A 72089-nucleotide genomic window follows, 5' to 3' on the forward strand; every position below is an offset into this window, starting at 1 on the left:
TAGCCCCTTTATCTGTTATGCTTTCGGGGCTGTGTGCATACTCCTATGTGATAGTTAATACATTTACTTAATTGATAAGTGTATGATACGTGTATGACTATGTATTGAATGTTATTACTATATGATGATTGTATGAATGAGCATGTATAATATATATATATATATATATATATATATATTATATACATAAGACAGGTAAAGTATGCACGTATGATAAATGTATGGATGATTGATGAGACAAGTATGGTTATATGGTTATTCAAGGCAGAAGAGACCAGACCCTTATAATATATGTGATGTTAGGGACCAGACCCTTATAATATCTGTGATGTTATGGACCAGACCCTTACAATATCTGTGATGTTTAATGTAGAATAGCTTATGGTATACCATAGAGTTTTATGAAAGAAAGTATGTTGGTACGTATGCATGTATGTAAAGTATGTATGAAGGAAGTAATAGTAAGTATGATATGAATACGTATCTTCGGATGCGTATGGGTGAGAATATGAATGTAATGTATGTTAATTGATTAACTAGAACTCACTCAGCGTAGATGACTTTTAATATGCACGCAGGCAAATAGGTTGAGGCAGCTGGCTTGAGGAGGGACACATGGCATGAACTGAAGAGACTGGCATCCACGATGAAGTGTCATGACTGTTTTAATTAATGTTTATGAAAAGACAATTTGTATGTTAAGACAAAAACGAATGTTTTGTAATGTGATGTTTGAAGTTTTAAATTATTCCGCGAAGTTTTAATTAACTCTGATATTTAGAACTGTGTTTATGAGTAAATCCAACACCAAAGTAGCGCTTCGGGGAACGGGGCCTTACATAGACCTCATCAGTGACTAACCATATTATAACTCAAATTTTTATAAATAATTTAAAATGAACTCGCTTATATATTTTCGATAAAAAAAGTCTAAAAATGGCCAATTATAAAGGTAATATATATTTTTCTTACAGAGGCTTAAACATTAAACCGACAATCGAATTTGTCTAAGTCCTTATGTTTCATTTTATTTCTTTGAATCCTATTTTGAACCTAGAAATATTTTCTAGGGCCGCTCGTCGAATCGAACTCGTTTAGCTCGCTTAAACGCATAGTTTGCTTTTACTCACTTACTTTAACAAATGAGTTTTTTTATAACCCCTTTTTACCGCTTTATAATATTTTTGGGGCATAGCATGTCTCAAATTTAAATTTGTTGGTTACGTATTTGTTTTCAAACTGATTCACATTATATCGTTTGTGTTGTTATTGTTCATACATATTGTTTATGATGTATACGTGTATTATGTGCAATATGTTTACTTTTATGGTGAGACGTAATGGCAAACGCAAAGTGGGAGGGTACGACGGGACGTACCTGCGCTACCTATCCTTCAACTTCAGTTGTAAAGAATGGTGGTAGCATAATCATTCCCCTATGTTGGAACACTATTTTTCGTTGCACTCCATTTACTTTATGTTGAATATATATCGCATGACGACTGTTGAATCGCACTTTTACACACACACACACGCACACACACATATATATATATATATACGATGCAGCGGGAAACACATACTTTTATAATCATGCAACAAATTTATGGGTGTTCATTATTCCGTAAACTGTGAGGCCGTTCATCGGTTTGGTTTCACGATTGAGGCCGGAGCTGACCGTACATATTGAAATGTTAATTATTTACTTATTTAGTATTAGATATGTTTTATAATATATATTAGATAAAGTTAAAATATAGTTAACCAAATTTTTATTTAATATGAATAAACTCGTCTATTACAACTTTAATTTAGCCCAATTTCCAGTATGATTTTTTGTAATCTTTGTTCTTGTTATGAATTCACCTTCTATTTATTTTAATAAAGTTTATCATTTATGTGACCAAAGTTATCTTTGTTCATTTTATGATTCTCTTAAGTAACGTATTAGTTGGTGCTTAGTTTGAAGTGAAGGTATAGGCAGATTAATAATTCTTATTTTAAACTCAATTTATTATCGAAGTACAAACTATATCAGAACCTAATCGTTAGTAATGGTTCGACTTAGTTGGGTTTTAATTTTAAATAGTTCAGTTTTGGTTTTCGATGACGAAAAAATTCATGTAAAGTTGGCTCATGGTTTAATTTAAAGCCATCAAAACCGAACCGCAAACACTTCTGCATAAAATGTTTTTTTTACTCTGAAAACTATAGCAATATCATACTAAAATTAAAGATAATAAAATGCTCGTTTTTATGATGTCATTTATTTTAAAAAATATTAACGTATGAAAAAATTATGACCATTTAAAACGTGGAGGTAATTGGGTTAAAAGTAAAAATAGAAGAATATATAAGTAAAAGATTAAGGACCAATGTTGTAACTTTAAGGGATGAAAATTGTAATTATTTTGAAAAAAATTCAAATACACATTAGATTTGATGTAACAACAACATTTTTGCCCCTATTGAATATTGTACCTCATGAATTAAATGTTGTAAATTACTTAAAATGATCGTATTAATTTCCCATTACTGGTATATTATATATATAGTGTGTGTGTGTATATATTCGCACAACTTATGAAAGCTTACCAACATGTGTTGTTGACAAATGTTATTATTTTAAGCGTGCTGCAGGTTGATACGATAAAGTGCAAGGACAAGAAACTAGACTAGCCTTAGGATTTATTTAAATGAATAATAATTGTTTCATTTCAATGTAATGTTATTAGTCTTATTATCGAACTATTCATGTACTTTTGAAATTATGGAATAACATAAATACATTGTCACTATTAATAGTGTTACGAGCTTATGAGTGATCTATACGTTGCACCAGGACGTATTCCTCTTAAAGTCGGGGTGTTAAAGTAGCAAGGTCCCAAAGACGATGCCTCTAGCTAGGTTGGAGCTGTTATATAAAAATTCATTAGAAAATAAATTTTATAATATTGTCACAATTTTATCCTAAGTCAAAATAGAGGGAATTTTAATAATATTTAAATTTTGAATTGGTAGCCGCCTGGTCTTTGGCGGTTACCAAACCCTCGTATGCATTATCTTATTATTGGGTTGTATATTCTCATTCTGGTTCACAAAAACGCTTAATGTCACATACGAAGTTTTTGATCCATCTAAGTTTTATCCGGTTAAGATATTTGGAGAACTACCAAGTAGTTTAAATCTGAAAATGCAAGCAACTCCTAAAAAAACAGGCTATTCAATTCCGATATTCCCCAACATCCTACATGCAACCATTTTCCAATTCTCGTTTAGAATCTAAGTTATCTATGTAGCATTCGATGGCCTCTTGGCCTAGTGGCATATGCTGTTTATCCTTATCAAAGTGGTGTGGGTCTGAGTTTTACAAAGTAGGCATTAGATGAATTTTAGGAGTATAATTTAAGGGATGTGTGTTTACCATTCAACAAAAGTATATGTAGCACAGTAGCAGCTATTTAGCATCATAAACCTCATTTCTAACCGATTTTAAAACTCAAAATCTAAAAGCAAACTCTAAGAAAAATCAAGATTGCATATTTGATCCAAATACTTATATTAGAAGGAAGATAATCACTCCCACCACTTATGCTTCTTCCCGTGCATGTTAGACCTTCACCCCTCGGTCTAAATCTAAGGCACCCTATGCTGATTTCTAGTATGGTTTGTGAGATTCAACATCAACTTTTGGTTTTCCTTGATTCGTCTTTCTTGTCCATCAAATAGATGCGGCAATTTATGACACAAACCGTTAACACGACATGATGTAACATGAAGTTAATCAGGCTAGACTCATTGATGTGTGCGGGTTATAAACGGGTACTCATTAATGAACGATTAACAATGTGTCTAAACAGGTTCAGCCTTCCTAATCCGTTTCTAACATTGATACCACGCTGAACTAATTATGCCAACTAGGTTAACAGGTCAGCAAGACACATTTAAGACCTATTTATCGGAACAACATGCGTTGTATAATAATTTTATAAATAACTAAATCATGCGTTGTATAATAATTTTATAAATAACTAAATACCCTCCCGTAACCAGCTAAGATATTTCATTAAGTATTTTCTTTTTAGCTTTTACTTTAATGTGTTATTTATCCTTGGTTTATATCAGTGTTGTAATTCCAAGATCCTCGGACATCAACCTTGCCGTCTTTTCCCAACTCGGCCACCATTACTCGCCAAGGTCCAACTCGGTCAAAAGTCGGAGTACTCGGGATTACTCAGCCTCCAAGGTCAACTCGGCCACGAATTTTTTATTATTTTATTATTTTTTATTTTTTAAGTAAAAAACTAAAAATAACAACAAAACATGAATCGTTTGAATTATGCTTTTTTCATATGAATTATGTTTATTTTTATATGAATTTTGTTTGTCATAACATATATATAATATCCAATAATTATTTTATGTTATATTTGGCATGTCCGAGTACAAGCCGAGTATTCCCCGAGTACTTTGAGTACTCTCTACAAGGGGGTCGTCCGCCTAGTGACTGCCTAGCGAGTTTTACAACATTAGTTTATATTAGTCATATTAAGTGATTTGTGTCGGTTATCATGTTAAATGTGTTGTGCCATTTGGGTTATTATTAAGTTGTTTGTATTCAATCGTGTTTAAATGCGTCCTCTAATGCCATTTGTGTTAGTAAACTCATTGCATTTAATCGTGTTAAGCGTATCATATCATGCAACCCACTTTTTAAACATGTTTGTTTTAGTGTTTGAATAAAGAGTGAACCATCATTTAAGCAACATTTCCCCCTATTATATCTATCATTTTAAACATCTCCCTCATGAAATTTTCGCTAGTCCCTTAATAGTGTCACGGTGATCATGCTTGCAGACTACGAATCAAACTCGAACACGAAAATCTTGTCACACATATAAACCTAAACACGACATATGTAGTTAAACGTTTTCACCTTTTCAACATAACACTACTCCAAACATATTTAGACGAAACACAAACCCATTTCTCTATCTTAGGTTGAAAATTCACACGGTAAAAATCTTTTATGGAAAAGTTGGAAGTTGCAAATATAAACCAAACCTCGTTCCAATAATGCAGCGAGTACGAGTGGTGTAATCTTATCTTCCCCAAATTAATAAGTCAAAATTTTATTATTATTATTATCACTATCAATATCCAAATCCAAGCTTTTGCAATCAATTTACTCATTCATTCCGGTTTGTTTGGTGTCTGTTAATAATCAATCAATCGCCAGAAAGTAGCATACATACATACATAATTGCCACTGATTCATTCCTCTCGATCGTGACGCCGAATAAGGTCTCCATCTCATCTCATCTCATCTCATCTCATCTCATCTCATCTCCTCCTCTATTATTATTATTATTTTTATTTCTTCATTACAATTACAACCCTAATTCTATTTCATTCCTCTTCTTTATAATAATAATAATAATAATAATAATAATAATAATAATAATAATTCACTTTACCTATACATACCACTTTTCAATTCAATTATAACTTCCCCAATTTTGACCGCAAGCAGTTTATTAGGGTTTCAATCCAGATACTTACAACTGCTAATGACTTGAAACCTTTATTTGACCCACCTCTAATATTATATATATATATATATATTAAGTTGAGTGTGATTGCAATGGAAGACGACACACCACAGAATGTTATGAACCTTGACCTTAATTTGGGACCGGTTGAGACCGACCCCGGGGGTTTCAATTTGGAAAATTGGTTAGATGGACATGGACCCGGAAATGACTCGTTTGAGCCTCGGACTATGGTTAGGCGGCGCCGCTGGCGCTCCATATGGCGGCCCGTTCGTCTCCCCACTGAAACGGGTGAGGGAAGCGTGCCGGCTGCTGACCGAATGCCGCCACCCGAGTTGACCAAAACATGTGATGAGAACTGTAACAATAACAGTAACGGTCCCGAAGAAAACGAGGTTACAGACCGGAAAGAACATAAAGGCGGTTTCTTCGATTGTAATATATGTTTTAATATGGCGAGTGAGCCGGTTGTTACGTATTGTGGACACTTATTTTGCTGGCCGTGTCTTTATCGGTGGCTACATCTTCACTCGGATGTAAAAGAATGCCCGATTTGCAAAGGGGAAATGACTATAAAAACAATTACTCCGATATACGGGCGGGGAAACCCGACCCGTGTGGTTGAGGAAGATTCGGATCTAAAGATCCCTAACCGGCCCCAAGCGAAGCGAGTCGAGGGCTTTAGACAAACTATTCAAAGAAACATGTTTACGATGCCAATGGAGGAAATGATCCGTAGGCTCGGGAGTAGGTTTGATCTGACCCGTGATTTGGTTCCTGAAAATCCTCGGGAAATTTCGGACCGAAGCAACTCGTTATTGAATCGGTATTTAGCTTCTAGAAGATTACGAACCGATCAAGAACAGGATCAAGATCCTGCATTGGCTGAGCCGTTTAATGATAATAATAATAATAATAATAATAATAATAATAATAATAATAATCATCATCATCATCAAGAACGGGCCCCATCAATGGAGGATCGGGACTCAGTGTCGAGTATTGCTGCAGTTATACAGTCCGAGAGTCAAACAGTGGATACTGCGGTTGAAATTGATTCACGGGTTTCGTTATCTACTTCTTCTTCTAGAAGAAGAAGTGAATCTTCGAGGGTGTCGGATGTTGACAGTGGAGATTCTCGGGCTTCTAGAAGACGGCGGTTGTTTTGAAAAAGGTGTTTCGGTGATCGGAAGTTTTTGTCTGAACCACGGGGTTCGGGCTAGTAGGGTTATGGATACTTTTAGCGGAACTGTGTTTGATGCGTCTTTAAATGTGTTTCTTTTAGCGGTTTTTGGCCCGTGATGCTGATAAGAACATGGATACTAATCTGTATGCAAGCGGGCAGGTTTCTGTAAATAATTGCTGTAGATTTTTTCTTCATAAAATGTGTTGAATAATAATATCTGATCTTGTTTCATATTTATGAGTAAGTAGTACTCTTGGTTAATAAGGGGCGCTTGATATGCGATGGGCACGAGACGATCAGAAATGCTTGGGTCAAAATTAGTCAAAGTTGATCAAATTAAGGTCAATAGGATAATGATGTTTATAACAATCAAAAGGGGTTAAGAATTTATGAAACATGAAAGGCTTGCATAATAGAAAGGCTGATATGCAAAACAGTTGACAATGCCACAACTTTTGGTTGCAAATAGGATAGGGGTGTAACAAAGTTGAGCCCAAGCTCGGCTCGTTTTGACTTACTAGAACTCAAGCCTGGCTCGTGTCGGGTTATACGTTTCAAATTATTTTTATAGATTTTTTAAAGAAAATAATAAAAAACTTAAATTAGCCTAGGCTCGGCTTGAGCTAGTGTTGAGAACCTTAAATGAACCAAATATCTACTCGATCTCGGTTATGCATTGCGAAATTAAGATGCAGAAATCGTAAAAATAGTTAAAACTTCGCATGCGTGCATTTGGGACAGACGTCTCAGAACGTTTTATTCTTTGCAATATGAAATGTGTGTGTTTTCATTGAAGAAACATTTATAAGTGAGATTGTGAGAATGAGCTCACGGCAGGCAGGGGACTATGTGAAAAAAAGCCCAATGGGCCCGATCTTAACCAAAGTGTAATGTGGGCATTGGGCACACTGTCACTGATTGCTCAATAAGAAATTATAAATTTTTAACCCAAGTGTAGCATGAGTCGTGAGTCGTGACGCCCTTGTTTAAAAAGTGTAAGCACTCACTCGTCGTCCAAAAAGATAATGCGTACATTAAACACCACAACGTGTCTTTGAGTCAGTACAATTCATGCGCCACACAGACCACTATATTCGTTAGATCCATGTATCTATTTATATCTTAAAAACAACCATTTTATTCCACACCCCTAAGCGAATCAAACAACACCCTTGCCCCAATTGAAACTTCAACTTTCTCCCACTCACACTAATTCAAATTTCACACATTTAGCGTCTAAATTAGACAGAAACGTAGATTAAACTGGACTATTGTATCTTTAAATGACTAGTAGTGCACCTTATAAAATTGGGTTTTATTGAACAATGAGTTTTAGCACACTAAGAATATGATAGCATACCAAAACCTATAGTAGTCAAAAGAAAATTAATCCTCAATTACTTGAGGATAAGCACATTTACTACCACCTTAATGCTGCTAGGATAGACGTGATTTGGTATCAAAAGAAATGATGAACTCATGGGATTATTTGAAAAAAAAAAACCTCAATGGGCGTTGAGTAAGTAGGTCGAAGTTTGCCCGAAGTGTATTGTGGGTAAAGTGACAGGCTCTATTGAATTATATATGTATATAAGAGGCTAGCTTCAGGGCCGGCTCAACCGTAGTGGAGGCCCAAATTGAAACTTAAAATCGAGGCCTTTTTAAAAAGTCCATATTGTAATCCCTCTTTGTTTATTTGAATTTAGAACTGACAACAATCAACTAATATCCTTAGTTAATAGAGAAATGTAAATTGATATTGACTTGTTCAAAAATATTGTTTATAGTGGGCAAAAAGGTAAACACTTTAATTCTATGGATTTCAACTAGATAACGAAAAAAATAAATATAGTATACCTCAAATCAGCAACTGTGAGTTTGCCTCAATAATTTCAACTCACTTGGTTGCACCAACTCTCAAAGTCAAATATGTTTATCGATAAAAAAATAATATAATATATATAGTTAAGTTGAGAAAGTTAACCTGATAGAAACAAGAGTTTTTGTGTATTCACTTTCTTGCCGTCTCCTTCTCATTCATGCACTATAAATATATCTATGTTACAATCTTCTATTTTGTGATAAAGATCACAACTATTAATGCTAAATACATGGAAAGATATATATACTAGAAATAAGTTTATTATGTCTATTATAACCTATTTTAAACAATATTTTTATTCAAAGGTATAGAATAATCCAAAAGAAACAACAAACTAACTAATACTTTGACAAAAAAGAAAATAGAAGACTCAATTTAACATAAATGAGAGAATCTGCTATATATATAACATATCCATAAAAAAAATGAGGCCTTTATAAATGAGAGGCCCAAAGCAGCTGTCTTAGTAGGCTTACCCTTAAGCCGGGCCTGGCTAGCTTACTGAGTTAATGTTATAAAATATATATGTAAACTTCAAATCTTTAGTAAGTTGTCCAGTATTGCTACAATATATCTTTGCTTTCGATTAATAATAATGAATACATACAAGATTGCTCAGTTGATCCTCAGTATGAAATCGTATATTTCCTTCAAGACCTTTGGCTATGCTTTTATTTGATGTGCACCCTTGTTTGAAAAAGTGAATGTACTTACTAGTGGTCCAACATATAATACAATAAACGCCATCTCGTATCTTTCATACCTAGTCATTATAGTAAATTTCTGGTTGGTTAATAACTCAAACCGCACATCACGTGCCATACATAAACCGTGATGCGGTTTAGATCGTATAATGATGCCATGTCATTCTTAAGCACAACGAATTCTTGCACGATAAGGATATGAAAGCACACCATAAACCTAAGGTGTTTCTTCTAACTTCTAAGTTTCTTCTAACCCCAAAACACCTAAAATCCAAACTAGCTTGAAGTAGCTTCAGATTTGACCATTCAATTGGTACCCAAAAAAAAGGAACCTTAGGTTGTAAACATGTTTATTTCTAACATCAAATCATAATGAAACCCATAAATCAATTTATCCCAAATTTTTTATATCAAAATTTGAATTTCCCGACTCAAGACCCTTACGAATCCAAATATTTTGTTTTCGTGACTTGTAAACGCGACACACATGTAATATCATTATGTACATTAAATTTGTATAATTTTAAATCTCAACCCATACGCTTGTTTAAAAACGCATACATAATGTAATATCATTATGTAAGGGTTACAATAGGTTTTAAGCTTTAACCTCGTGATTTTACTTTGATTCTGCTTTCACACAAGGATGCTTTTGATTTGAGTTGTCACTTTCTCCTGTTTCCACCTCTTTAGTGCTCATTCTTGATAAATGGATCATCTCATTTTTAAATATTTGTTATTATACGTGCAATTCTTTTTTCTTTTCTTATCAGCATTTGAAATTATCCATAATATCCAAGTAAGCTTTCCTAAAACAAAACGTAAACTATCTTACTGATTTTGACATGTTAAATCTGTCTCCAAAAAAATACCATCAAAGAAAAACCTTCCACTGTTGAAAAAATCCCTCTTGACCATCTCTCTCATAGTCTCATGCAATTAGATCAAAAGGTGAATGCATTATACATATCCAGTTCTAATTTGTTAATTCCATAGGATTTTATGGTGTACTAAATAATTATGTATGGGTATATCCATGCGTATAAATTGTGAAAATAAATAAAATTGTTAATGTGTATTAATTAAAACATATATATTTATTATATAATAATAAGGGAAAATTCTCAAAATAGTCCAAAGTTAGAGAGAGATTCCGAAAATAGTCCATGAAATTTAATTATTCCAGAAATAGTCCAAGTAAATCTATCGGGCTCGATAGATTTCCAAAAAATCCGATTGGTTTTCAAAGTCCAGTTAAAAAGTGCTAACTGTCCCACTTCCACCTACCCCCATTGCTTTTCACCTCAAAATCATCTTTCCAGATGGTTTTCCTCTCAAAACCATCTCCCCACATTGCTTTCCTCCTTCTTTCATCTCCAAAGTTGGTTTTCAACCAATCTATTATCCGGCCACCATTTTTCCGGCCACCATGTTTCTTGTGAAATTTAATCTTTTTGTCGGTTTCTTGACGAAAGTATGGTGCTTGTGGGGAGATCGATTTCTTCGCAGACGAGATGAAAGAATGGTGGCTGGATAATCCGGATATGTAAGTGTCGGATAATGACTTCATTTTAATCTGGATATTTAAGTGTCGCCGGATAATATGGTGGCCGGAAAGTTGGTGGCCGGATAATATGGTGGCCGGAAAAATGGTGGCCGGATAATGACTTCATTTTAATCCGGATATGTAAGTATCGGTTTTTGTCGCTTTTCACCATATTATCATCAAATCAAAAGTATGGTTTCTTGAAGAAAGTTGGTTTTCAATCACTCTTTTCAGATTATCTGAAACAAATGTCACCATTTCTGCCGCCGTGGTCAAGCACAAGAAGAGGCGGCTGAGCTTATTATCACCCATGGTGGCCGGATAATATGGTGGCCGGATAATAGATTGGTTGAAAACCAACTTTGGAGATGAAAGAAGGAGGAAAGCAATGTGGGGAGATGGTTTTGAGAGGAAAACCATTTGGAAGATGATTTTGAGGTGAAAAGCATTGAGTGTAGGTGGGAGTAGGACACTTTGCACGTTTTAACTGGACCTTGAAAACCATCGGATTTTTTAGAAATCTATCGGGCCCGATAGATTTACTTGGACTATTTCTGGAATAATTAAATTTCATTGACTATTTTCGAAATCTCTCTCTAACTTTGGACTATTTTAGGAATTTTCCCTAATAATAATATATTTGTCTGTCATTTATATAAAGTGTTGCCTTAAAGATGGGATAGATATATAAATCAAAATAATGCAATATTAATAATGGGGGGCATGTGAGGTGATGTGGTGAGGCTTAGGTGTCCGTATAGAAAGTTGTGGTGATGGTTTCCGTCGGTGATGCTTCTTGTCGCTGGCGGAGACCCCACTATTCACCGGATCACCGACGCTGCTTTTTGTCATTTTATAACCTTAGCCTGCTTCCTAAACAACCACACCGTTAATTACTCTCTAAGTAATTTTCTTTAATGTTAGTTTTAAAATCCTTACTCGGCTAATAGAACTTGACTAAAGTATTTATTAGGTCAATAAAAGTGTTGTAACATATTTTATATTTTACCAGGATGAAAACAAGCTGAGACGCTCATAAGCTACTCAAAAATCAATTTGTTTAAAGCTTGAATCGAGCTTGATTTTAAACGAGCTCAAGCTTATACAGTTAACTCATTTGAAAAATATGCTTGAACAGAGCTTTGCTATGCTCACATGCTTAAACAGCATGTTATTTGGATATTTTTTTATTTAATAATTATTTATGTAATTAGTACTACAATATAAAATGATGACAAACATAAATAAATAATCAAGATTACATACAAAAAACTATAATTCTAAATATGTATTAAAATTGCTATGAACGTATGTAAATAAAATAAATGTAAAATAGATTATCCAGGTCAAATCAAGCGCGAGCTTGAAAAATTGCTGACAAGCTAAGCAAATAAGTCGACCTCGAACTCCGCTCTTCTCGCTTACACCCTATATATTGTAAATCTAAAAAATAATATATAAATAAAAAAATCTAACCTTTATGGATTTGAGGGGATAAAAGAACACAAACATATATATCGTGTTCAATGTGTAAATATTTTAAGAAGAGAATCAAGTTGTGTAAATGTTTATGTGATCTTTGTAAATTATTATGTACTGAACATATATATATATATATATATATATATTTGTTTTCAATTATTTTAAATGTTATCTTCTAGAGTTTTACGATTATTGTTGAAAAGTTTGTGGTAGGCATATGTCAACATCAATGGTAAGTTACAAAACCTTTGTGAAATGGTGTTTGAAAGGTGAAACTTGCATCATGGTGGGTCACAAAAGTTGAAAAATGAAGTCAAAATTAAATGATTTTTTGTAATTTAATATGATATAATAGTACGAAAGCATATAAGTTGAAAAAACAAAATAAAATCAACGTCATACTATGTTCATATGTTGATGCCCTTAAAGAGGGTCTAGAAGGGCATGGGACACAGTCACACAACTATACCTTAGAATTTTTAACCTAATTTTTGTGATTTTTAAGGATAAAATTTTAACTTAAAAGTACAATCATAGGTTTTTATTTGCAACTTTAAAAAGATTATATAGTTATCCTTGTAAACCGAATTAAATAGTTTAATCACACAGATTTAGTGAAGGACACGAGTACACGACTGAACACCCCAAGTGAAAATACAAATCTCCACGGACAAAAAAAGTTAATTTCAATTTATCTTAAGAGTTTATAGATGCAAAACCAATTTAAATAAAGTATTATGAAAACTGAAAAGTACATACATCGGTTCTTTTAAATGCGTGATAAATTCGGTTAGGTAACCATCATATAAACCATGAAGTAGTACCTATAAGTTTGGTCTGTTCATTAAGTTCATGATTATAATATTTCGTTTCAACCCATTTAACATATTAATATTTAAAGAATTTAATTTTTTTTTTTTGAAATGCAGATAACATAGAAAAAAAAAAGCTACTTATAACCACCAAAGCTTTCTTCTATTTACACATATAAACAATAACCTCTTAAAACAAAAACTAAGGAAATGATTATATCCTTATTTGCATCCTATATTCCTATTTTCTTTATAAGAAAAAAAAACCCATAAAAGTTGTGTGTAGTAATTCACATCTTCTGTTGACTTTGGTATTGTTTGACCAAAAGTTGAGCATATAGAATCTCATTCCAAGCATCAGGAACACCTGGCAAGCACCAATGGCTGCAATCTTGATAATGTAGTGGCGATTTTAGTTCTTCCGCTGAATAATGTTGTTTTCGGTAGATTGAAGGGTGACCGTCTTTTCTGAAATCCGTTAACCTTGTGACATTAAGATACGACACCCTGGTTTTCATACCTCTAAAAACTTTCTCCAAAACGACCATTTTGTCAGGGTAAGGAGTGAGGTAAGTTGTGTTATTGATGGGCTCGGTTTCATGGTCGCATGCTCCGCCAGAGTTCCATTGTCCTCCGCTGTCCAAAGAGAAAAGGATGAAAATTTGAAAATTATTCTCTTTGTAAATGTCGAAAACAACTCGTTTTGATGGCATGTTGATATAACAAGAATGAATCTTTGGCATTTTTTCTTTGTAAATTTGGATCACGATAAAGAAAAAACAAGTTAAATTATTATTATTATTCTTATTACTATTATTATCATTATTAGGCTAATATAACAACAATCTTTGGATTTATTTACTATCCAAACAATAATCTTTTCCGTATAAAAATAAGTTTGGTTTATTCGAAAATTAAAATGTTACGTGTTAAATCATACAGCACGTATCCTGACACCCCGTACACAAGAATATAAAAGTAGCGGGATCGTTGTCTAACGGCGTGAATTCACACTTATAGACAGTAGATCCACTAGAAAACAAAAAAGAAAAAACATACCAGTTTTCAAAATATGGTACACTTAAGGAAAAAAAAACCTTTTTTTCGAAGGTTTGGATCAAGAAAACAATTATTTGTACGCAAAATACAAAAGAAATGTTGCTTACCTGAAATGGGAAGCAGAATAACCCCTGAAAAAAACTGAAGTTTTTGTAGGGTTTATGTTAGCATCAACCCATATTCCCCATGTTGTCATGGCCTTACGAAACGCCTCTACAACATTAAGCTCGCTGTAAACATGGCTACCTTCTTGATAATAATCTTGCCTTAAATTTCACAACACGCTTAATTCATTAACACAACAGAATAATTTTTTTATAAGTATGCATCAAGAGTTATGATTACCCTTTAGCAGTCTTGTCATGAGTCCACCAATGCCCGGTGTTGAAAACCACAACGTCGGCGGTTTTGTACTGATCAGCATAGCTACTGATTAAATCGAGCCGAAGGGTTTCCTTTTTAGTCCCGTTCTTGTCTTTCATTTCCCATTCTTGAACCAAAAATGGTGCCACGAAAAACTCAACCGTGCAATTATAATCCTATAAATTAATACCAAAAAATCAATCAAAATTAAGCAAGTTTTAAACAATATCGATTGAATATTGCCAAAAGAGACTAATATACCTTGAAAATAAAAGCATAAGAAGCTTCTGATCTGAAATGTTTCCTTCCTGAGGCTTCATAAACCTTTGTTTTATCTTTAATGGAGTTTCTTAATATGCAAACCAATGATTCCCACATATTCCGATTCAACGAATCACCAACAAAAACTAACCTCTTTCCTCTTAACAACTCCAACATTTTCCTTCCATCCAATCTAAACATGTCACATGCAACAAGTTCATGGTCAATTAACTAACAACATTTCAAGAAACAATCAATAATTAGATCAAAAAAGCTCAGAATGTTAATTAGTTTAATTTTACGCCCTGCTTGGGGGGTGCGCGCATATAATGTGTGGGCCCTTGGGGGGTTGAAATTGCACTAGCTTTGATGTTATTTTACTAATTTCGTGAAAATAACATTAAAAGTGGCAGAAGGTTAATCATGCATCATGGTGGTGTCGATAGCTGAAAAACAACGGTGCATGCACCAATCGGCCAGTGTCTCGATGGTTGAGTGCTTTGTGCCCTGTGTCCAAGGCTTCATACCATAGCCTTGTTATTGGTGGGATATACTGAGTAGCACGATGATGATTTAAAATTAAAAAAATACCCAGAAACTAAATCTTGCATACCTTGGTAAAGTGCAGCCTTTGGGCTTCCACTTATATTTTTGAAACCCTAAATCAGTCCTTCCATTAGCAAAACAGTTGAATTGTTCATCGATTAGTGAACAAGACCCGGGTTTATACAAAGGGTATGATTCATCCTGCACCCAATTTCCATCAAACAAATCACAATTCACCAAATTCTTGATCAAATCCTCAATCCCCTGTTTCTTTTGCAAACTACCATTATTATTATTATTCTCTCTGCTTTTTTGACTGGGCCCACTTGTGGTACCATTTACCAAAGATACCGGCACTGATTTCTGGGTTTCTTGACCCGGGGTCACCTTGATTTCAGTTACATTATTATTATTATTATTATTATTATTATTATTATTATTATTATTATTATTTGGTACTGATTCTGTTACCAAATTGGGCACTTTTTTCGTCGTCCGGTTCGTTTCCAATTGAGATGATGGGTTCCCAATTGAGGTCCGGTTAGACCCAATTTCACTCGGGTTGGCGCCAATTTGAGTGGGTGGTGACTGAATTGGACTCTGTTTAATCACATTAGGGGTTTTGAGATTCAGGGTATGAGATCTATTTGATTGGGAGGAGGAATTGGGAGGGAAGAAGTAGGTGTAGATTGATGACAACTGAGATGTAGCATCGGGTGTTGTACGATTGGCTCTGATGGTTGTACTGTCGGTGAAGATATTGGTGAACATTGGAGAAGAAGGGTCTGAAGAAGGGTTAAACGCCAAGAAGAAAGTAACCGCAACGAAGATAGCAACGAATAGATAAACAAAAGCCTTAGTTGCTATTCTGGTTGGAAATGGAAAAAGGTTCTTTAATTTCAAGTGTGAAGTCAGAGTTCTTCCATTGATGAGTATGTATTTACTTGAATCCGCCATTATTAATAATAAAACCCAGACTTTGATTTCCACTCAGTGAACTGTATATGTATATGTATATGTATATGTATATGTATATGTATATGTATATGTATATGTATATGTATATGTAGAGAGAGAGAAAGAAGGTGTGAAGACGAAGAAGAAGGAGGTGAGGAGGTTTGTGTTGTTAAAATAAATATATAACTAAATAAATTTAAAAATGGTATGAATTGCTACTCCTGGTTTTATGCAGGAATGGGATTTGGTAAAAAGAAAGAAAGAATGGGATTTACATTTATCATGAATAACCTTGATTGAATGTTTCAACAACCAAAATAAATGCTGAAACTAATATCTACAAAATAATTTTAATTGCATTGATTGCATATTATATGATGACTAGACTCAAATAGGATTGCAATATATATTATATTATATGATGAAGAGGTAGGTCCCAGCAGAGCCCAGTTGGTCCCGCAAGACTCACCTTGAACAGGGACGTCTGCGCAAAGGCCATCTGCTCCCGCAGGACCCACCATGCTCAGAGAACCTTACGCGCAGTACGCAAGCTGTACACGCGGGGAAAGCCTCCCAATGGTGAAGTACCCCGCCTGTTCCCGCAGTTGCGGATACAAGCCATCAGGGAAGGCTACACGCACAAGACAATAGCTACTTCAGTAGTCACATGAAGGAATGAGCAAGGCGGGAACAATCCCGCCAAAATGAGCCAGTCCGTATGATTCTGAAAGATCTTTTGTACTATACCTACCAAGGTATGGATAGGACAGACAATCTGACCAGAACAGCCCATGAGCCAATCACAGGGTGACAGCTCACCGACAACAGTACGAGGAGGAGCACCCTCTAGTACTGTTTGTCACTATTAGCCGCTGCCTACTCACCAACTCTTACTGAGGGGCATGCGCAGCCTACAGTTGGTAGAATAGTGTTACTATTGGCCGTAACCTATTCACCAACCAGCATGGCCTGCGTATAATCCACAGTAGGTGGGACGTGCATAATCTACAGTTGGTGGAATAGTGCAGCCGACTTTGTTACTGTTGGCCGTAATCTATCCACCAACCAGTATGGCCTGTGCATAGTCCACTGTTGGTAGAACAGGAATACTATTCAGCCGGCTGTACCTTCTAGGAAACCTACCTTCGGCTATAAATACTCCAACATCTTGGAATGGTAAGGGCATCTGATATCTCAATCTTATCTAGCAATCTCTTAATATACTCTTATATTCAGAGCAACCTAGTCTGATTCTCACGCCGGATGGTGGTCACAAGGAGGACCCCCCCCCCCTTCTCAGTGACGAGCTTACGGTGTCTGTTTTGCAGGTCTCCTGAAGAACAACCTTCTCAGCTAGATCTCATCCGTGGGAAACATTACTTAACCCCCAGATTATCTATAATCTGTCCAGGGTTCACTTAGTGTTTCTTCATTGGCGCCATCCGTGCATAAAAGCTAGAACTATTTTAGTTTTTTTCAAAATTTCTGAAGAAATGGTTAACGTTACTCCGGTCCAAAGGCCAGTAACCGACCAAGAAACCCCGGTAACCACAACCCCAGCAACTGGGGGGAACACCGACGGTTACACAAATCTTACGAACACTACCCCGACTACCCAAGCGGGGGCAAGTGCAGTAAATATTCCACTGGGGTTCACTGACACCCAGTTGGAAAAACGAACAAGGGCCCCTCGCCAAACACTAGATCAAGTGAAGGCGTGGGCCGAGGCACGTCAAAGAGAATTCCAAGCCGAATTGGATGAACGCTTGCGTTCAGCCCAACAGACTGACGAATTCGGCAGTACTCGCCAACACCTCAATATGAGCAGTGAGTGCGAGTACTCAGACGACGAGAGGGAGTCCGATACCGACGCAAACCCTCGCCATAAGGCGAAAGGGAAGCGTAAGGAGACGGACGTCCAACCAAAAAGGAATTTTGGGGAAGCTTTTAAACCAACTGCGGAGAGAAACCCGCGTGACTTCTCCAAAACCTTTAGACCAACTGCTACAAATGCAGGAAAGTCAAAATTCGCAAGGGACATTGCGGAAGCAATCGCCCCGAGAAGTGCCAAACAGATGTCCAACATTGGCACTTATGATGGTCTATCCGACCCAGACGACCATTTGAACAGGTTCATTGCGGGGGCTACCGTCAGCAACTGGACGGAACCCACGTGGTGCTACATGTTCCAGATGACTCTGGTCGGAGCGGCCAGGGCATGGTTCGATCGTTTACCGATCCACCACATATATGACTGGGCGGACTTTCAGAACAAGTTCAGCCAGCACTTCAGCCAACAGAGGAAGTACACTGAAGAGCAGTGGACGATCCTCAACTGCGTGAGAGAGGAGGATGAATCTTTACTAGACTTCATCACCCGCTTCAACTCCAAAAAGCTAAGTCTCGGCAACATAAGTGAGGATCTGGTTCGCGCCGCTTTCATCCAAGGCGCCGAATACCCAGAACTTATCCGCACATTGACGGGTAAGGATGGCATGCCATCAACATGGGATGCCATCATGACGGCGGCAAAGCGCTTTGCCGAGACGGAAAAGCAACTGGGAAGGGATCTTCCCCAGAGTACACACCTCTACACGCAGAGGACAAGAGAGAACAACGTTAGGACCGCCCGGCAGAACAAAAAGAGGCGGCTAGGTATTTGGCAGTCAAGGGTAAACTTTGACACCTCATCCAGCTCTCGCCCTCTTGTTGGCGGAAGGGACAACACACACCCTTCAAACCGAAAACACCGGTGGACGCCACTCACCAAGAGCGTCACGGAGATATTTGCCACGGAAAAATTGCCATGGCCAAAAGCCCCATTGATCCGGCAGAAACCTAATGCGGATCAAAGCAGATCCTGTGATTTCCACGGGACAAAGGGTCATGGTACTGAAGAGTGCACATCCTTGAAGGATATTGTTGAGACATTTGTCAAGGATGGAAGACTTGCACATCTCGTGGCATCAATCAAGAAGGGAGGAAGGAATGACAACCGGTACAGAGGTAACGGACGAAAGCCCGTCGACATCAGCATCAACATGGTTCATGGCAAGGTCAGAGGAAGAAAAAGACGAGTGACAGAACCATGCGTGTGGAAGGAAGCTGAGGTGCGCTTCCCGCGAGTGCCAGGAGGCCCCAGCAAAGAAGGCCCCATCGTCATCAGAAGCCAGCTGGGGCATTACATCACTTCCCGCACTCTTGTTGACAACGGCGCTTCGTCGACAGTGATGTACAGGCAGTTCTTTGATAAGCTGGATGATGAAGACAAAGAACGCTTGGAAACGGTCTACGCTTCAATGGAAGGGTTTGACGGCAGTACAGAAACCCCCCTGGGTATCCTATCTTTCCCCGTTACTCTTACCGATGGGAATCATTCACGCACAGAAGACGTGGATTTTGTCGTGATGAAAAAGCCACACCACACGTACGACATCCTATTCGGAAGAGACGGGATGGCAAGATTCAACGCCGTGGTATCTTCAGTCCACGGCATGATGGGATGGCCAACAGCTGAGGGTGCAGCGATGATCACTGGCATTCCCCAGGTATGCATCGCATCTGTCTCATCTAAACCCAAACCGAAAATGGCTAAACCAACCATCACCGAACCGGAAAAATGGGCCTTCAATGGCAAATACCCCGACCAGGCCGTTACCATTGGACCAACAATCGTTGATCCCACCCGCACCCTACTCAAACGCTTACTGCAGAAAAACGCTGACATCTTTGCGTGGGCACCAGCTGACATGACTGGTGTACCCCGAAGTACGGCGGAGCATAAGCTCAAGTGCGATCCGGCTGTTACGCCAGTCGTACAAAAGCGCAGAGTAATGGGGCCTGAACAAACTAACGCGTGTAGAACCCAAGTCAAGGAACTCCTTGACGCAGGCATCGTACGCGTTAGTAGATATCAAACATGGGTTGCAAATCCCGTAATGGTACCGAAGAATGACAAACAATGGCGCATGTGCATAGATTTCAAAGATTTGAACAAAGCATGCCCCAAAGATTGTTATCCGTTACCAGAAATTGATCTTAAGGTGGATTCGTTGGCACCATTTCGCCTTAAATGCTTCTTGGATGCGTATAAGGGGTACCATCAAATCCACATGGCCGTAGATGACCAGGACAAAACCGCATTTCGGACGCCCGATGGTACATTTTGTTATAAAATGATGCCATTCGGACTTAAGAATGCAGGGTCCACGTACCAACGACTAATGGACAGAGAGTTTCATGCCCAAATCGGGAGAAACTTGGAAGTCTATATGGATGATTTGGTCATCAAAAGCCCCGAGCCAGAAGCGATGTTGAAAGACATTGAAGAAACTTTCAACACGCTCAGAAAGATAAACATGAAGCTCAACCCGAGCAAGTGTTCATTTGGGATGGAAGAAGGGAAGTTCTTGGGAGTCATTGTTACTAAAGATGGCTTCAGAGCGAACCCTGAAAAGGTCGAAGCCATTGTTAAAATGGAATCACCTACCACCATCAAACAGGCTCAGACACTGAATGGACGACTAGTCGCACTTAATCGCTTTTTGGCAAACCATGCGGATAAGTCGTTTCCTTTCGTGTCAACATTGAGAAACTGCTTAAAGAAAACGCACTTCCGCTGGACACCAGAAGCGGAAGCAGCTTTTCAGGAGATTCGGTCACGCCTGATCGAACTCCCAACACTTACAGCACCACAAGCGGGAGAGGAGTTAATCCTATACCTTTCCGCAACAGATAGAGCAACCGGGGCAGTCCTGCTAATAGAACGAAAAGGCATCCAGATGCCAATCTATTATGTTAGCCGTATACTAACAGACGTAGAAACCCGGTACTCTACCCTCGAAAAATTGGTCTTAGCACTTATACACGCTTCACGCAGGTTAAGACGATATTTCCAGGGCCACCCAATCACCATTCTCACCAACTTCAAACTCTCAAACGTTCTAGGCAAACCCGAATTATCGGGACGTCTAGCCAAATGGGCAATTGAATTGGGAGAATATGCAATTAAGTACAAGCCAAGACCAGCCATAAAAGGCCAGGTCCTGGCTGATTTTATTGCAGAAGTCCCCGCTTCGCGGGAGAAAGAGTGCCAGGAGGAGGCTCAACCCTCCCCAGCACAGGACATCAATGATGTCTGGCGACTCTACACTGATGGAGCAGCCAGTAACGAGGGTTCAGGCGCAGGGTTAAAATTAACCAACCCAGCAGGCCAAGAATATACTTACGCTATTCGGTTGGATTTTCCAAGTACGAATAACGAAGCCGAATATGAAGCATTCTTGGCCGGATTGAGAATTGCGCGTAAGATGGGAGTGAAAAACTTGGAAGCCCACGTGGATTCCATGCTGGTGGCCAACCAAATAAATGGGACGTACACGGCTGTGAACGACACAATGGCCCTGTACCTCGCCCAGGCAAAAACCCTTATGCGTGATTTTAATGATTGTAAAGTCATACACGTCAAGCGCAGCGAAAACAAATCTGCGGATGCGTTAAGCAAGCTTGCATCACTAGCCTTCACCCACTTGGGAAAGGACATCCGCATTGAACTCCTCGAAGCACCATCAGTCCCGCACAAGGAAATTTGTGTCATCCAAACAGGTACAGAAACGTGGATGACACCAATAATAAATTACCTTGCAGCAGGAACGCTACCAGAGTCAAAAACACAGGCAAGAAAACTACGCTGTAAAGCACTGAATTATCAACTCGTCAATGACATCCTTTACAGACGTAACTTTCTTGGCCCACTCTTAAGATGCGTGGACAACCAAGATGCTGACTACCTCCTAAGGGAAGTACACGAAGGCATCTGTGGAGTACACGCAGGTCCCCGCGCTGTTGTAGCCAAGCTAAACAACGCGGGATACTTTTGGCCGGGGATGCATACGGATGCACTGGCATACATCAGAAAATGCAGGTCTTGCCAGCTTTACGCACCCAACACGCACCGCCCGAAGAATGAACTGGTTCCAGTCACTTCTTCATGGCCATTTCAGAAGTGGGCCATCGATGTGACAGGCCCATTTCCTACAGCAGCAGGAAATGTTCAGTTCCTAGTGGTAGCCATCGACTACTTCACCAAGTGGATAGAAGCAAAACCTTTAGCCCAAACAACCGCGAAACATATCAAAAAATTTATTTGGGAATTTATTATTTGTCGTTTTGGACTTCCACAGAATTTGGTGAGCGATAACGGCACCAACTTTGCTGACAAGAAGCTACAACAGTGGCTAAAAGAACTTCAAATCACCCACACCTTTACCTCAGTGGCACACCCGCAAGGTAATGGTGAGGTGGAAAGAGCAAATAAGAGCATTGTCGAAGGCATCAAGAAGAGACTATCGGAACACAGATCCGGCTGGGTGGACGAGCTTCCGCACGTCCTTTGGGCAAACAGAACGCTGAAGAAGGCCAGTACGGGAGAAACCCCGTTCAGCCTCACTTATGGCACTGAAGCCATGGTCCCGGTCGAAATTGGTCTACCCTCACCAAGGGTCTTGAGTCAGCCAGAAGACAATGATGCGGAAAGACGGTTGGATCTTATGCTAACCGAGGAACGCAGAGACTTAGCCGCAGTACGTGAAGAGAACTACAAACGACAAATGCAAAAGTACTACAACACGCGGGTAAAACTCTGCAACTTCAATATAGGAGACTACATACTGCGTAACAACGAGGCTTCAAACCAAGAGCGCCCGGGAAAGTTGGCCCCGGTCTGGGAAGGGCCATACATTATCAAAGAAGTCCTGGGAAAGGGCGCATACCGGCTCGAAAGGCTCGATGGCACTCCCATCCCAAGAACATGGAATGGAGCTCAATTACGCAAATGTTATATGTAGATCAATTCCAAAACTTGTAAAGAAAAGGCCTAGAGCCACTTCTAATGGAAATGATTCTCCTTTCATAATGTGTTTACCTTTATACTTATGAACTTCCCACTGGTGCCGGTATTTACCGCATAAACGGGAAGAAGTAAGTCGTTACGTGTGGAAGGCGGCAAAACCCGCATAAACACAACGTTAAAAATAGGGGAAACCTGCACGCAGGTCAGATGTAAGTAAAGTTTAGCCATCCTTGTAAGTGCAAGTGACGGTCTTACCCGCACAATCACGAACAAGGAAGCAAAACTTCAACCTATCATCTACCACGTTCAAAGGTTATCCTAAAAAAAAAAAAAAAAAAAAAAAGATAAGGAAAACCTACACGCAGGTCAGATATGGGTAAAGTTTAGCCATCCTACTAAGTGCAAGTGACGGTCATACCCGCACAATCACGAAAGAGGAAGCAAAACTTCACACCTATTATTTACCACGTTCAAAGGTTAACTTATCCTCAAAGATAAGGTAAACCTACACGCAGGTCAGATGGTAAAGTTTAGCCATCCTACTACGTGCAAGTGACGGTCCTACCCGCACAATCACGGAAGAGGAAGCAAAACTTCACACCTATCTACCACGTTCAAAGGTTAACTTATTCTAAACACTTGGAAAATTGCTAATTTAAACTAAAGTATGTAAGTCATATAACGTTTATAAAGCAAGGAATCCAATGAATCAAGCGGTCTTAGCCGCACAAAGATTTACATTTCATAAATATTCGTTACAAGAATGGCCGGGTAACTACCCGCCTACAAGAAAGTAAATCTATACAAACTAAATCTATCATAGCAGCGGGAAGGGATCTTCAGGATCAGGCTTCAGGGCCACTTCCACTTGGACCAGCGCCGTCAGTAGAGCGTGGCTGTTCAAGGAAAGCCTTAAGGATAGGCAGCCCATCATCAGCAGCAGCAATTTCATTCACCTTCTCCACCACCGGATGCGGGAAGGCGGCGTATTGATTTACTGCTTGGTCATATATGGCTTCAGTATCTACATTGTACAAAGGGAAGTTGGATGGCGGGACGCCTTTCTCAACAAACCCTAGACCAAGCAGGAAGCCGACCCGTTCTCCATCCTCGTGAGAAGCGTTGAGGGCTGCGCTCATTGCATCGTCGTAAGATGTCTCTGAGAAGACCCGATGCACAACCTACATAAGAAAATATACAAGTATCAACACCCTATTTACAAAGAAAAGCGTGAAGACATGAAGATAGACTCACCTGAGACAACGCTTCTCGAAGAAGCCATTCCTTGGCAACCAGAGCTTCTTGAATGGCGGCTTGAGCTTGGGTGCAGGCGCGTTCGGCTTCGCTTTTGTTAAGGTTGGCAAGTAGAACTTCCTTTGCGGCAGCCTCTTCGACGCCCTTAAGCTTCCGCTCGGTATGGTCAAGCACGCCCCTCTGGTCCAAGATCTCCTGGAGCTTCTTGGCATCTTCCATCGCCAAGGCATCATGAGCACGTTGGAGAGCCTCTAATTTGGCCTTGAGCTCCTCATTCTCCACGCGTAAAGGCTCAGCAACGGCTTCAGCCTTGGTGGCCCTCTCGGTTGCGTTCCTCGCAGTCTCCTTAGCCAGCCGAAGCTGTTCGTTAACAGCTTGGGCAGCCTTGGAGCGGGCCTCGAGTCGCGCTTGAACCTCAACCTCGAGGGCCTTGAAGGCCTTCTCCTTCTCCGCAGCAGCTGCGGACAGCTTTTGGTTCTCTTCCCGAAGAGCCCGCGCTTGAGATACTTCCTTGGCGCGAGCTGCTTTCAACTTGTCGTTTTCACTACAAAGCAGCTCGACGCGCGGCTGCATCCGGGCTTGGAGAACCCGAAGCTCGTTGGTTAGCCTACCCTCCTGGTAGCTAGCCATGGCTTCCCCCAACGCACCATGGGGAGCAGCGTGGCGAGCCCATTCCACGCACTCCACAGGGGTACGAAGGGTTGTTCCTCGGCGTATGTTCCATCGCGGAACATACACTTCATTGGAATCCGACACTGCAGAAAACAAAACGCAGTTAGGAAAAGATGATAAAAAATATATGTAGAAAAATGGGCCAAAAGAACCCTACGCACCTGTAGGGTCAATTACAGGCCGATAGCCGCCGAACCCATCACCTGAACCCAATGGAAATCCATCCAAGAGGTCAGGCAGATGGGAAGGTGGCGGAGAGATGCGAGAAGCCCCACGCGTACCTGATGGGCCGGCCGTCGTTGCCGGTGGCGGAGGCATAATAGCGGCCGCCGTGGTCGCCGTCGCGGTCGCCGCCGCAGAATCTGCGGCAATCGTAACCGCCGGCTCGGTGAAAGATGCTGTAAAAATTGCACTTACCACCGGCGGCGACGTCATCTCGGCTGGAACAGTCGGCTCAAAGGAGTGAGCAACTGAACCAGCGGAAGCAGGCGCAGGCGCCTGGGTCGACGCCTCAGGTAGGCTGACCAAGCCTACCGTCATTGGCGGAGAGGTAATACTCGGCCCCTGACCCTGGAATGCGCCAACATCCACGCCTGCGTAAAGAAGAAAAGTGTTAAAAGACGGATTAAACTACGAAGATAAAAGCTAAGAGAGTTGTACTTACGGGTTTTCTTGAGCTTGAACGTACGGACGGGCGGGGACGAACCCGATGGAGCCGGTCTCTTGATGCCGGTCACCGTCGTCGTCATTGGTTCTCCGGAGGTAACAGTCGTAGCCTCCGGAACAGTGGTCTTCTCACCACCGGGGTTCCCCGCCACCTCTTCACTGTCTGACTCAGTGTCAGATAGGAGCACTGGATCGGCTGTGGAGTCCGCCTTCTCCTTCCCTTTCCCGCCGGCAGCCCTCTTCTTCCGCACTAACGGAGGACCATCTGCGGATTCCTCAGAAGAAGACAGGATGTCAGGAATTCCAGCAGCGGGTACAGCACTGAGGGGTGGAGGAGAGAATAACGCCTTACCTGGCCGCCGGTGGCTCAGGATCTCATGGCCCAGCGGATAGACCTCCACAAACCGATCCGCTGTTTGCTCCAAGATGGGCAACTCGTTCTCGTCAAGAGCACGAGTACCCACCCGCACTGGACCGTCAGCTTCCCGCGGGTACAGGAGCGACTCCAAATCGTTCCCCTCTGAAAGAAAAGAAACAGTTAGAAGACAAACTCATATCAGCAAGAAAGACAAGACATACCATAAGGAGTAGAGTTCAAACCGTATTCGAGAAGGATGGGAACCTGAGACGCCTCCTTCCATACCCGGCTCATCCCCAGCATCACCATCCCGGACTCCGCAAACCGGTAAACCGGAGATTGGACCCGGGATATCTTCGCAAACCATTCCGCCTCCTGGTAGTTGGTGGCGTGGTGGCTCAGAATTGCTTGGCCATTTTTAAACTTCATGGCAATGGGGATGGCGCGGGCAGAAATGTAGAAGAACTCCCGCTTCCACGATCGGAGACTGCGCTCGGTCGCGCAAATCTTCAAACCCTTGATCCGGGTTGTCAGGGTGTACCACCCCTGGATGCACCTCCAAGTATAGAAGGTCATCAGGCGGTCCACATAGGGCTCAATGCCCAGAATCCGGCACACCCACTCGAAATGGCGAATCTTGGCGATCGCCATGGGGTGCAACTCGGTCAGATGAACACCGTGCCTCTCAAGGACACGGTAAACAAACTTTGTCAATGGGAACCTAAGATTCCCATAGACAAAGAATGCTGCATAAACCCCGATCTTGCCTCTGGGGGCATCGTACACGGTCTGATGGGGTTCAGGAAACTCAGGCTCGAAAGGATCGAGCATGAACTTCCTAACAACATACCGGTACTGATCGCCGGGCAGAGCACACTGGCACTCACCAGCAGTACTCTTATCATCGGCCGAAGACTCAAGATCACGAGAAGACATTTTGCAGAAAGAAAGCGATTTCGGGAAAATGCTTGCCTGAAAAGGGGAGTATTTGCCGGAAATCGCTAAGAAGAAGAAGAGAAGGGTGAAGGTGTGGATTGCAAAGAGCCCTCTCCCCCTTTATATACTAATCGCAATTAATGCGATGAATTTAATGCGGAGGAGAGAGAAATCGAAGGTGCAATGAAACTATGACACGTGGCAAAAAGCAGGCTGGCAACAGCTGTTGACAGGACGCGTACCATTAATTTCGCGGCCACGCGCCCGAAAAATCGCGGCCACGCGCCTGAAAAAGCGTCTGGAATGACCATGTACTGTCGCGTCACCATAACTTCCTGCACGTCCTGACACAGTCAGAAGAAACCGTCGCACGACGTTTCAGATGTTTGGACTGTTCCTATCTTTCCACCAACTCTTCGAATTTCGAAATTCAAAATTCAAAATTCAAAAAAGATTCAAAAGTAAGCGGGAAAATACCCCTTACCTTGGCAACCAAGTAACCGTAAGACGGATGCGGGTACAGTGTTAAGGCAAAACCCTTCACATACCTAGCACCCGCAGGGAATTGAAGCCAAGAATAACTTGGCAACCAAGTAACCATAAGACGGATGCGGGTACAGTGTTAAGGCAAAACCCTTCACATACCTAGCACCCGCAGGGAATTGAAGCCAAGAATAACTTGGCAACCAAGTAACCATAAGACGGATGCGGGTACAGTGTTAAGGCAAAACCCTTCACATACCTAGCACCCGCAGGGAATTGAAGCCAAGAATACCCCGGCAACAAAGTAACTATAAGACGGGTGCGGGTACAGTGTTAAGGCAAAACCCTTCACATACCTAGCACCCGCAGGGAATTGACGCCATGGGTACCTTGAAAGTAAAGTAACTGTTAGACGAGCGCGGGTACAGTGTTAAGGCAAAACCCTTCACATACCTAGCGCTCCGCAGGGAATTGAAACCAAGAAGGATCTTCTGGGCAATGCTTGTGGAAACGGAAATAACATCCCCGCATAGCGGGAACGTCGAGAACTACATTGTTTGAGGCTCCAGGATGGAATTGGTGGTTTTAACATAATTGATCACTATGTTCAAAACTACCAAAACCTCAGGGAGAATCCACACAAGTGGGACTCAACGCTCCTGACTTGCGAGGAGGTTACATACCTACCCGCATCATACCCAAAGATCAAGCAAAAAAATCGGGAATTTTTGCAAGTGACATTAGGAAACCCGCGGGAAGAATCCCCACGGAGAACCTTAAAACTAAAAACCTTTTTCAAAACCCCTTGCTTAAAGTCCAAAAGTTCACCTCACTTTATTAAACATTCATGAGAAGAACATTGGACTGGGGGGACTTGAAGAGGTAGGTCCCAGCAGAGCCCAGTTGGTCCCGCAAGACTCACCTTGAACAGGGACGTCTGCGCAAAGGCCATCTGCTCCCGCAGGACCCACCATGCTCAGAGAACCTTACGCGCAGTACGCAAGCTGTACACGCAGGGAAAGCCTCCCAATGGTGAAGTACCCCGCCTGTTCCCGCAGTTGCGGATACAAGCCATCAGGGAAGGCTACCCGCAGACAGCAGGGCTACACGCACAAGACAATAGCTACTTCAGTAGTCACATGAAGGAATGAGCAAGGCGGGAACAATCCCGCCAAAATGAGCCAGTCCGTATGATTCTGAAAGATCTTTTGTACTATACCTACCAAGGTATGGATAGGACAGACAATCTGACCAGAACAGCCCATGAGCCAATCACAGGGTGACAGCTCACCGACAACAGTACGAGGAGGAGCACCCTCTAGTACTGTTTGTCACTATTAGCCGCTGCCTACTCACTAACTCTTACTGAGGGGCATGCGCAGCCTACAGTTGGTAGAATAGTGTTACTATTGGCCGTAACCTATTCACCAACCAGCATGGCCTGCGTATAATCCACAGTAGGTGGGACGTGCATAATCTACAGTTGGTGGAATAGTGCAGCCGACTTTGTTACTGTTGGCCGTAATCTATCCACCAACCAGTATGGCCTGTGCATAGTCCACTGTTGGTAGAACAGGAATACTATTCAGCCGGCTGTACCTTCTAGGAAACCTACCTTCGGCTATAAATACTCCAACATCTTGGAATGGTAAGGGCATCTGATATCTCAATCTTATCTAGCAATCTCTTAATATACTCTTATATTCAGAGCAACCTAGTCTGATTCTCACGCCGGAGGGTGGTCACAAGGAGGAACCCCCCCCCCCTTCTCAGTGACGAGCTTACGGTGTCTGTTTTGCAGGTCTCCTGAAGAACAACCTTCTCAGCTAGATCTCATCCGTGGGAAACATTACTTAACCCCCAGATTATCCATAATCTGTCCAGGGTTCACTTAGTGTTTCTTCAGTTGCATAAGTGGTATAAGTTGGAATTGTGTTTTTTCTAAAAACGAAAACTTTCATTAAAACATTAGCGAAAAGTTAGAGACGTGTTCAAGGAAAAACAAAAAGTTGTAGCAAGAACATATAACAATTCTTTCATAAAACACTCTTCTTGTTTGTAATATAGAATTATGTAATCTGATGTGCTAGTTATTAAATTATGTTATTAGATATAAGATAGATGTGTAACCATGTAATTGTGCTATAGTTTAGTTGTGTTCTTTTACTAGGCTTGCTTTTTATGATTACTATATTTATTTAACCTTTATTTTTATTAAAAATTTATACTTCTAATTTTCGTTCTCATAAGGATATCGCATATCAATTACAATATTATAAATTACAAGATGTAAGTAAAGATGGTGCCATTGAAACGATGAGTGATTAGTTCATATTAAATTGATCGATTAAGTTATGTGGTTTGTATCTTATGATTGAATATTTTTTAAGTAATAAAATATTTTCAAGATTTATTGAAACTTTTTATACTTTAAAAGCTTTAATTAAAGTTTATTAGCCATATATCTGTACTTATCATAATCATATTGCATACAATTTAATTCAGATTTTATCACAATTAAGTATAATAATTTAATTGTGAAAATAGTGTATTTTTTTTTTTTTTGAAAATTGACTTTCATTAAAAACAAACACAACCAACGACTATCACCAAGACGGAGAAAGACGCTGAAATCCAAAAACCAAAAACAACAATCACGTTACATCAAATAAACACCATCTTTTCCAATCCACTACCCCTATCTTAGATCTATTTTTGTACCAAAGAAAACCCAAAGATTTTATATCCGCAACCATTTCTGCCACCTTAGTGTTCTTGCCCGAAAAAATCTTTTCATTCCTAGCCCGCCAAATCCTCCAACAAGTAATGATGAAAATTCCATGAATAATCAATCTCTTGTTCCCCGTCGCACCACAAACCTTATGCACTTCCACCAAATCATTGACATGAAAAACAAAAGATCTAGGGATGTTGCACCATGAACCAATCGCATTCCAAACGGCCATAGAAATGAAACACCCGGTTAACAAGTGCTCGAGCGATTCCTCATTACTCTCACATAAAGCGCAACTATGATCATCACAATGCAAATGACGTCTAGCTAAAGCCTGCTTGGTTGGAAGACTATCCAGAACGGCCCTCCACATAAAAATATTACATTTTTTCGGGACCCAATCGCTCCATTGAAAACTGAAACTCCCAGCATCCACAACGGACCGCACCATCCATCTTTTAATCGCCGAAACCTCGAACTCTTTGCAGCTACCAACCGCCCAAGACCATGAATCTTCACGGTCAACCATCACCACCCCTTGAAGGAGATCTTTTTCAACTAAACGATTGAATACAAAATCGTTTCAACCAGCCGACATTATATATCACCCAAAATTAACAAGATAATGATTTGTTATAACAAAAAGTTAATTATATCAAGTATACACTTTTTTAATTTTATTACATTTATGCATATAACTTATATTAGAATATTAGAGTCTCAAGTATGAAGAGGGATTAATGTTTATTATAAACTATATTCAATGAAATTCATATGTATGAAATATAAATATTTCAAATAAGTATATTGTTGTGTAACCATGATAGCAACTTGTTTTACTTTTTTGAATTATTCTTTTGAACGGCTTTAGTGTAACTGATTGTTAGGGGACTCTTAATTACTTCACATGCGTGATTCAACCCTCATTCATTCTCTTACTTCACACTTAACCCAGCTATCATATAATACTAGCTTTCTTTTGTTGAAAAATATATGTTGTTTAAATTTTCATAGACAACTTATAAATTTATTTTAATAAAAAACATATTGGTTGCTATAACAATATGAACACTATATCATATCTTGATTGGTTCTTTGGATTTTTGCGGGCAATTATCGATAACTACGCCCATAGGTAATTACCGAAGGATACCACAATTGCGAACACTTCTCGTTAAAGCCACATTATTAGATTCTTTACACTCATAAATAGGGTGTGAACGTGTGACGAGCCGTTTGTTTGTATGGCATAGTTACTCTATGTCTATGTTGTAAACTTGTAATTATAAGTCAAAAGTCCAAACTAGTAAAAGTCAAAGGGCAAAGCTCAAGTCGGTGCGGAGCTGTGTGGGCCGGAAGTCTGGTTCCGTACTTATCATCCTTTAAAGCTATTTATTTGATATTTTATGAGAGAAAAATAAATAAAGAGACAGTATATTATTACTAATTAATAGATTTAAATGAGTAATTGATGGCACATGCGCGGCCATTTAAAATCATAAATTTAAAACACATATAATAAAGACGATATTAATTTTTGTTTCATACAATATATTCAGGAAAACACGTTTTTTTCTCCAAAATACTGTGCTAAATTACGTGATGCAGTTTTAATAAAAAAAAGACTAATAGTCACATAATTAAATCACATTTATTACATTATTTTAAATTAAATTGAAATATCTTAAAGAATTATAAGTGTAATAAGTTAGGGTTAAGTTTAAAATAGAAAGGTTCACAAAAACAAGAGATGTGAGAATAATTTGTAACCTAAAAAAACTTTTAAAAAAATTTAAAGAAAATAATAAAAAAAATCATAACCCAAAATATAAATCAAAAACTAAAATGTTTCCTCCGCCGTCCTCGATAAAAAAGTCACAATTTTGAGGAAAAATACACAATGATGAAAATAAACAAAAAACATAATGATAAATAAAAATGACACAATAGTTTGCAAAATATAACATAATGTTCAGTAAGATAACATGATATTGAGAGAAAAAAAGACACGATGACAAATAAACAAAAAAACACAATGATAATAAAAAGTTACAATGAATTTTTTTAAACGACGAAACATTTTAATCTTTTTTTTTTATTTATATTTTGATTTGATTTTTGTAATTATTTTTTAGAGTTTTTTTAAAGCATAAATCATTCTCATCCTTTTCATTTTTATGATTATTTGTAGAATAACTCAACTTATGAATTAGAAAAACACGACGTATGTAAAGTCAACCAATATTAATATAATATCTATCTATATATTAAAGCAACACAATTTTTTCACTTGTCATTCAATTAGACCCTCCACATAGGTTCCAAGTATACACGTTTCCATTTTTACAATTTTTCAATCATGAATGATAAAATGAAAAATATGTTGTTGGTGGGAATTGAACTTAATACCTTATTTTTAAAATGTTTATGGCTTACCAACTCAACTAGGATTAATTGATGTTAGTCTTTTCTTTTTCTTAATTGGTATAAATTCACAACCTTCTATTTTGTTACTTTTAAAATACAAATACAAATTATTCTTACTAACCTATGTATTTTAGTTAATTATTTATATCTTATGAATCCATAAGATATGTTAATATGTATATTATTAAATTTAACTTTTTTATTTTACTTTTTAACAACCCGTGTATCACACGGGCTCTATCCTAGTTGCTCAATATTGAAACTAATATGTATATTATTGAAAGTGAAATTTCTCAAAATAACCCACATTTAGAGTGGGAGTCCAGTCTTGACTCTTCTTTTTGTTGAATTCCAAGAATAGCCCATCCCATATGAGCCTTCTCTATCGGATGATAAGATTTAGCCTCCAATGAAAGGATGATGGGTGGCATGAAACTAAGCGCCATGATGAGTTTCTGGGGAAAACTCATCAATCCGACGAACTCATTGATTCATCGTGACGCTATGAAGTTAGGGCTGTAAACAGTGTTTTAAATACCGATTCATACCGGCCAGTTGAACCGGTAATACCGAGTTTCGCATATCAGGCCGGTATTTTAAGCCCGGTATTTTTGGGCGGCTTGCTAGAACATCGAACCAGCGGTTTTTTTTTCTAAAATATCGATTTAAACCGGCAAACCTATTTAAAGCCCAAGATATTTTTGATGTTTGTGGCCTATATTTTTAAAAAATTACTTTTAACCTAGCGATTTGCATCAAAACGAGTATACTTTTGGATTAGTTTTTAAAAAACGAGTAATGTTATATTAATTTTTAATTATTGATTAACTTTTGGATTATATTTTATATGAAATTATATGTTTTTGGATTATTTTTTGAGTTGTAGTTGCAATTATATTAAATTACAAGGTAAACTACAAAACCTGGTTCAACCGGTTGTACATTTTTTTAGCCCAATGCGGTATAAGTAAAAAACTGGTTTTTAAAACATTGGCTGTAAATGAGTTAATCTCTTATTCGCATATCTCAACTAGACATGTACATCAGAATTATGTAACGCGGAATTTCAATTTTGTGGTCATGCAACCATTGCGTTCTTCCGTAAACACATATTCAAATAAGTGTCGACCTAAGTTTGTATAACACAGATTCAACAATTGGAATTTATAAACAAAAACCGTCGACCTAAATCTGTGTTCATCAATATAACACAGATTCAACCATTGAAATTTATGAACAAAAACCGTCGACCTAAATTTGTGTTCATCCGTATAACACATATTCAATCATGCATTCATACCATTTTTGCATGATTCTCATATTTGTGAAATCAGACTGTGATAATTCAAACTTTTCCGGTCGTAACAAACTTTTTCTTGTGACAACAAACTTTTTCGGCTACCGTATAACTCAAAATTTGGTTCTTGAAGAAAGGTTAATGTTTGAGATTGATGAGTTTGAGCAATGAGTCCGTGAGGAGTTGAAGTTGGAAACCGAAGCAAAGATATGCTTTCTCCTGAAGGGATGATGTTTATCTAAGGTGGAAGGGACGGCGTGTTTTTTCCGGAAACGCATCGTGACGCCTGCTATTGTGCCATGCGCCAACTTTCCATCCGACGGTGAATATCATCGTCTCCCACGGAACTTTCATCGTGACGATGGGATTGGGACGGATCATTCTTGGATTTGACAAAAGTGAAGGCCATAGGCCTATAACTGGATCCTCTCTCCTCCCTTAGGCCATTTTGGAAATTTCTCTTATTAAAATACGTATCCAAATTCGTTTATATAAAAGTTAAGCAAAATATACGCCATAATCGATTTGCCCACATAAACACATCATTTGAGTGGATGTTTTCTCGTATAGGGAGGGGAGTATGAGCTTAAGGATCATTTTGGTACGTGGTATTGTGGTAATGAATGAACGAGTGAGAAAATAAAGAGAGAATGAAATGAATAGGGGAATGAAAAATGCATCATTATCATTTCATTGTCCTATTTGGTCAACCTATGTAAATAGAATGAGTCACAACGTTATGTTGTTTGGTATGCAAAAAAACACAAAGAAATGAAACACAAATGACAAGAATACCTCTACTTCAAAATAAATAAAATTTAGAAAACTAAAAAACGGTAATGGTGGCGGTGCTGACAATGCTGGTGGTGGCTATGACGGGGCAGTGATGATAATGGCGGTGGCAACAAAAACGGCGGTGTTAGTATAACATTTCGGGTTTTCCGTATTCATATTTGTATTCGTTTATCGGGTTACGAACATTATTCGGATCTCTCTTATTAATAAAGTTATGCAATTATTATTGAAATAATTATTTTTATCTTAGTTTATAATTCCTTAACTTTCATTTGTGCCAAATAACCTTAGAAACTCTTAAAATCGCTTAAAATAGCTTAAAAATGCATTTTTGAAACTACATGGACTAAAACTGTCAAAAGTTGAAAGTCTGGTGAAGCTGCACCTTCGCCTGGCGCGAAGATGTCAGCCTTGCACCTTAGCGCGGCGTGGAGATGTCACAAGATCAGCCAAATTAGTTCGTGGTCTTCGTTTCATGCTAAATCTTTCCTAAATCAACCCTAAATCACGAAATTTGAGTCACAAATTATTGTATTTAGTGTATAATGATGTCTAGGTTCATACTCAGTAATTTGGTTAATATATCAATGATTTAAAGACCTGATTTCGTTCTTAATTGTTTGATTCGGTTACCAAAATCGACTCGTTTCTTGTCCAACAAGTTGAATTAACCCCTATATAAACACATCATAACTCCCAACCTTAAAGTTTATTGCAACTAGGCATTTCCAACCGCCACCTACTCTCAGCCGACGTTTTCTTGCTTGTTTACTTGAAGACTAAGAGCTGCAGTTTGACTTTGGCATTCGTTAAACCTTAGACCTTGATTTCTCGCTAATTCAAACACCATTCGGGTAAGTTGTTAACTGATCAAACGTTCATTAATACTCACTTGTCGATAACCCTCAAATCAATTATGAGATTGAGGAGTATTGACGGGTCAATTATAGTCAAACCCGTTTAAGGGCAAAATAGTCAATAACTTTAACTATCCATTTTCTCACACTTCTGGTCAGATTCAACGTTCGGTCAAGAAGACTTTCATTCTCGTAATGTAATTTTAAGGATACTGACCAATACCCGACTTCCGAATCGCTGTTCGGATTCTGGTCAGTACCAGCTCGCTTAAATCTTAAAACAAACATAACTTGAATTCTAAATGTCCGTTTGGATTGATTCCAGCAGCAACAAGTTTGTTTTATTTACATTATCGTATCCTAAAGTCTCAGATTCTGAATTATTCATATCGTTTGACATGTAGTGGACGACTCGCTTATTCATTTGCTCACTTATTCGCATTTATATTTGCTTGTCATTAATCTAAGGTGAGTTTATCATTCCTCTATTTTACCAACTTTTCTAAACGTTTTGGGGGCATATGCGTACCTATCCATATTTCATACTATATATATATCAAACAAATGCATACGTGTAATTGTGAGTGACTTAATCAAATATACGTGTTACATGCTTATTTGTGTTAATATTCATTCATTCGTATATTGTGTTAGTATTCATTCATTCGTATATTCGGAGGGGTCCAACGTATACCCATGTATTGGGTGCCATGCTATTGACCAACGCCCAAATCGCTTGGCAACGGTCTACATACTTGTTTATGGTTTGGTTACATTTACCGCACTTATCACGTTATGCTTATTTATATTGACAACTGGTGATATCCTCACTCAACTTTATGTTGACAAACTCTGTCTTATACGCATATGCAGGTTGCTTGAATTGAAGTTTGGATATTTAATCAAGACCATAGGTTATAATGAAGACAATCGTTAAATCATGTTTATAAACACTTATTTGAACTGTTTTGTAATATTTGTAAACTTGTGGGTATATTTGAAATAAAATAGTTAAATAGATATTGTCATTTTTATATTATGATAGTATCTTCGAGCTGTGAGCAATCGGATCACGCCCCGGCATTTCCGCCTTAGGTTGGGGTGTGACAGTTAGTGATGATCAAGTGGTGCAATGGTGGCAATGATAGCAACAGGGCCGGTTGGAGGGTAGTGCCGGTCGGACGATTGGCTGGGGTACGTAATTTTTAGAAGCCAAAATTTTTTGTATTTATATTTTTTATATATACATTTAAAAATATAAACTTATAAAATATGAATTACTATTTACCATCTTATAATTATTGGGCACTGAATTCTTTTCTATCCATAATCCATTTAATCAAGTTTAAATTATAGGGCCAAAACTAAAACTAAAAACTAAAAAATAAATAAAAAGCCAATGCAAAATAAAAGAAATAACGGTCGATTGAAATTTCTTTTTGGTTCCTTCCTTCTTTGCGAATGCTGAATAATGACCAACCCAGCCGACCACTATTGTTGGTTCGTTGTTAACCACCAGGCTCCTCCCTGGTTGACCAAACTAGCCACCAAGATGCAAGCTATTTTTTTTCCCCAATGCTAGGAGAGTTTCACGAATCATTGGTTCATCGTTAGCTATTACGGTATTTGATTTTAGTAAGGCAAATTGGAAATAAATAATTTCATCCTAATATTAGCCAATAATAATCCCACTTTTAAAAATCATTATCAATTGTTCAACCTTTCAACAATTTTTATCTCAATGGACCTCCGTTAAAAAACACTTAACGTCGTTAAATCTTTTTCCGAGTTTCAAACCGATTTGTTTAGGGATTTTGATCGGAAGAAGGATACGAGTCGACTGTTGTAAAAGTTATCTTGAAACGGTGGTCCAAATGACGAAACAGTGTTTTAATTCGAGTGTTAGAATTTCCAATTAACAAAAATTAAGTCATTTGAATCGCTGATTTGAGATAAGTTTTATATCAATCGACTTGTATCCTTCCTCTGATTAAAAGCCCCAAAACATCGGTTTGAGACTCGGAAAAAACTTAACAACGTTAAGTGTTTTTTAACGGAGGTCCATTGAGACAAAAATAGTTGAAAGGTTGAACCGTTTGTAGTGATTTTCAAAAAGTGAAATTATTGTCGGGCAATACACAAAGGTGAGATTATTTATTTTTAATTTGCCTTTTAATAATATATTTTTCTATGTTTATTGTTATAACATTAAGTATCGTTTAAAAAATTAGCGTATATATTTTGTTAGTCGTTAAGGCTATGTGTCTTTTTATTTCGGCTCGACCGAGGTATTTAAATCCTCGGAGACGGCCCTGGATAGCAATGATGAAGTTCGTTGTGGCGAAGATGGTGGTGACGGTTGTGATGTTGGAGATGATGGTGATGACAATGGTTGTCAAGTGGTGATGGCGCTAATTATTTCATTTAATTGACAATTAAACACTTTTTTTTTTTCATTTTCTTATAATATTTCATTTCCTGTAAATCTTGTATGGCGAACACTACATAAGGTTTTTTTGTTTTAAGTCCTCTCAGCTTATTTTTTAATGAATTTTTTATATATCTCTCTATATAAATATTGTAAGAGTATTAATTATATCAGAGTGTATAGCACTATTTGTTTACTGTTTTATATGATGATAGATCTGAAATTGATAACTTTTTTATTGGCATGGTAGCTAGCTTGAACCATAATGTTTTGAACTTGCAATGTACTTAATTGTATACTCGGATGTAATTAACGAGTTACCTTAAGGAAGAATGTAAAATCATATAGATAAAACGAAACTTATCTTAAATTTTACTATCTAAAATACAGATGATAACGAAACATGTTTAAAGCATGTTTGGATAAAAATAGTCTCATACCGAATTGTAAAACCTTACTACATACTCCTCGAATACCGGGCATATGTCCGGCAACCCGTCAAACGCCAGGTATACATGTTAGTTTGTTAACTTCTTCGTCGGGGTTCCAAATACATTTACTTCAATTTTAACTTTCTTGCTCATGAAAATTTATAAATTATAAAAACTAAAAAAGACGAATTAGCATATTACTATATTTCCAAGAGCAAACGAAATAAAAATACAAGTATGGTTTCAGTAAACGAGTATTTATGTTTTGGATAACCGGATCTGATATTATCTAATATCTTGCGCGTTTCATAATCACAATTTGTTTTTCAACTAATTGTATACTTGGTCTCATTTACAAACACCCACTCTTTCAACCCTTTCAAAGTTTCACTCGTTTGTCTCATAATATCTTCTAGTGAGTGTGAAAGCTGAAAGCCTGTTTGTCGAAGTCATGGCTTCCCTTTCAACTTTGCATTTTCACCATTTCCGTAGTGCATACATAGTCTATGTTATGACTAGAGTTTCAAAATTCTAATCCTTTTGAAACACAAGTGCATATGTGTGGGACAGTGGGACCCGTGTCTATAACTATTTTACAACCATTATCTCGTCTACTAGTGTCGGTCTTCCAACAAATCATTTCTTTTCCGTGGACACTTCATGTTTTCTGGTTGGCTCAACTTAAAAAAAAATGTTTCTATTTTTTTTTTAATTTGGTTGGTTTTCGTCAGGTGCTCAATTTCATCCACTTTTATGAATATTCGGACCAGACTTTTACCGGTTCTAAAAGATAACAAACTGAATCGCCTAATTGTACTAGTTTGTCGGCCAGTTTTGGTTTGAGTGTTTGACTGACTTCATATTTTTATCTCAAATCAATGAAACCGGTCAGCTTGTTTCGATTTGAACATTCAGTGAGTTCCAACGGTTAATGAACGTCTACTTTATAAATAGTTTACTTTAAAACTTATTGTCAGAATGGTATATTGGACAGATGGAGGATGCATTAGCACACAATAAGAGCATTCTCAGCCCGTTACTCATCCTTATCTTTATAATTGCACTAAAAAACATTACATTTTTTCTCCTGTTTAATTAAATAATATTCTTTTACATCTTTATCATTACAGTTTTTTCTATCCTCTACCCACAACCAATTCAACAAATATTAAAAAATAAATAAAATTTATAAAAAATCACTAATCTTTCTTTCTCCATCCTATAATTTACACTCACAACTACTATAACTTATAAATCTCTCTCACATATATTCGGAGAATAGGTTGAAAATACTCTTACGGAGAGTTTGATGAGTGGGAGTGAGCAAATTGCCATGAATCTGCTTTTAGCTCCACTTTCTTGCTTGTTTGATCTACTTATGGTATATATATTTTATTTATTTTTAAAATAATTTACTTAAATAGGCTTTTAAGAAAGATTGATGGATAAATGATCCCTTTGGTCAAATAGTCAAAGGTGAAAAGAAAGTAATTTACATAAATTTAACAGAAAACCCAATTGAAGTAAGTCTTACACTTCATATTTTTTACAGAATCGAAATCAGTTACTTTTAAACCTTAGTATCAAAATGTGTTATTTGGACCAAACAACATTTACCATATGTATAATTCGCTATAATAACAATATCCTCATGTGCAAGACACACGGGGTCTTTTCTTGTTAAAGATAAACATACATCATTTTTAGATCCTGTAAGTGTTACAAAAGTGAAAGCCATCAATCCTAAACGGTCAAACTTGTTATTTCTTAAAGCTAGGCCCAAACCTGTTACTTTTAGTAAATCACATGGACCATTTGCGTAAATTAACTCTTATTTTATATAATATTGAAAATTAAACTGTACCAAAAATTAATAAAAAAGTTGATAATAATATGAAAAGTGTTAAAACGTCAGTGAGATGAAATCAGTGCTTGAGGAAAGTTTCTAAATAGCATTAATAAAAAAGTTAATAATATGAAAAGTGCTAAAACGTTTGTGAGATGAAATCAGTGCTTGAGGAAAGTTTCTAACTAGCTTTGTTGTGGTGTTGATACGTGAGATGACCACATATATGTTTGTTTGTATATGAAAATAGAAAAGCACAAACAACGTCACTCCACGTGCAAGTCCATGGCGTGAAGAAATAATTTAGATGAGTAACTTAAAAACGTTACAAAGTTAGAATTCGTAATTTACCATAAAATGTGGTTGCCATTTTTATGCAATTAGCATCTCAAATTTGGATCTCCTTTCTTTTTTCCTAAAGAAACATAGGATGGTGAGATAGACAAAAGACAGTTTTTTTTTCTTTGATAAGGTTAGACGGTAATTTCGTCTAAAACTTTAGAAAAACATATGAATATATAGTTAAGAATGACTATAAATTAGTTGATGACTCTTTTTCAAAATCATTAACCATTTATAGATTGTAAGGTTATTTCTAGTCAGACGATATCGTCACCTTACGAGATTGATATAATGAAGACTTTTGACTGGATGAGAATAAATAAAAATTTATTAATCTTAAATCGCCTCATATCAAGTATTCGTCAAAATTAAACGTCTTATAAAATCAAAACATTATGATCATATAAATTTAAACTTACAAATTACTAAAAAGAAAGATTGTAATATCGTATTTGAGTGGACTAAACAAACATACTAGCTTCTCCATATTTATAGTAGCTATGCATTTTGTTTTTTTTTTATATACAAAACAACGATTAACCTCTGTAAGCCTGTAACTATTATAAATAATATGTTATTCTTATAGGACCGTTGTTAATGATTTTGGCGACATGCCCGATGATCTTTATGTAAAAGTTATAGAATTCATTCACATAAGAAAATGATAAAAAAATATTGTCTTATATTTTTTTAAAAAAATATATATACCGTCCAAAATAATATCCAACGAAAAGTTATTCGGTAACTGGGAATATGTTGTGTATACATATAATTGTTGGAAATTTTGTTAAATGAATGGATATTTTATTAGTGAAATATTAATGAAACTCTTAATACGGTGAATTAAAAATAAACTTTTGGGTAAAGTTTTATTTATGTCACTTGATGATATTTATTAGAGTTTATGTCTCAAATTAAGTGAGACCTTTTACTCATCCATGTTTATTGAATAAATTTGCCTAAAGAAAGAGAAGAGAAGTCCTAGAACAAAAGGATGATCATAAAAAACAAACCACATATATTTCTTTTTCCATGGAATATTGTAGAGAGAAACTCTCTAAACTTCATCTTCATATTATCAAGTTCTAACACACTAAAGTATTCGGTGTAGCCTTGGGCGCGTAGCCTTCCCCAGCAGTACATATTGATTCGGCTATTGTACCCTGGGAGACAGACTCATTATCTAAGTAGAAGCGCGAAATCTGTTTTAAGGGACCCGTGTTGAACATGGATCCTCAGCCACAACCGCCAATATTTTATTTGTTCTTTTATGATAGTCAAGGTGCTTAGTCAAAGACCAAATATGATAAAGACACAAGACGAAGCTATTACATGAAGTACCCGATGAAAACACCATATTCTATCAATTTTGAATATATAAACTTGTATATTATATTTTTTTATTCGATTTTGTAACCGACATTGTACTCGTATATTTCCCATTACTAACGAGAGTATCGTTAGTGTTTATTATTTTATTTTTTAAATAAAAATTGACCCATATTCCTACCATAATTGGGTAAATCTGAAGGTTCAGTTACTAATAACCATGGGTAAATGCAGGTAAACTTCTTGAACATGTCACATGTGGTGACTCATATTTGTAAAAGGAATTGATTTGAAAAGGAAATGTGTATAGAAAAATTTGGAAACAGGAAACTTGAGATCCATGGAATGATGAAATCAAGGATTAAAGAATGCATGTGGTTAATGGTTATGTACATAAACATGTATGGCATATGCCTGTAGATCAAGGAATTGATTTTTTTTTAAAGAAATATTTAAATAATTAAGAAAAATAGTATTAATAAAGAGGAAAGTAGCAAAATGATTGGAGTAAAAGTGAAGAGAAACAGAGCTCACATGACAAGGGTTGAATAATGTGAAATAGTCAAAAGAAAAGATAAATTCCCTAACCACTTGTTCATGTTCATCTGTAACTTTATTACTAATGCTTCTTTTTATCTTATATACTTTAAGGTATTATCAACAACATTTTGTTAGACCCTTTTTTCTCTTTTGCATATAGAAATGTGAGAAGCGAGAATATAATAGGTAAACAGTTGAAAAGCAGAAAAACATACATCATAATAGTGTCACTTACCTATATTCCAACATAGATGCATATTGACAATGCACAATACAGCATTGTTGTGATAAAGACAGTCATGTAATTATTTGTCTAAGAAATTATGCTCCAGTTGGAAAACATTTAATGATTAAAGAAATCGTATGTATTTCTAGTTATTATAATGATGGGTCGGATCTAACAACATCCAAGTAATTACTCGCGTACTAATAATAAGAGCAAACATCAAACTAAATATGATGTGGATAAAACCCAGTCTATCATCTGGATCAGCTTGGTCCTAACAGCAACTTACTAGGGAAAGGCCAATCTAAGCTCGAGGCAAAATAAATTGTTTCGTGCATTAAGTATACTATAACCCATGTGTGTAAATACTCCGCAAACACTCAAAGGTCTAAGTTCATACTTGCTACTTTACATTTCCTAATGAGTGTTTGACACAAATGACCAGGTTAGCTAACGCTTGTACCTCATAGAGTAGTCGTCGTAAACGTATCAACCAAAGCTATAATGGAAGACAACTTCAAATAACCTGCAATAAATCCTATTATCTTCGCTCTACTAACTATAAACATTCTACTTACTCTAACAAGGGAGTCTGTCACAAAATAAATGCCCTTGACGATGCTTAGGGTGATATATTCCGAAGGATCATGCAAAGTCTCACATACACAATACATTCAAAATTATAGTGATGACCTCGTTCTTACATTATTAACGCCATCCACCAAAACATGATTTTTAAAAATCACATAAAGTAACTAACGAGTAATGACAATACGAATGGTTTGACATAAGTTACGTAACTAATAACTTAAGTTAATTAAATTGCCGTATAAGCAATTTCATATCCCCTCGTTCTCATGAAATAACGAAAATTCAAAAAATTTATTGTTTTAACATATAATGTAAGAGACTCTCATTCAATTAACTTTAAATTGAAAAGAAGTAAGGTGAAATGGTGAATCATAATGTTATGTGTTTTTGTCTTTGTTCCAACTCCAAAAAAAAAATACTACTCTTTCATATGTTATAGTGGGGGATCTAGACCAAAATCTCAGGAACAACTTTCAAAAAAATTCTATTTACAGTATTTCATGCAATATAAATGGATTTTTTTTACCATTTTTCATAAAATAACCACTTTTTTTTGCCGTATTTCATACAATAAACGAAAATTTTTCTTACTGTATTTCATACAATAATTTTTTTGAACTTGGTGTTAGACCAATATCATTGTTTTCTTGGAATTTTCGTTTAAAAAGATTGCTAATAAGATTTTACCGTTTCATCTTCCAAGTTCCTAATTTTAATAAACCCATAATCAATTTCAATTTACACATAAACCCTAAATCTCTAATCAATTCCAATCTAGATATAAACCCCAAATTTCTAATCAATTCCAAATTCCAGTTTACATTATCCAAATATCCAATAAACCATAATCAATCATTCAAATATTCAGTTGCCCATAAACAATTCCAAATTAACAATTTATATAAACAAAATAACAATTACAATTTTAGATAAAAATAGAAGAACACCTAAATTGAACAAGTAGAAGTCAAACTATAGAAGAGGGACTGAGGGAACATCAGATGTCGGCTACTCGTCTGTAGGGTGGAGGTCCTATTACCAAAGGAGAGCAGCAGAAGCTCAGGGAAGTGTAGGTTGGAAGCAACGGCTGAATGAAACTTTGTTTTGTTGAATGTTGATGTCCGGCCTAAACCGAGCGTCCAAGAATCAGGGAACAATGAATAATTTTTGGTTTGAGCATTAATTTGATTGGACTTTAATTGATTTTAGCTTTTAATCTGGATGGACTTTATATACAAATAAGGGTAACGTTATATTTTTTCAGGGGTAACGAAATATGAAAACCGACCAAAAGATTAATAAATTTGCACTACCGACGAAAAGTTAAGAGACAGCAGATGCTACCCCTGGTTACAAGCTAGGTACGCCCATGATATCTTGTGTTTTTTATGTGCCACTATTTTTTATTTATGTTTTCATTTATAATCCTCTTTTCCTTTTCATCAAATAAAGAATCTCTGTATTTTCGTAATTTTGCATTAACTTAACTAAACGTAACGTGGGTACCAAAAAAAAGAAAAAAAAAAGAAGAAGAAAAGTTGAAAGTAGTCGGTCTACATAAAAAAATAATAGTTTACTTTAAAAAAAATGAATTAATGGTGTAGGTGGCCCTTTGAACCATAATCTTCTCTCCTCATGGTCTTCAACTAACGATGTCACATTTTTAAAGGGTGTACGTTTCATTATTCATGCTTCGTTATGTGAGCATCACAATTCTTTATTCCATATTTTTCAACCATGAAAAAGTTATCTTACCCTAGATAATATAAGATTGATACTGTAGAATAATAAAAAAGAAGCATTTTCTCAAATATGAGTCTTTTTCTTAGATAGTTAAAAGTGTGAAATATGTTTCATCAAAATTACTGCATTTACCAAAGCCGCTTACAAGACAAAAAAACATTGTACTTCAAATACAAATCAATTTTCATTAAACTCACATAGGAATGTTGACAAAGATTAAACTAAATTAAACTCACATAGGAGTGTTGACAAAGATTAAACTAAATTGTATAAATAGGTTTTTTCTTTTAATTTAACGAGCAAAATCTATTAGTTAGAAACAATCAAAATAAATGATAATCAAATATTATTAAAAAAATTATCAGATAGAAGCTTACTGTAAACTTCTTCACCATGCGTAAGGATACCGCCAATGGCGCGGCAGTGGGTGACACATTGCTCCTCGTGGCACCTCATTACCATGTCGAACCTTATAGGGTTGTGCTGATGCTAAACTGTCGCTATCTAGTCAAAAAAACAATTAATTCAGGGTCCTAATCACCTAAGCAAACTAGGGTAAGTAGGGTGTCGAACCACGAGGAGTACGTGGTCAGTGTGCAGTGAAAATGATTCCTAACATTATGAAGTGATTCAATTAACAAAGTGCTGATCACACTAGCAAACAGTTTGGTTTTAATATTGATTAAACAAGTAAACAACTTCCGAACAATTAACAAAGACAAGTCACACCCGGGAGTTCAAGCAAGTAAGCAAACAGCTATCTCATGAAACTTAACATATTAACAATCGATGATCAACACAGACTGACTAACTAGATAAACCTTAGGCATCCACGCTCGCTAGCACACGACACTGGTTATCAAACGGCCCCTGCCAGTGTGACTCAACTAAGGGCAAACTTATGCTTCATCATATTCAACTAGTCAAAACAATCCTATAAGCAATTATCATAGCAACTGGCACAATAACCGTTTTGATCGAAATAAACCTAAACTGACTTAGTGCACAATAATACTAGACATCAATACTCATAGATTAATCAAAGATGGTTACAAATAATTCGTTCTTAATACATGAGAAAAACTGAAAGATACAATACTCTACATCCCAGGCATGACTCGAAGAATCTAGCCGCGTCTCGGCATCTCTCAGGCTTCGGTTATGATGTGGTAGAACATGTATGATGCCTTGAGATGATTGGAAGTGATGGTGGCCCTCCTTACTGCTCTGAAAATCACCTGGAAAGTGAATTATCGCGTCTAGGGTTGTCAAAATGAAATATAAACTCAAACCCTAACTTTCACGATTCTAGGGACCATCGCGAAGGGCGATGGTCTCCTCTCCTGGTCCATCGCGCTACGCGATGGACCAAAAGTCAACGCAATGTAAATCTTTTACAGGGCATCGCGTAGCGCGATGCCCCACCTTCAACACCCATCGCGCTACGCGATAGGTCCCTTCACTCAGCCGGTCCAATTAAATGCCTCGTTTCGCGTGCTGGACATCCCGAGTCTTCATTCCATGCTCGTACAGGTCCAAATTAAGCGCGTTAAGTATCTGTGATCTGAAACACAATAAACATGTATGAAGTACCAAAGTTCCTAAACTAAACGAGTAAAACGACCAAATTTGCATACTAAAATACGTACAAATAAACCGAACATCACATCCCCACACTTATCTTTTGCTTGCCCTCAAGCAAAACTCTAAAGCAAACATTAACCGCCATCATAGGTCAACCAATTATCACCATTAATACTAGTAAGGTTTAAGGTCATACCCAGTTTCCTAGACTGGCACTTTCTAGATTGACAACCCACAAATCAAGTTAATGCTACAATAAAACCCTAGAATCGCCCAGACAAGTGTACTTTGTTTCCGGTTAGCGCATACATGTTCACACCCCTCACACTATCAACACTCCTCTCAGTTTAATATCTGGACTAGCAAAAGATGTGCTAGTATATGTCTCTGCCCTCAAAATACCTAATATGAGTTACAACTTAATATGCTTGCAGGTCAATCTTATCTCCACCCATTAACCACCGGTTGCATAAAGATTCGGACTAAGGTTTTGCTGAGGCTTAGGTTTGGGTGCGGATTAGGCATATTTAGTGACTCAGGTGGATGAAACCCAGTTAAACAAACCAATATACAGACTCACGAATACAAACGGACTGATTACACAATCAATTGCTAATTACATACTCGACTGCTAATAAGAACTGAAATACCAAACTGATAACTTCTTTTTGTCTTTTTGCTGATTTTTCAATTTTTTTTAATACTAATTGAATTAACTGATAATTACAACTCAGAACTTGACAACTTTACAACTCGTCTGACTAAGTACAACTCGATATATACAACTCGATAACGAACTGGATTTCATCACACGGGTTAAAATAAAATAAAGGTCAAGGCTGTAATGGTGTGTAATGTTCAGTTTAACAAACGAAAAAGGAATACGGTCCAAACGGGCTCCTAGGGGATAATGTTTGGTAAGTAATTTATTTAGTGAGGAAAATATATACGGAACGGGTTTTCTAAAGTCCTAATCTCCATACAGGTGGTGGTATTAAGATCTCGAAAAACATGTGACAAGCAAGTTCTAATTCTGTAAAACATACCGGTTTCCCTTAATAAATGATAAGACATGTTTTATATCTATTATATAATATGTGTATTAAGTATAGGGGCTAATCTCACAATATGTCTGGAAATAAAGGCTATAGATATGAAACACGTATACCCGTCCCCTTGACTAGTTATCCCCGCTTAAACGATTCCATTTTCAACTTCTCATTTTAAAAACATTTGTCGGGAAAACTATCAAGAAGCTGAAAAACCAGCCATGACCAAAAACCTCTAACTTGGCATTAATAGCAATAAGTGACTAGTTAATAACTTAGATTTCTGAATACTATTCGAGGTACTATCGGGCTAAAAATTTTCAATTTTCCCCTTGATGTGTGTCTAATAACCCTATAAATATGACCCTCACAATTAAGCTTTAATATTAAAACGAAAATCCTAAAACCACACACAACCGGCAAGTGTACCGATCGCAAGTAGTATAGACCTAGGAAGTCCGAGTATCGAACACGTGGACACGTAAGACGCTAACGATCACTAACCCTAGACAAGACCTACCTTAGAATAATATTTAATTGATTTTTGATTTTTAATTACTTAACTGAACTAACAAGACTGACTGACAAAAGTTACCTAAAATAGAAAACTTAACGGAAAACTAACTGAGTTGACTTCGGATGGAGAAAAACGTCTACCTAGGTCTGAATCAAATTGTAGGCCTAACAAGCTAATGGATTGGATGACTTCAAGACACCGGTCCCTAAAGATGACACGACTAAGGATCGCTCGGGCTCACTGGATTACCTCTCGGTCTCACTCAACAAGCCTAAACTACTCAAAATCGGCTAAAACGACCAAACCGGGAAACAATTGCTAACGTGTTCTAATGCTAGATCACCTCTCGGTCTCACCAACACTCGACCCTAATGGCAATGAATACTACACAACCAATGATAGAGGAACAATTCAACTTAAACCAAAATAGATCAACTAGTCGCTCAAACACCTAAACCTGACAAGAAACGAACTCGCTCTCGCTCAATCCTTATTCTAGCATGCAAAGGCAGTGAGACAACCCTAACTTCCTATCACCTCTCGGTCTCAAGGAAGGTGTTTAACCGCTGTACTTAATCCAAATAATCACGCAACAAAACCCTACGGTTGTACCTACCGCAAACAAACCCTAAACACAAAGTCTAGAATCAAACAATGCACCGATCAATCAATACAGAACTAATCAATCAACACACGGGGTTTATGCAATTAATCACTAAAATTTCCAGCTCTTAAACACAACCTATTTCATGTCTAAATCAAACTTTTTCAAGTCTATCAATCAAACAATCCATAAAACCTATCAAACACTAACAAGAATCATCATTCCTAGGTAGAACTAACAAGTTTAGCCGAGAATCATTTTTGGACAGCAGCAAACAATTAATAAACACATCATTAATCCCATACCAAACATCTTAACAATCATCCAATGATCAACAATAATCAATAACAATTCAATCTCTTAAGTAATTGCAAAACAAATCAACAATTAAACAAGAAAATCAAAGTGTATGAGCAATGAAAAAGATGTAAGGATATGGATGTTTCCGGGGCTGTTTTTGCTGTCAAAAACGATGGGGATTCAATCCCGAGGCTTGGTTCTTGTGCCTTCTTCCTTCCCTAGCCGACGAAACCTTCAAACCCTAAGCCGAAAAAAGATTTTTGCTCCTCCGTTGCTGCTGTGTTTCCTGCGATCGGCTGCCGTCCAGCAGCTAGGGTTTTTTTATTTTTTATATATTATAATATAATGTAATATTTGGGCCTCCATGATGCATACGGGCTGGGCCTTGAGTTGTTTACTTGAAAACGTATGCGTAAAAGGCTCGTAAACCACTCCAAAAGCTCGGTTTCTTTCTTTCTTTCACCCAAAACCTACAACATGAATAAAATTATGTAAAAGCTATTTAAAACGAGTTAAAACATATAAAATATAATATAATACGTAGATAAAACGTGCGGAAAATACGTGTGTTATACATCACATCACCCCCATCCCCACACTTGAGGTTGACATTGTCCTCAATGTTAAAATAATAAAATAATTAATAACCATTTGAGGGACGGGGTTAAACTGACAGTTTGACCAGTTAAAAACTCGGGGAACAAATATGATGAACTAAAGCAAATTATACAATTACATTTCTAAAAACTAAAATAAAAATAACAAAATAGTTTATGAAACTGAAATCACCTGATAACAATGACAACGCAATGCTAAACTCGGCCCACAACTCTCAACACACTCGTGACACACGTCTCCACCACTGACCAATACTGTCTAACCAAATCTGCACAAATCTCGAAACATGTATTAGCAACCACTCACAAGTATAAAACTTAGGTCTTTTGAGAGTTAATATCATTATTATATTATAAAAGTCATTACCAAGTCGAGTTAGTCAGTTTCATAAAAAATTTGGTTAATCAATTAAAAATAATAAAAGACCTAACTCACTTTCGTAGGAATCACGGTTGCATTTAGCGTATGCAACAAGCCCTTTAAACCCCCCGGTAGCCCGGGTGGACGAGTGAGTTCTCGTGAGGGTTTATAGTGAACACACCCACAAAGTTCCAAAAGCAACACAAACATATAAACAAATATATACAAATATACAGATCAAATACAACAAACAAACATCACAAGATATATACAACTGTTACCCAACCGGTTAACCATACATGTTTTCCCAAATAGAATATAATATTATACAGACCATATGAATAAAAACAAAATAAATGGAAAAACAACCCAAAAATGGTAACCGGCGTCTGCTGAACTCCTGTCTAATCACCTCCTGCTGGGTCAGGCCGATCAGCTGCCTGACCCGACCCTGACGCCTCCGCCTGATCTCCAGCCTGCTGATGTGTCTGTAAAGATGCTGGGATCGGTACCTGCAGATGAGTAAATAATATATGGAAATAGTCATCCTGGCGGGCCATGTGGGCCCGTATCTCCATCTGCTGCTGATGTATGCTCTCTAGTGTGACTGGCGGCTGCGGCTGCTGTGGCTGGCGAAGAGGATGCTGCTGCTGGGGTCTAGAGGTGCACAAACCGGGTTTTTTAAAAAAACCGGTTCGGTTATTAACCGGACCGGTTTTTTTTGGCCCGGAAAAAAACCGGTTCGGTTAATAACCGGACCGGTTAATAACCAGTTTTTGTCTCTCAAAACCCTAACCGGTCTAACCGGTTAGGACCGGTTTAGAAACCGGTTAGAACCGGTTAATAAACCGGTTTTTTTATTAACCGGTTTTTTAATAACCGGTTTTTAGGTTAACCGGTTTTTTTTTTTTTTTTTTTTTTTTTTAATAACCATTATTTTTTCACAGTATAAACAAACCGGTAACTACAAGGCAAACCGGTAACTACAAGGCAAAACAAACCAAAGATTAAAAACACATAACTTTCATTTATAGTTTTTACATTAAAAATACAAACATTAAATCGTTATCGCATATTCGTAACTCAAAAATACAAACATTAAAGAATGCTTAGACACGATTACATGAACAACTTGCTGTTTCTTACTCATTATTTGCCTCCATGTTTGCTGTTTCTTTAACTAATTTTCTTTGCTACCCGATCCCGAGCTATTTCTTAGGTAATCGTCGTACGCAGCTTCTTCATCGGTCATTGGTTGAGTGTGTCCTTCATTGACCTCGTCTTCATACAAGCCCGCTTCATACTCCATTTCCACCTCGAGTGAGCGTTGATGTTGTGCCCTATCTAAAGAGTCCAAGTAATCCTTGTAGCAAATCGACATCTCTATAGCTGGTGGAGTGAGTCGAGTCCTCCTAATCGATATAACCCTGCCAGAAACAGAAAAAGCAGACTCCGAAGCTACCGTGGAAGCTTGGACCGTTAGTAAATCTTTGGCCATGGCGGCGAGGATCGGAAACTCATCCTCCTTACCTCTCCACCAAGCCAGCAAATCAAGACTTCTAAATTCATCCGGAGTCATGTGTTTCACAAAGTTGGTACCACCATACCTTCCAAGTTCACTGCTTGGGGTGTTTACCTTTTGACGTTTACCGGCGTCTTCCCAAATCATGTAGTACATCCCCATTTCAAGGTCGGTTTGGGATTGGGATTGAGCAACAGCTCTTAACGAGTCATGAATTTGGGAAGACGACCCGTATTTTGTAAGTTAGACATCATACATGTTTGACAAGGTGGTGTTGAAAGCATTCTTTAAAGTTTGGCTATAATAGGGGTTTTGGTCGTCGTTTAACTCTAGCTCATCACAAATTTTTTCTATTAAAGCTTCAACACCACCAACATTGATGCAAGGGTTTAATGCAGCAGCACATGTCAAAACAGCGGGTAGTTCTTGAAAATATTTTCTAAATTTTTCTTTCATTTTTATACCCATATCAAAATAAGATGCACCCCTACAATGAAGTTCACTCAACTTTGTGCACATGACAGCAATTTTTGGTAAAGCAATGGGGCTTGTTGGATAGTAAACCCCGGATAAACTAGTTGTGCAAGATTTAAAAATTTGAAGGACCTCCGTAACGATCTCAATCAACAACCAGTTTCTAGGATCGTACGGTGCACATTTACCCCTACTTGACAAAATTTGATGAAACGCAATTAATGATTCTTTTTGTTGGATGGCTTTCTCAAACATATTACAAGTCGAGTTCCATCTTGTTGGACAATCCCAATTTGGCCCCAACCATTGACAATTAGCTTCTACACAAAATTTTTTGTATCTTGAAAATGTTTTATTGTTGCTAAAAACATCTCGTAACATTCTTTTAAAAATGTTTCTTTGCGTTTCGATCACGTTTAACCCATCTTGCACGGCCAAGTTGATAATATGTGCAATGCATCGGCTATGAAAAAACGCTCCATCACAAATAGGTTTATACTTTAATTTTAAATGGCCAACCGCGGCCGTATTGTTGGACGCGTTATCAAACGAAATTGAAAAGATTTTATGTTCAATCTTGTATTGTCGAATGACTTTATCCAAGATTTTAAAAATATTTCTACCCGTGTGCGGGTAATCAAACAATTGAAACGCAACGGTTCGTTTCATCATTTGCCACGACTCGGGGTCAACCCAATGAGCCGTCACACAAATGTATGAGTCGGGCGAACCATGAGGTACCGACCACACATCCGTTGTTAAGTTTATACAAGTTTGTAAGTTTGAAAAGTATAAAATTAGTTCGGATTTAGCGTTTTTCCATGCTTTAAGACAATCTCTTCTAAGGGTCGAACGACTTACGTGTTGGTAGCGTGGTTGAACATAGTTTTGCATCATCTCCGTGAATTGAGGGTTGTCGAAGTGGTTGAAAGGAAGTGTTTGTTGAATCACAAAGTTTGAAAACTTTTGACGTACCGCTTCAAGGTCGTACGTAAACACCGCTCCTTGATTCGTCATCTCCGGCTGCGAACTACTTCCCGATTCGTCCTTCAAGGCCTTGCAAAAGGGCCTTTGTACATGTGCTTTTAAAGTGGAGTTTGCATCTTTGCCATAAAACTTCAAACAATGTTTGCATCGAGCTTTTTGGCTACCGTTAGACATTTCGCATAGGTCGAAATGTTGCCAAACATCATGGTTTCGTTTCGTGGGGATGACCCGAACGACCGTTTCTCTCGTGTTCGAGGCACCCATGTTGACGGATGAAGCAGCACTTTGGGAGGCCATGATAATCGACTACGAAATAAGAGTGGTATACTCGAGTATGAAATAAACGACTACGAAATAAGAGCGTATGGAGTGGTAATGTGGTATGATTGAGCGTGAGATAACAAAATAATCGCGTATGAAATAAACGTTTAGAGCGTTTGGAGTTGTATAATCAAGTGTGATCTAACCAATACCCAACCTAAACTATATATAGATGTTTGTGGGGGCAAAATGGTAAAAAAAAAACGGTCAAAAAAAAAACGGGCATATAGCCGTTTTTCAACGTTCAAAAACCGGTTTTTAACCGGTTAACCGGTTTTTCCACAACGGTCAAAAACCGGTTTTTTTATAAACCGGTTAACCGGTTTTTCCATAACCGGTTATTAAAAAAACCGGTTTTTTCATTAACCGGTTCATTAACCGGTTTTGGATCTAAAACTTGTAACCGAAATACGAACCGGCGGTTTGTAAACAGGTCAAACCGGTTTTTAAAAAACCGGTTTTCGTAAAAACTGGTTTCCGGTTTAAACCGGCAAACCGGTTCCCCAACCGGTTTTTTTGAACATCTCTACTGGGGTCTCATGATGTAGGGGACATAGGCGGGCTGTCGGCGCGTAGGAATGCCCATCTGGAGAGCGACAGCCGCGTCTGTCCCCGGAGGTGGTGGTGCCTGAGGACCCTGTCGGACCGGGACGAGCATAGGTGGAACATGAAGTTCACAGTACCCCGCCTTCCGGGCATCCTCCAAATCTTACCGGGTCGAAGCAAGCCCTGGGGTAAAATAGTCATGGGGATAGCGATCAAACACCCCCAGGTGCTCTGCAATAAGAGTGATGTATGGACCCATAGATAACTGGGCTGACAGGCCCTGCCACCCACGGCTCCGGGAGAACGACGCAAGAAGCAACGTCGCTATGTTGGCCTCCCGGCCGGTGATCATCGATAGAAAACAAAAAAGATCGATGTTGCTGCACTTCTAGTGGCCCGAATGACGGCCCACGATAGAGCAAGCAACAACGCGGTGAAGGTATTGGTGGACGGGGTCCCAAATGGACGACTCGACAACGGAGCTCGAGTGGGCCCTGTCCGCTATCGTGGCCCAAAACTGGCCCAACTGGGCCTCTATCAGCCAAAACTCCCAATCGGTCTGCGGTCGGAGAGTATACCCCAAACGATCGTAAGGAACGCCGGGGTCAGCACCTTCTCGGCGGTGTAAAAGCCGGTGGCTACGACAAACTGGGGTACAGACATCTCGTATGTCCGTCGACCAAGGGCAAATGACACTGCATGGGGCTCGGAGAAATTGGTGGGCACATGTCAAAATGTGGAAAAGAACTCACGTGTGAGCTCGACGTACTGTGCCGAGCCCCCCGTGAGGACCTGAACCCACCGATCTCTCAGCATAGCCCAGACGTCCACCTCTCGGCCCACTGCGGAGAGCAGTGCCCAACCGATCATCCTATGTCAAAACAGCTGCATCACCGCGAAACGGCGATAAAAGCTCTACTCCTCCGACAAAGGAGCAAATCAGAGAATAATGTGCGGGATCTGGTGGCCGTCCCCCATGATCGACTCCCGAACCGTATCGGGAGTGATCGAGATCTCATCCCCACCTGATAACCCGTGGTGGACGCACCACGGGCTGCGGGGGCTCTGGAGCGCCTCTCGGTCAGGCTACGGGACCGCGTCGTCCCGCACCGGCTGGCATCTGTCGCTTGCGCCCGGGGGCGCCTGATGAAGATCCTGGAACGTTTGTCATGCTGCACGACAGAGATAGAATATCAATATAAGACACAAAAAAAAAGAGAAAAATTCGGGATATCCTATTTACATCTAAAATAAATCCAGGTATCTCCGCCCGAATGGAGATTGAGTACGGGCGGAAAACCTAAATACGATTAACGCTCAAAAATCCCGAAACAAGACACGACACGAACTCGAACTAAACTGACTCGAATGACACGAAAACAGACACACTGACAACTGTCTCGAAAAACGTGCAACGTAACAAACACGACTCGGGACTCACAAAATCGGGCGAATCGGGTCTCGAAATCCATTTATATTATTTTAATATTATTATATTAAATTATTATGTTATATTAAAATATTATTAATATAACATAATAATAATTCCTTTGGATAGAGGTACGGTGTGCCTACATCCCACCCTCCCCAGACCCTACCTATAGCTTTGCTGTCGGTGGGATTTTACTGGGTATGATTGATTGATTGATTGATTGATTAAAATATTATTAAAACTATAGATTAATTCACATTATTATTATTATTATTATTATTATTATTATTAGTAGTAGTAGTAGTAGTAGTAGTAGGTAAAATTTTTTTAAAAATTTTTATATTAGATTTTATATTCTTATAATATTAAATTATATTAATATATTAGAAAAATATTATTAATATTATTATTAGTATTACTTACAACATTAAAATATTATTATTATGATATGATATTATAAATATTAGATATTAAAATTAAGTTTTATAATTTTTATATTAAAATAATATTATATTATTAAAATAATATTAAAATTTTAAAATTTTTATTTTTCTTAGTTTCAACACCCGACCCAACACAACATTTAAATATAACCCGAGACGAAATCTCCCACCAAAAATCAATCCGCCAAAACCCGGCAACCAAACCAATATTTCGAACCAAGTCCCGACAACCAAGACAAACCACTACCCAAATCAACATCAAACCCGACACCCGACAATCAAAATAAATAGCAATTCCAAATCAAAAATCAATAGAAATATAAACGATTATACTTACCTCGGAACTCGGAAATCAAATCAAATAAGAAATGGTGGCGATGACTGAGGCAGTAGTGGTGGTAAAAATATGGAGAGACGATGAGCGGTAGGTGACTGGTGCTAGTGAGAACGGCGATGGTAAGAGAGAGAGAGAGGCGTTGAATGGTGGTGGTTGGCCGGAGAAGATGATGATGGTGGTGCAGCGGTGGTCGGCGATGGTGGTGAGAGGATGATGATGATAGATGAGAGATGATCGATTATGATCGGTGGTGGTTGATGGTGGCCGGAGAGAGAGACGAGGAGAGAGAGAGAGATGAATTGAGATGAGGGAGAGGGAAGGACGGTGGTGACGATGGATATATATATATATATAATTATAATATATTAAATAAAATAAAAAAATCGGATTATCCACGACCCATCGTGTAACGCGATGGGTCAGGCAAGCATGGGTCGCGCTACGCGACCCAATTTGGATCAATGTAGGGTTTAGCCATCATCGCGTAGCACGATGGTGGCTGGTCTGGCGTCATCGCGATGACGACAGACGTCTGAGATGTCTCAGCAACCATCGTGTAGCGCGATGGTTAGCTGTCCAGGGCCATCGCGTAGCGTGATGGTCCCCAGTGAACAGAAAGTTTTTGCCATTTTTGCGTCTGGCATTTTCCGACCCGGTCACTTTTCGACATCCTGACATAACCCTGAACACGTTTCCGAAGTCGAAGTTTGCAATGCGTACCTGGATTGATGTGAAATTGACCAAATGCTTACCGAACCTCCATGATGCACACTTCACCAAAAGCCTCCCCACACTTGGGATTTGCTGCACATAACTCGAGACAAAAGTCAAACAACGACTCAACAAAAAGAAAATAAAATGGAACACACTTACAAACCCCGGGTTGCCTCCCGATCAGCACTGAATTGCGTGTCTACAGCTCGACAATGCCTCACATGCTTCAATTATCCTCATAAACCGATGAGGTCACAATGAAGCTCCCCAATTCTTTGTCCATCTTGTGAATATCATCCATCTCTAAGTATGGCTTCAACCTATTGCCATTTACCACTTGCCGAATGTGGTCGTCGAAATCCTCGATCTCAAATTGCCCATGATTACCAACTCCAACAATCAAGAACGGGCCCGTCCATTTACTCTTCAACTTTCCCGGGAAAATCTTCATCCTAGTGTTGTATAACCATACCTTTTGACCAATCTCAAAGCTTTTCAACCGAATCTTCACGGCATGAACTTCCTTCATTTTAAGCCGATGCACACTCATACACTTCATCCCACAACTCCTCGATCTCGCACAACGCTAATTTCCTAGCTTTACCTGCATCATCATAGCTAGTATTAACTTCCTTAGTAGCCCAATAAGCACGTTGTCCAATCTCAACTGGTAAATGGCAATCCTTTCCATACACAAGTCTATATGGTGTGGTTCCAATCGGCGTTTTAAAAGCGGTTCGGTAGGCCCATAAGGCATCGGTCAACTTAGTTGACTAATCCTTTCGGTCCGTCCGAACGGTTTTCTGTAAAATCTGTTTAATCTGCCAGTTTGAAACCTCAACTTGTCCACTCGCTTGTGGATGGTAAGGCATTGCAATTCTATGATCCACACCATATCTTTTAAGCAACTTTCCAAATTAAAAATTTTTAAAATGAGAACCCCCGTCACTAATAATAGTTTGGGGAATTCCAAACCTTGAAAAAATGTTGCTTTGTACAAAATTACAAACTACAGAGTGATCATTTGTCATAGTAGCTATCGCATCAACCCATTTAGACACGTAATCGACAGCCACTAGGATATATAAGTTACTGTACGAGTTCAGGAATGGGCCCATGAAATCGATCCCCCACACATCAAATATATCAATTACTAGGATCGGTTTCAAGGGCATCTCATCCCTCTTGGAGATACTCCCGAGTTGTTGACATTTCAAACAACATGTCGCGAACTCGTGAGCGTCCCGAAACAGTGTTGGTCAATAAAAACCACTAGTCAACACTTTTCTAGCGGTTTTCTGTCCGCTAAAATGATCACCGCACGCGAACGAATGCGCATGCTCCAACACTAATCTAACATCCTCCTCAGGTATGCATCGCCTAATCATCTAATCAGCTCCAATCATGAACAGATCGGGGTCGTCCCAAATATACTGCTTCGTCTGTGACACCAAATGTTTCTTCTTCATCCTTGGCCAGTGTTCAGGCAAATCACCTGCAACTTTAAAATTGACAATATGCGCAAACAAAGGGTTTTGAGAAACCGCCAAAATCTGTTCGTCGGGGAAAGACTCATAATTTCAAAAGGCAATTTCCAGTCAGGTGATTGCAAAATCGGGGCTTCCAATAACTTCTGTTTCAGAATGTCGAAGGCCTTAGCACATTCCTCATTAAAATCAAATGGGGCATCCTTTAACAATATGTTACATAAGGGTTTGGTGATGTCACTAAAACCCTTAATAAACCTTCTGTAAAACCCGGCGTGCCCGAGGAAAGATCTAATGCCTTTGACATTTTTGGGATGAGGTAGGGTGGAAATAACTTGAACCTTGGCTCGGTCCACCTCGATCCCACGACTTGACACAACATGGCCCACAACAATCCCTTCCTGGACCATAAAATGACTCTTCTCCTAGCTAAGAACCAAATTTGTTTCAACACATCTTTCTAGAACTCTTTCAAGATGATGTAAACAAGATTCAAAAGATGTGCCGAAGATTGAGAAATCATCCATGAAGATTTCTAAAGACTCCCCCACCATATCGGAAAAAATACTCATCATGCACCTTTGAAAGGTGGCGGGGGCGTTACACAGTCCGAATGGCATTCGCCTGAATGCGAAAGTACCATACGGGCATGTGAACGTAGTCTTTTCCTGATCTTCAGGATGAATAGCAATCTGGTTATAACCTGAATAACCATCTATAAAACAATAGAATTTTTGACCTGATAGCTTTTCCACAATCTGATCGATAAACGGAAGCGGAAAGTGATCTTTCAATGTTGTCGCGTTCAGTTTTCGATAATCAATGCAAATACACCACCCGGTTACCGGCCGGGTGGCAACCTCGTTACCTGAGTTGTCCTTGACGACTTGGATGCTCGTCTTCTTTGGGACTGTCTTAGTCAGGCTCACCCATGTGCTGTCTGAAATGGCAAAAATAATTCCAGCATCGAGCCACTTCAGCGCCTCCTTATTCACAACTTCCTGCATGTTCGGGTTCAACCGTCTCTGTGCATCATGCGCGGGTTTCACATCTGGATCTGTCAAAATTTTGTGCATAACTATCGAGGGATTAATCCCTTTCAGATCCGCGATGGTCCACCCGATCGCCTCCTTATTCGCAACCAGCACCTTTAGTAAAGCAGATTCCTGTTCCAAAGACAAGTTAAAAGCTATAATAACAGGCAATGTATCATTCTTACCCAAAAACGCGTATTTCAGATGCCTCGGTAGCTCCTCCAGCTCGACTTTCTGTGCTTCATGTAAATATGGTTTCAACCATGTATCAATCTTTTCGGGAAGCGGCTCCACCTGAACCGACCACGTGGGTCGATCTCTCCGTAAAGCAGCAATCTCCAGCTTCTTTTCCTCCTCTTCCAGCTTCTTATCAGTTTCACCTGTAATCTGTCAAACACAAAACACGTCTCCGTTGTGCCATCCGTGTCTACGACCGAGTCGTATAACGGAATGCACTCGTCAATAATGTCCGCCATAAAGCATTCATCATCAATCGAAGAATTATTTACATGTGTGAAAACATTAAGTCTAAGCTTATGGTTACCAAATGCCACGGGATTTAAATGCTGGTTGTCCCTGAACACGCACCTGTGGGACAATCGGTGATGCACCATCTGAAATAGCCGGTCTGAATCGACTGTTAACACCCTAAACCGGAGGCCTGTAATTCCTTTGTCTAGCCCTCGGTTCCTCAAAAACCTCCCCGATTAACCTGAATCGGCTGTCTCTGTTCTTCCCCATATCTTCCTATACCATCTCTGTCTCGGTTTCTGTTCGTCCACCTGTCACCTCTCACCCTAACCGGTTCCTAAACCTCTCCAACCTCTTCAAACTCTTCAATCCGAATACCCTGATCTGCATTTCTTGGCTCTTATTCCTCTTCATCCCCCTCTTCTTCGTCTTCAGTGTGAATACTGACATGATCAAAATCTCGAATAATCGGTTGTCGGTGACGAGGGGTATTGTTCGGGGCTGATGGTCCGGGTCTGTCATGGTTTCGGTTTCGGTTTCTGGATTGTCGGGCCAAATTTTGTGGTGGTGATAGGTCATTATTAACTGGATTTTGGTTATTTGGTGGATTCTGTTCGGGTTGGAAACATTCGGGTGGTGGGTTTTGGTTTTGATCCTGGTTCTGGTTCTGACCTTCCATGTCTGACTGTCTGATCTGAGCTCGGTTCTGCCGAGCTAACCGTTCGATTTCTGGCTCGTAAATCAACGGAGACTTTCTTCCTGAATGGCGGGTGTGCATAAACCTGTTACCTGCACAAAGAACACACCCCGCGTAAAATGGGAAAACAAAATAAACTAAACTAAAAATAGAAATAACTAAATTAAACTAATTTAAACAAAGAAATCAATTAACACAAAAACACTAAGCGCACTAACTCCCCGGCAACGGCGCCATTTTGATGCTAGACAGTCGCTATCTAGTCAAAAAAACAATTAATTCAGGGTCCTAATCACCTAAGCAATCTAGGGTAAGTAGGGTGTCGAACCACGAGGAGTATGTGGTCAGTGTGCAGTGAAAATGATTCCTAACATTATGAAGTGATTCAATTAACAAAGTGCTGATCACACTAGCAAACAGTTTGGTTTTAATATTGATTAAACAAGTAAACAACTTCCGAACAATTAACAAAGACAAGTCACACCCGGGAGTTCAAGCAAGTAAGCAAACAGCTATCTCATGAAACTTAACATATTAACAATCGATGATCAACACAGACTGACTAACTAGATAAACTTTAGGCATCCACGCTCGCTAGCACACGACACTGGTTATCAAACGGCCCCTGCCAGTGTGACTCAACTAAGGGCAAACGTATGCTTCATCATATTCAACTAGTCAAAACAATCCTATAAGCAATTATCATAGCAACTGGCACAATAACCGTTTTGATCGAAATAAACTAAACTGACTTAGTGCACAATAATACTAGATATCAAAACTAATAGATTAATCAAAGATGGTTACAAATAATTCGTTCTTAATACATGAGAAAAACTGAAAGATACAATACTCTACATCCCAGGCATGACTCGAAGAATCTAGCCGCGTCTCGGCATCTCTCAGGCTTCGGTTATGATGTGGTAGAACATGTATGATGCCTTGAGATGATTGGAAGTGATGGTGGCCCTCCTTACTGCTCTGAAAATCACCTGGAAAGTGAATTATCGTGTCTAGGGTCGTCAAAATGAAATATAAACTCAAACCCTAACTTTCACGATTCTAGGGACCATCGCGAAGGGCGATGGTCTCCTCTCCTGGTCCATCGCGCTACGCGATGGACCAAAAGTCAATGCAATGTAAATCTTTTACAGGGCATCGCGCCACCTTCAACACCCATCGCGCTACGCGATAGGTCCTTTCACTCAGCCGGTCCAATTAAATGCCTCGGTTCGCGTGCTGGACATCCCGGGTCTTTATTCCATGCTCGTACAGGTCCAAATTAAGCGCGTTAAGTACCTGTGATCTGAAACACAATAAACATGTATGAAGTACCAAAGTTCCTAAACTAAACGAGTAAAACGACCAAATTTGCATACTAAAATACGTACAAATAAACCGAACATCAGCGAAAGGTAATTATCTGTGAAAATTTGTCACCAAACTGAAGTTTTCCAATGAGAGGATACCGTGAAGTGGAATATTCAGGAAATGTTGTACCTGTGCTTTTGACTTTCTATTTTATAAATGTTAATATATAAATATTTTATATAAACTAAATACAACCAGCATGTTAACTTTATCCTATTAGATAAATTTTATCAAAACTGATTTGTAATCAATAAAATATCTTTCGAAATGATTCGATAAATAATAATAAACATGTCTTAATAATGTATTCAATTTATTATATTCAAAATTACAAAAGAAAACTAGACTATACGTGAAATAAAAAATGTAATGGAAATAATATATGTGAACTCTAAAGTGTTAAAGAATAAGTAATTTGAAACTATGAAAAACTATGGAGCAAACCAAGGGTTGGTGGTTCGGTGATAGAGACAAAACCTTTTAATCACTTAAAAGGTCATAAGTTAAATGTCTTTCATAAAAAAGAAATTACCCTTTCATAGTCCATTACGGCATTACCTGATAGATAGATATGTTAAGTAAGCTACTTTAAAACGTTATAAAATCATAATAATTTAATACTGCGTTTGTAATTTTCCTTAAAAGATATGCTTATAACTAAAATAAGTTACTTTCTCCAAATCACAAAGCCTGCAAATATTGGCTTTACCTTGACTTTTGGAAAGAAACATAGGATTGTGAGTTGTTACGTTATAAAATCTTAATTTTCTTTTCTAGTATGATAAGGTTAGGCAATATGGTATAGACAATTCAATTTGTTCGTTAGCTCTTTGAGATCGATACATTAAAAAATAAAAAATAAATAAAAACTTGAATTAAGTCAAGTTTAAACAAGGTTGATTCAAGAGCTCAAGACTAAAAAACAAGTTCATTTAATAAGTGATCACGATAGTAAATTCACGACCCTAAACATTTAATTAGCTGAATAATGTATATAATGTTAACCCACAAGAAGATTGAATAATGTGAATGTTTAAAAGGAAATATTAATTCTATAATCACTTATTCATACTCATTTATAACTTTATAATTAATTTTCACTTTTATCATCTATACTTCCGTTTTATTATAAACAGTATTTAGTACTTGTTAGAAAACAGTACATGTTAGGTAAAGAATTGAAAAGCAGAAAAGACATCAACATTCATCATATGATGTAACTTACATATATTCCAACATACGAAAGTGTGTCAGGAAACACAAACTTATCTTGCCAAATGTACAACACAACATCATTTAGATACAGACAGATATGCTATTATCTGGCTAAGAATTCTGGTCCACTTGATTGCATCAAATGTATGTTGCCAAATGTAACACTACTTGAAATAGCAACTTGTATACTCATAAATGTAGCAAAATATTTTAAATAAGCATCATCTTGATAAAACCTACTCTCATGTAGACATATGGATCACCCAGAGAAAGGTCGATTAAACAAATATAATATCAAAAACTCTTGGTTGCTATTATTAAATTGTGACACATTAAATTAGTTGCTAGTTGCTACTCTCCCTAACTCACGGCTTTTCTTCCGTAACGTTCATGCATTATTTTTTTGTAACATTTTTTTTATTTTGTTTTGCTTTGTAATAAATCTGTCTCTCTCTTTTCATCAAATAAATGACTTCTGTACTAGAATTATCTTTTGTGCAAATGTTTTTAACCATATTCATAAATCATAATAAAATTTGCTTTAACATGATGACATTTTCACATAATCTCAGTATATTCATAAATCATAATAAAATTTGCTTTAACATGATGACATTTTCACATAATTTCAATATGCTTTAACATTTTGATAAAGGAAGGATGTGATCTATATGGATAATACTCTTACGCACAAATCATCGTTCTTTTTCTATTATTCGGGATTTATTAAATGAGCAACAGTTTATAAGTGGTAACCATTAAGCATTTTGTTTGATATCTTCTAATTTCCATCATTTTATATAAATAAATGGATTTTAAAAGTGTGTTATAATTAAATCACTCAAATTCAAAAGTGTTTCAATTAAGTCATTATCCTTTCATTTTTCATTTGAACTTTTTAACATATATTTTGTTGTTTCAATAAAGAAATATTTTTATCTTTTTTTTCATGTTGATGTGAAATGCTGGCATGGTTTTACTTTTATTTTTTAATACAATTAAAGATTTCTTTAATTTTTAAATTTAACTACATATATTACAAATCCTGGTTTCCATATCTTCTTCCTATTGCTTTCTTAACACACAAAAAATCCAATGAGACTTGATTTGAAGATTTAATGACCCGATTTGAACAAAAATTGCATGATCTAATTAGAACGTTTTTAAAACTTTTATTTTATAGCATTTTCACTTTTAAAAATGCTTGTGAGTTGTGACTTGAATTTGATTCTAATGCCAAATATTTCTTCTAATCAAACAATTGAACAAATATATAATGGGAGATCAGACCAAACAGAAAATTAGACTTCGACTGATTAACTTTCAAACAAACCAACTGCCCCCTTCTAAAAAGCATTTGCTAAGATAGTCTTGCTCAAAACACAAGGTAAAAGCGAGAAGAAAAACGTTTTAACAAAACCAAAACTGAAACCAAAAAACAAACAAAATTAAACCAAAATAACCGACTTAAACACATAATAAGTAATTCCGTTGACAAATTACATTTCTATTTCGTTGTCTCACTCAAAAATCAAACCGTAGAATTCAAACTCTAGAATTGAACTGACGTACACAGCCTAACCAAACAAAATTATCAGAACATTTGTTACCAAAGATCAGTAAAACAAAACCTTAGGGTTATTCATACAGCAAGGAGATTATTCACACACCAGGAGGGCCTATACGACTCGTATAGGTGTAGTGTCAAGTCATTTTCGGTCAGAAGTGTCAGTTTTCATTTATTTGCATCATATAGCCCCTATACGAGCCGTATAGGGCTATACGACTCGTATAGTCTCTATTTAACTCGTATAGTATTTATTTTTTTTAGATTTTTTTAAAATTACAAAATATTAAAATAACATCCGAGTTGTTTACAAAATAGAAACACGTAATTTAAAAGTAAATATTTTGCTATATACATAAAAACATACGAACAACATGAACGTTTTTGGGTAACGACCTTTTATGTGTGGTAACGACGTTTTTGGTTGACGCCCATATGAGTTATAAATATGTTTGGAGCAATAAATAATTACGTTTTGAAATATAACTACCATAAAAATAATTACGTTTGGAGCAAGAAAAACTGATATCTGGCCTGTACGGGGCCGTATACCATCTATACGGCTCGTATAGACCATAAAATAATTATAAATATATGACCAAAGTACAGCTGACATGCTGTCTATATGAGTCGTATAGACCCTATGCGGCTCGTATAGGGTCTATACGAACAAGAATATCTATACGACTCGTATAGACTGCAAAAAGCTGCCACACTGTCACCTTCATATGCATGTTAATAAAAGTTAGGCCTATACGACTCGTATAGGCCCTATACGAGCCGTCTAGCCTTATTCACACACCATGGGGATGGTGTTTGTATATAACAACCCTTTCTAAATCCGAAACTTTGAATTACGTTTGTTTTCAGCCCAAAGCTGACTGAAACCAAACCAGGCATACTTCTAAAAAGAGGTAATAAAAATGGCTTTGAGTCAAGATATGTCGGGTTAACTTTGGACTAAGGCTATTTTTTCCCAAGATAGGTATCACTCATATCAGCAACAGCAAAGCACAATGTCACCAGAAAAACAGTTAATTTAGTAAGTTTACTTTCATACCAAACAAAAAATGTCTAAAAAAGATGCCCATGTTTTAATGATAAACATGCATAGTCCTCTTCCAACTGAGAAAGCACTCAGATGTCTTCACTTGATCTTCTTTTTTGGCCTTAGCTGCAGCCAAAAAAAAATAAAATTATTCATCCATTTATTATCAATATATAATAATCGACAAAAGGCACATAAATAAATTATTTTAAAACATGAACAGAAAGTTGAGAGCGCGATTACCTGGTTGCTGTGACCACACTTCTTCTTCCTGCAGTTTACAGCCCTTGGGTGCAAACGCGCATAACACCTAGGTCAATACAATACATAAGTTAACCGGAATCAAATCATAAAAATGAATCCAAACAAGTTCAAAAGCGTTCCATGTATGTAAAACCATACACAAGTATATATGCATTATTAAAATCTAACCGAATCAAAAATAGATGGCGTCTTCAAAAAACAAAACAAAAAAAATTGAACTAAAAGGCAAGCTTTCGTGATCAGGAGAAATAAAAATCTAAATTTTAGCAAGTAACAAAATCCCAAAAACACTTAAAAAGGTTTACAAAAACAAACCATAAATTCTTAAAAGATCGAGCCTGATGAAAACTGAAAGCAGATATTGTATTTTGTTATTAACTCCCAGTGAGTTTCTTTTAACATTTTTCTGATTAATTCCCCACTTTTATCAAAATTCTTTAAACCAAAATGATAAATTTAAAGACTCAGAATTAATCACCAAGATTATCTTTGAAAAGAAATTCAAATATTTTATGTATAAATAGAAATCGCTGTACCATTAATGTTTTTCGCTAAATCGTGGGTTTCAAAAACTTATCTTTCATACTTCCATAGAAGGGCTCAAGCATACCTTGAAACTTGGAGCTATGTACTTGGATGAAAATCATAACAAAATTGTTATTTAATGCTCTTATATATGGTAAGAGTTTAAGGGGTGAAGGATGAAGCACGAGTAAGGACAAGACGGGTAGTGGCAGCGTTTTGGGTGACACTCGTAATCTCCACAGTCAAACTGGTTTGTTTAGTATCATGCAGTTTTCAAAAAATATAAAAGCATTTTGACTGCATAATACAAAAAGAACAACTTTGATAGTGGTATAACTACAGATCACCCGCAAAACCGTCACCATTCGCCATGCCCTACTCATGATCTTCCTTGCACCCGTTCAGCTCTAACATTATATAAGAGCATTAAATAAAAAATTTGTTTTCATTTTCATCCAAGTACATAACTTAAGTTTCAAGGTAGGTTTAAGCGCTTCTAAGGAATAATGAAATGTTAGTTTTTGAAGCCCACCCTTTACCATTTAGCATAAACCATTAATGTGGAGTTGTGGACACGAATTTCCATATTTACATAAAAACAATTTGGGTTCCTTCAAAAAAATAGTCATGGTCGACTAATTGAACAGTTAAATTTATAATTTAAAGTTATAGTTTAAAAAATTTAGTAAAATGAGTAATTAACCACATAAATGGTGTCATGCTAAGACTTGCATATGTTATGCGAGACCTAAGTTCATTCAGGTGGAACTTTACAAGTGAAATAGAGAGGAGTTGATGCTTGATAGATCTGGGGAGTTATATACCTCATAAAGAAGATGTATAAAAATTGTGGTCAAATAGAGGTAATGCACATGAGTATAACCCAAAATTGTTGTTAATACCATAGTATGTAACAGAAATGGTAAACCTTCACATCATAAAAATTACCTATTTTAGAGTTTCTGTAAAATACTTGCAAATAAATATAAATAGTAAAGAGAACATAAAAATTTTACAATAGAAACCCTACAACAAGAAGCATAAGAAACAGCTATAATATTGAGGAAAAAAGAACTTATTAATATTATCTAACAAGTACTATTATATTAATACATGCTGAACCAGCATTACAAACGAAAAACTCACTTGCGGCAAATGGTCTTGTCTTGATTGTATTTCCTAGCCAATGCCATCAAAGATGGTTCAATGATTCCTCCCCTCAGCCTCAAAACCAAATGAAGAGTAGATTCTGAGAACACAATAATAAAAGAAGATTAAAAATCAAACATTACAAAAAATAATGAAATTCAATCTAAATATCTTATTGCAATGTACTTCATGCATTCTTTATATAAATAAAAACTTTAAACAAATAATAGTAAAGCAATACTGCTAATAAGCAAAACATAGAACCCTAAAGTAGCATATTGCCCGAAATTAACCAACAATATGGCAAGTGATTAATAACATAATACTAGTTAAATTCATATATGGCAATTATGAAAACAGCAAACCTATGCAGCTAATGCTGAAAAATATTGGGTATCGATCAAGGACAGATATTTGAGATATCAGTTGGTGTATATCAGCAACTTTAAGATCATGCAGAATTTATATATATAGCAATTTAACATTAACAACTAGCAATTAATATACTCTCCTTACTCTCCTACCATTAACTAATTAACCTTTGGAAGCTTACATAACACTAACAATTGTAACAAGTAAGAACTGATTGAAGACTTAAAAGTAGTTAAAACACTAACATTAAACACTAAAAATTGAGAATTACTAAAACTTAAAAAGCTGATATAGTAAAATCGGTGATATATCAGTCGAATATCACCGTTAATTATCGATATTTTACCAATAGGACGGATAACCAAAATATCAGCGATATCGACTTCATAGCAGCAAAGGGATGCTACAAGCTCAATTAATAGTTCAAGCCTAACAGAGACAAATTAAACTTCCTAATCACTGAAACTAAAAGAAATAAACCTTTCTGGATGTTGTAATCAGCAAGAGTTCGGCCGTCTTCAAGCTGTTTTCCGGCGAATATCAACCGCTGCTGGTCCGGTGGGATACCTATATGATATGAACAATTGAGAAATATGTTTGAATTAAATAAAGGATAATAATAATAATAATAATAATAATAATAATAATAATAATAATAATAATAATCGTACCTTCCTTATCCTGGATCTTGGCTTTGACATTGTCGATGGTGTCACTGCTTTCAACCTCTAGGGTTATGGTTTTACCGGTTAGGGTTTTCACGAAGATCTGCATCTTTTTGATAACTGGACTACTGTGGACACCAAACAAGGGTTTTATACTCTGGTTTACCAGATGGGGCCTTTTGGGCCCATTAGACGTTTCAGGCCCAACTATGGTCCGTTTTTTAACCGGTTTTGTCGGATCTTATAGGTTTTTGGTCAGGTCGTCCACGTTTTGACAGGATAATCCGGTGGGTCCGAGTCCGGCCATCCGGGTACGGTTTATCTAAGGAACTGAAATCTGGTTTGTACCCATGGGCTGGGTACACCGGGTCCAGTTTTGGGTAGGGTACACCCGTGTCGGATTCGGAACTGGGTTTTATGCTCGAGTATACTTATATTTTTAGATGGTAGTTTGGTACTAGGACTTAACATCATGCATCCTTTTGTTAAAAACATGTATAATAATAAATTATCATATGAAGTGTAAATGAAATTCAGAGTAGAAAGAATGCATATTGTTTATAAAATGAACGATTGATGCACAATTATAGTTGTATATAGTTTTCAATATTTTAAAATTTACGAGGTTGAATTGACTATGACAATCGTAAATGCATGTTTTGGTCTATCATAGAAGCTACATTTGATTTGAAGAAGTTTTTAGATGATAGTGAAAACTTAACACAAAGTGTATAACTTCGTGATTTTACATAAATAGGTGGTGATAGTAAGTTAATGTCAGACAGAGTATGATGGGTTTCATAAGTTTGTATATTACCAAGGGGTTGCGGAGTGGTAAATAAGCACAAAAATACATTTGGGGTGATTGTATTCCTAAAATTGAGATTTATCCCATCCAAATGAATTGAAAAAGACATTCATAAGGGGAAGGTGCGTGTTTAAAGATGCTTATATGCTTGGATACAAAACCAATTTTAAGTAGTAGACGGTAAAAGCGACATAAATAAAAACACTTATAACTATGTGATACACATAATACAGTTGGCAACTGTTTTATCTTTCTCTCAATACATTTTATTATCTTCAAATCTTCAATACAATGTTGTAAAGAGTTCTACAACACTTTCTTCATGCTTTCGTACTCCCTGGTCCTCTTTCTCCCAGATTTATATTAGTTCTAACTTGATTAAAACCAAAAATAAATCACTAAACTAACAAAAACAATAAAATGGAAAAAATCAGTTGCATTAAGATTACTCATTATTAATGGATGATTTATAAATGAAAGGCACAGCCCACATAATAATAAATAAATCAAAAAGAAGAGCCTCGAGTCCTGAGCAAAGCAAATATATAGAGCCAATTTGGTTCAACTAAGGGAAGCCATTTTGGGTGTGACAATCTCCAGAAGTCCCTTCGGGTTATCAACATGAACCCAATGCCCAGCCTTGGGAAGAACCACAACCGAAAGTTTACCCTCTGATGCATCACCCGTCCGATTATTAAGGCTTTCGAGCCTCTCAATTATATGCGGGTCCCACCTGTCGCTGTTTTCAGCACGCACAATCACAATCTCCGTCCCTTTAGGTGGGTGTTCTAGGAGCGGCCAATAATCCATCTTCCTGGAACATGGATTTAAAAAATATATATATCAATCCCATACTGGTATAAAAAATGATAAAAATTATATCAATCATTCGTGATATGAAAAGCATAGAAGCTAACCTGTAGGAATCAAACATCTGGATGATTCCATCAAGATTAAATCCCCATGTATAGTGTTCTCCTGTTTTTTTGAGATTGGTAGCGATCCATTCAGATAATGATCTTGAAAATCCTTGATTTGCCAAGTGATCCACTAGCCAACTGTAGCCAAAAACACAGTCTTTGATATCACAAATAAGATCATGCTAGCGAAACTATATGCTCATGTTCTTAATGGCTCAATCAGAATAAGCAAAAGGGCTAATTGCATAAAAAGACTATATACACCGATGATATCTATTTTGGGCAACACACTTTTCTGCACCCACGAAAAAGGTTAAAACTCTCAAAAAGACCAAGCCTGTTGCGGGTGCAAACAACCCGGTGTAGAAATCAATTAAAAGTTGCCTTATAATGCAATTTACCCCAAATTAAATGGAAGTTCTACAAAAACCATTAGTTGAATCTAAGCATACTACAGAAACGTGCATCATGAATATCAAGAACACATTTTGTATAAATAAGAATCCAAGATGAGCTATAAATTTGGATCAACTGTAATAAGACATCATATATTAGTCAAACATGGCGTAACTATTAATATGATGCTCAAAAGGTGGTTGATGAGATTTAAATACATACTTGCGTGATTCGATTGTTGTTGGTAGAGTTTGCAAGGTTTCTAAAACTTTCTCCACCTCACCACTAGATTCTTCAGGGTCCACTATTCCAGGCACAGAATCCAGCACCCACAACTGTTCTGCATCATAGGTTTGTCTTCGTCAGGTATTGTCGAATATCGATAATATCAACTACATATTAAGGGCTTAAATTTGTTTGGAATTATCAACTGAAAACCATAAGTTGAGATAGTAAAAACTAAGTAACCACCTACTATAAAATTAATTGCATGATTAGGCTTCTATTTTGAATGATGTAATCACTGTTGTTTAGTGCCTGAACAATTGTAGTTCATGTCCAAAAAAAACTGATACGATGCCAAAGTTCTTCACTTGGCATACGTGACACGAAATTTAAATCAATAATAGTATATTAATGCATTTTATCAAGTCTGCAATTTTGTCATCTTCTTAAAAGGCATGAATGGTGACGCTAAGATTGTACAGAATAAAGAACACCAGAGTAAATCACTCAAAAATAATCTCAATGACTTAATGTTACACCATAATGAGCAAACTATGGGTTTTGTTAACATAATTTAAAAGTATTCTCATATGTTTTATATTAAGGGTATGAACAAATTTGCCGATAAATGACATGCATGGTCTCCACGTGAGTTTATATTCCAAATAGACATTCTCTTTGTAACAGGAAACTTGTTCACAGAGCAACACTAAAATGTGAGACGTATGTTATCGCATACAAATAAATCAATGGAGGAAAAATTTTCAAGAAGCCACAAATTATTATACATCAAAAACACCATAATTAATGATCGAAATAATACTTATAATAACTAACATATGAAGATAAGCATTTGTATGATAAATAATTAGCACTAAAACTGATTGTATCGTTTCGGATGGCAAAATTGAT

The 72089-nt window shown here is 37.5% G+C and overlaps 4 protein-coding genes across 4 annotated transcripts in view; 1 reads left to right on the forward strand and 3 right to left on the reverse strand.

Moving 5' to 3' along the window:
- Positions 1–5644: 5644 nt before the first annotated feature.
- On the forward strand, positions 5645–6854 carry LOC143599411 (uncharacterized). The gene is made up of 2 exons (XM_077077372.1): positions 5645–6444; positions 6572–6854. Exons 1-2 carry the CDS (start codon positions 5645–5647, stop codon positions 6852–6854), a joined length of 1083 nt encoding a protein of 360 aa, XP_076933487.1.
- A 6471-nt stretch (positions 6855–13325) lies between these two features.
- On the reverse strand, positions 13326–16350 carry LOC143599412 (protein trichome birefringence-like 1). The gene is made up of 5 exons (XM_077077373.1): positions 15461–16350; positions 14848–15040; positions 14569–14762; positions 14331–14489; positions 13326–13800 (listed from the first exon to the last, which is right to left on the reverse strand). Exons 1-5 carry the CDS (start codon positions 16348–16350, stop codon positions 13455–13457), a joined length of 1782 nt encoding a protein of 593 aa, XP_076933488.1. The 3' UTR covers positions 13326–13454.
- A 49542-nt stretch (positions 16351–65892) lies between these two features.
- LOC143599413 (ubiquitin-ribosomal protein eL40 fusion protein) lies at positions 65893–68937 on the reverse strand. Its single transcript, XM_077077374.1, has 5 exons — positions 68835–68937; positions 68644–68730; positions 67789–67891; positions 66097–66163; positions 65893–65979 (listed from the first exon to the last, which is right to left on the reverse strand). The coding sequence occupies exons 1-5, from the start codon at positions 68935–68937 to the stop codon at positions 65953–65955; spliced, it is 387 nt and encodes a 128-aa protein (XP_076933489.1). The 3' UTR covers positions 65893–65952.
- A 1260-nt stretch (positions 68938–70197) lies between these two features.
- LOC143599414 (uncharacterized) overlaps positions 70198–72089 on the reverse strand; it is a 2490-nt gene continuing 598 nt past the window's right edge. Inside the window, exons 3-5 of the mRNA XM_077077375.1 lie at positions 71175–71287; positions 70554–70694; positions 70198–70450 (exon numbers count right to left, since the gene is read on the reverse strand). Of these exons, the coding sequence (XP_076933490.1) occupies positions 70198–70450; positions 70554–70694; positions 71175–71287 (507 nt within the window). The remainder of the gene's footprint in view (positions 70451–70553; positions 70695–71174; positions 71288–72089) is intronic.

This window comes from Bidens hawaiensis, unplaced genomic scaffold (assembly GCF_021521415.1).
Source record: "Bidens hawaiensis isolate Kalapana, Puna unplaced genomic scaffold, B.hawaiensis_p1.1 tig00052160_1, whole genome shotgun sequence".
NCBI classification, from domain to species: domain Eukaryota; kingdom Viridiplantae; phylum Streptophyta; class Magnoliopsida; order Asterales; family Asteraceae; genus Bidens; species Bidens hawaiensis.

What these genes read in the sequence shown, in the direction of transcription:
- LOC143599411 (XM_077077372.1), top strand. Translation starts at nt 5,645, where the DNA reads ATGGAAGACGACACACCACAGAATGTTATGAACCTTGACCTTAATTTG. An exon ending in GATCCTGCATTGGCTGAGCC is followed by an intron (nt 6,445 to 6,571) that starts GTTTAATGATAA and finishes GCAGTTATACAG; the next exon opens with TCCGAGAGTCAAACAGTGGA.
- LOC143599412 (XM_077077373.1), bottom strand. Translation starts at nt 16,350, where the DNA reads ATGGCGGATTCAAGTAAATACATACTCATCAATGGAAGAACTCTGACT. An exon ending in CTTATGCTTTTATTTTCAAG is followed by an intron (nt 14,763 to 14,847) that starts GTATATTAGTCT and finishes ATTAATTTATAG; the next exon opens with GATTATAATTGCACGGTTGA. An exon ending in CATGACAAGACTGCTAAAGG is followed by an intron (nt 14,490 to 14,568) that starts GTAATCATAACT and finishes GTGAAATTTAAG; the next exon opens with GCAAGATTATTATCAAGAAG.
- LOC143599413 (XM_077077374.1), bottom strand. Translation starts at nt 68,937, where the DNA reads ATGCAGATCTTCGTGAAAACCCTAACCGGTAAAACCATAACCCTAGAG. An exon ending in CAAGATCCAGGATAAGGAAG is followed by an intron (nt 68,731 to 68,834) that starts GTACGATTATTA and finishes CATATCATATAG; the next exon opens with GTATCCCACCGGACCAGCAG. An exon ending in GACAAGACCATTTGCCGCAA is followed by an intron (nt 66,164 to 67,788) that starts GTGAGTTTTTCG and finishes GTATTGACCTAG; the next exon opens with GTGTTATGCGCGTTTGCACC.